At 37.3% G+C, this 72,089-nt stretch overlaps 1 protein-coding gene and 1 pseudogene across 4 annotated transcripts; both read left to right on the plus strand.

The window, feature by feature from the left end:
• The first annotated feature begins 18,410 nt into the window (after positions 1–18,410).
• On the plus strand, positions 18,411–41,938 carry Myl1 (myosin light chain 1). Of its 4 annotated transcripts, none has more exons than XM_070028101.1 (7): positions 18,411–18,668; positions 31,845–31,872; positions 36,629–36,772; positions 39,052–39,225; positions 39,622–39,699; positions 41,300–41,342; positions 41,741–41,938. In XM_070028101.1, the coding sequence occupies exons 1-6, from the start codon at positions 18,552–18,554 to the stop codon at positions 41,326–41,328; spliced, it is 570 nt and encodes a 189-aa protein (XP_069884202.1). In that variant the 5' UTR covers positions 18,411–18,551; the 3' UTR covers positions 41,329–41,342; positions 41,741–41,938. The 4 variants fall into 4 exon arrangements, with proteins under 4 accessions (XP_069884202.1, XP_069884375.1, XP_069884458.1 ...); XM_070028274.1 differs by lacking the exons at positions 18,411–18,668; positions 31,845–31,872 and adding exons at positions 30,761–30,842; positions 31,569–31,593; XM_070028187.1 differs by lacking the exon at positions 18,411–18,668 and adding an exon at positions 30,794–30,842.
• Positions 41,939–47,171: 5,233 nt separating this feature from the next.
• Positions 47,172–47,538, plus strand: LOC138824192 (histone H2A.Z pseudogene; annotated as a pseudogene).
• The last annotated feature ends 24,551 nt before the right edge of the window (positions 47,539–72,089 follow it).

Below are 72,089 nucleotides of genomic sequence, written 5' to 3' on the forward strand. Positions count from 1 at the left end.
AGGCGTCCACCACTTCGAGAGCACTGCTAAGTACTTGTCATGATACAATTTCACAGATGCTTAGCATCTAGGCACACGCGGTGGCGGGTTTCCGTTCCGACTCACCAGGGGGAAGCAATGGCCCTACTCCTCTCCACGTGCTTTCTGCTTGCCTGCGCTCATTTCTGGCTGTCTCGGCCTTGCTCTGGCCTCTACATTTTTACCTGTAGTCTGGATCACCTGTGAATTCCACTTTGAGGCTCTCTCATAGAGAATGTTTTTTAATGATAAGCTTTACTTGAATTATAAACTTTACAATATATTAGAAATACTTAAAAATCCTAATGTCCAGCCTGCATTTGTGCATCAGAATACCCAGGAAAGCAACCAAGGATGAGTGTTTTGTTTTGTTTTGCCAGTTCTGGGGCTTAAACTGGGCCTGGGCTTCTTTTGCTCAAGGCTAACACTTGAGCCACAATACCACTAACTGCTTTTTCTCTTTATGTGGCACTGAGGAATCAAACCCAGGGCTTTAAGCATGCTAGGCATGCACTCTACCAATAAGCCACATTCCCAGCCCTGAGTTGTTTTTGTTGTTGTTGTTGTTGTTGTTGTTGTTGTTGTTTTAGAACTTCCCAACTGGGTCCAACTGTATAGCTAAAGTTGAGAACCAATGCTTTAATGAACTTCAATGCAACTAGGTCCCTGATCTGAGAATTATTTGTCCTATCTCCTCAGGTACATTATTTAAAATCTTGTTTCCTTTAATTTTTGACACCTGGATGCTGGAAATTTTATTCGGTGTCCATTTCATGTTGTTTCCTAGAGATCATAGACAATCAGCTGTAATTGTTAGCACTTAGTATAGTAGAGCTGATGCCATATCAAGACCTTCTTTCTCCAATTTAGGGTAGAATACTCAGAGACAGTGTCAGGAACTCTTCTAGGTATTTATAGAAATTTAATCCATAAATCACTAAGTACTTTCTTGGTGGCAAGAATTCAATGACTCTGTCATTTGCAGGTGAGAAGTCTGTGTCCATCAGGAGAACCTGGGGATGTCCCTTTCTTTAGCCCTTCAGTTCCTCCAGCCTTCCTTTAGCAATATCAAAAGGACAGAGAGCTTCCAATAATCATTATATTTTTATGATTGTTTGTAATATATGGGGGAAATAGTTGAGAAATGTGGGGGGGGCACACACTCACCTCAGTACTGGAACTTGAACTCAGGACCTCATGCTCTCATTTGGCTTTTTCACTCATAGTTGACCCTTCCAGGTTTTTTTGCTGGTTATTTGAAGGTAAGAGTGTACATTTCAAATTTATCTGCCTGAGCTGGCTCCAAATCTCATTTTTGAGATCTCAGACTCCCTGAGTAACTAAGGTAAGATATGTAAGGCACAGACGCCCAGCTCACTGTAGAAATTCGGAAGCAGGTGAAACATGAGGATCTAACGTCAGTTTTCTGCACATGTATAGCTAATTCTGTCAGCACCATTTGTTGAAGAGGCTGTCTTTCTTTCATCTTGTGATTTGGGCTCCCTTATCAAAGATTCAATGGTTATAGGTCTGTGGGTTCATTTCTGGGTCTTTGCTTCTATTCCATTGGTCCTCAGGCCTGTTCATGTGGCAGTACCAAGCTGTGTTTATTACTACAGCTTTGTAATCGTTTGGGGTTTGGTATTGCTATTCCTCTAGCATTGTTCTTTCTGCTAAGAATTGTTTTTGCTATTCAGGGTCATCGATGATTCCATACGAATTGTTGAATTGATTCTTCTATATCAGTGAAGAAGGTTGTTGGGATTTTGATGGGTATTGCATTGAATTTGTAGATAACTTTGGGCAGTATTGCCATTTTCTGGATGTTAATCGTCCCAATCCAGGATCATGGAAAACTTTTCCACTTTCTTAAATCTGCTTTAATTTCCTTTTTCAGGTTTTTAAAGTTTTCATCATAGAGGTCTTTCACATCTTTGGTTAGGTCCTAGGTTTTTTAATTCTTTTTGTGGCTATTACTATTATTGAGGAGTTGATTTACTGATTTCAGTCTTGCTCTTCTCATTGTTGGCATATAGAAAAACTATTGATTTTTGTGAGCTAATTTTATACCCTGCTACTTTGCCAAAGTTTCATATCAGCTCAAGTTACTTGTGAGAGGAATCTGTAAGGTTCTTAAATAGAGGATCATGTCATCTGCAAAGAGGGAGAGTTTTACTTCTTCTTTCCCTATTTGGATCCTCTTTATGTTTGTCTCTTGCTTTATTGCTCTAGTTAAGAATTCCAATATTATATTGAAGAGGAGTGGAGAGAAAGGACATTCTTGTCTCATTCCTGATGTTTTTAACTTTTCCCCATTAAGTGTAATGCTGCCTATAGGTTTGTCATATACACCCTTTATTATACTGAGGAATGTTCCATGATTTCTTAGCTTTTCTAGATCCTTTATTTAATGTGGTTAACACTTGTAATCCTAGCTACTCATGAGGCTGGATCTGAGGATCACAGATTTGAAGACAGCAGGGGCAGAAAAGTCTATAAGACTCTTACCCCGAAAAAATTACCAAAAAGCAAGAAGGAGCTATGGCTCAAGTAGTAGAGCACTAGCCTTGAGCAAAAAAGCTCAGAGACAGTGCTTAGGCCCTGAGTTCAAGCTCCAGGACCAATACCCATAAATAAAACAAAGAAAATGAAAGGAAGGAAAGAAGGAAGGGAGGGAGGGAGAGAGGGAGGGAAAAATAAAAAATAAAGAAAAAGCAAGTAAGCAAGCAAGCAAGCAAGCAAGCAAGCAAGCAAGCAAGAAAGAAAGAAAGAAAGAAAGAAAGAAAGAAAGAAAGAAAGAAAGAAAGAAAGAAAGAAAGAAAGAAAGAAAGAAAGAAAGAAAGAAAAAAGAAAGAAAGAAAGAAAACTTTAATAGACTTGCAGTCTTACAAACTACATACCAGGAGTGGAATGTGAGGTATCAGGTGGAGAATAAGGTCAAGGAGAAGTGCTCCAACAAATGAAGAGAGGAAGGGTGGGAGAATGTAGCCATAGAATTCTATGTGTATATGTGAAAATGGAAGTATAAAAATTCAGGGATAAATGGGATTAGGAGAAGTGGGGGAGAGTGATGTAAGGAGTGTCATTGATAAAGGTGTATTGGACTCACAAACTGACATGTTGAATTGAAACACTGTACAACTACTGAAAGATAATTTTATTTTTTTTGCCAGTTATGGGGCCTGAACTCTGGGCCTGGGCACTGTCCCTCAGCTCTTCAGCTCAAGGCTAGTATTATACCACTGGAGCCACAGTGCCACTTCAAGCCTTTTCTGCTTATGTGGTGCTGAGGAATCAAACCCAGGGCCTTGTGCATGCAAGGCAAGCACTCTACCACTGAGCCACCTTCCCAGCCCCTGAAAGATAATTTTAAAAAGAAACATAACTAAAGATATTGATTGTGGATTTTAAATATTCCCAAAATCAAATATATACTATGTGGATTTAATAATACTAATTGTGTTCACAGGAAAATTCCTCAGTGAATACTTTTTAAAATTGATTATATCTAATCATATGATTAAAAATACGCATTCTGCAAGTGGTAGAGCACTAGCCTTGAGCAAAAATGCTCAGAGATAGTGCCTAAGCCCTAAGTTCAAGCCCCAAGACAGACCAAAAAATCTCTCTCTATATATATGTATATATATATATATATATTTTTTTTTTTTGGTTGGTTATGGGGCCTGAACTCTGGGCCTGGGCACTGTCCCTCAGCTCTTCAACTCAAGGTGAGCACTCTACCACTTGAGCCATAACGCCACTTCCGGCTTTTTCTGCTTATGTGGTGCTGAGGAATCGAACACAGGGCCTCATGCAAGCAAGGCAAGCACTCTGCCACTGAGCCACCATCCCAGCCCAGAAAATCTATATATTATACTAATAAATAAAAATACTCATTCTATATTAGACCAACATGGTTGGAATAATTTTCACCACATGCATTTTTTTCTAAGTCTGAAAAAAAAAGGGGGTAAAACCATCCATGAGGGCAGAGAAGGAATTGTCTGTTGTGTGTTAAATGCCTACCAGACCTATAGACCTCTTTTTTCCCTGACCAGGAATAGTAAAAGTTAATATATGTTTAATTCTTCTCTCTTAAAACGAATGTAAACTTCTAAAATCTGGCAATTGTTTGTGGAAGTCATGACATAAAGCCAGCCAGCAATTTCACAAGAAGAAAAGATCAGTCTTTCTTATTTTTAATTCCTTCAATCTTTCATTCAACAACGAAAAAAAATCTCTCTTGAGAAGAAAGATTTTCAAGCACATATACTATAAAATAATTCTACTCATATACCAGGTGCTTTAGATAGTCCTTCTTCTTTACACCTCAAGAAACAGTTATATGGGGCTGGGAAGGTGGCTCAGTGGTAGAGCGCTTGCCTTGCATGTGTGAGGCCCTGGGTTCAATTCCTCAGCACCACATAAGAAAAAAGCCGGAAGTGGCGCTGTGGCTCAAGTGGTGGAGCGCTAGCCTTGAGCTGAAGAGCTGAGGGACAGCGCCCAGGCCCAGAGTTCAGGCCCCAGGACTGGACCCAAAAAAAGAAAAAAAAAAAAAAGAAAAGAAACAGTTATAAGCCAGGCACTAGTGGCTCATGCCTATAATCTTAGCTCCTCAGGAGGCTGAGATCTGAGAATCGCAGTTCAAACCCAGCTTGGGCTGGAAAGTCTATAAGACGCTATCTCCAATGAACCACCAGAATCTGGAAGTGGCACTGTGATTCAAGTGGCAAAGCACTAGCCTTGAGCTGAAGAACTCAGGGACAGTACCCAAGTCCAGAGTTCAAGGCCCACAACTGACAAAAATAAATAAATAAATACATAAATAAATTGAAATTATCTTAGGTAAGAAAGTCCGTGAGACTTTTATCTCCAATTAACTGCCAGAAAATTGAAAGTAGCACTGTGGCTCAAGCCCTAGCCTTGAGCCCAGGGACAGTGCTCAAGCCTGAGTTCAAGGCCCACCCTGTCAGCCCCTCCTCCACCCTTCCCTATCCCAAGCAGATCTCTCTCTCCTTGCCAACATATCTTGGGTTTCCCACTTCACAACCCCAGTGCATAGCTTTGGAGTTGGTCTCTGTTCATGTATGATGACAGAGCACAGTCTTAAAGCTGGAGAGATGGACAACAACACACATTTATTTCAAAAGATTAAAGCTGAGCAAAAGTGAAGGCATGCTGGATTTAACCATTATTGGATTCACACACACACACACACACACACACACACACACACAGTTAGTTGGAAAGTTTCTGGCACTTCTCAGGGGATGAGAATACAAAACCACATTTCCTTCAGTGTTCAGACTTAAAATTCTGTGTCTGTTGTTAGACCTTTCAGACTCTGTTTGTATGAAATGTAAGGCCTCGGAGTCACATTGTAACGCTGCAAGCCGTCCAGGTGTTGAGGGACCTCTTGCTATTTATTTAGCTATGTTGTATTGCCCTTTCCAATCCCAAATCCATTCTTGCTTCTAGAAGATTATTGAAATGGGACTTGTGAGGTACACAGTCCATTTCAACAAACAGCAATCTAATTCTTCTTTTACACATTCCAAGGGAGAAAAAAAATAGTGCCTTGCGACCTGACACACAGGCAAGAGGGGCACCAAAACAACAAGAATGCTTCCTGCCGAAGGGGCACCAGGGAAGAGCTTAATATAGACAGCTCCACGTGTCAGAAAATGCACCTTCTGAGTACTTTAATCTGTTCATTTAAAAGTCTATGGCATGAATGATCCCTCAGGATTCCCCTCCAGGGCAGCCCACACTTTTACCCTGTAAAGAATCCCACTTGATGAGAATCAATATATGTGCTTGGTCTTGACTACAAATGTTTCATTAGAAGCTGAGAAAAGAGCGATTGCTACTCCATTTTGCTTTCTTCCTGGCTTTTGATTGTCCTGGCTTCCTCCATCAGAAAGCCCAGGGTTATTTGATAACAGAGAAGGAAGGAAAGGAGAAGAGAAAGAGAGAGGGAGAAGGAGGGAGGGAAAAAGAAGGGAAGGAAGAAAAGGAAGGAGGGAAGGAAGGAAGGAAGGAAGGAAGGAAGGAAGGGAGAGAGGGAGGGAGAGAGGGAGGGAGGGAGGGAGGGAAGGAGGGAGGAAAGGAGGGAGGGAAGGAGGGAGAGAGGTATATCAGTCAAACTTAAGAACTAGAGATGTCATGTAAAGGAACAGGTGCTTGAAATCTTAGTGCCAGGTCTACCGCGGGATGAGCCTGTCCTGCCCTCTGTACTGTTCCTGCTCCAGGCACAAGGACAGAAGCTGCTGCTCCCTAGAGAATACCTAGCGTGCCAACATGTGGCCTCCCAGTTAGAGACATGTATACTCCTCTGGGCCAGAATTAGAAAACCTTGATCAGGACGAGAAAACGCAAATGCACTGTCAGCCACGGGCTATTCTGGTCTCTCCAGTTGTTCATGTTCAGCATGGAGACAGCCATACTCATGCCAACCAAGGCCCCTACCACAGGCTTGGAAATAAGTTCCTCTCCCTTTCCTGCCGAAGAGGGTCATTTGTTTCACCTTAGGCAGAAGCATGACTTATTTTCCTTAAGGATTTTTTTTTTTTTTTTTGGTCCATCATGAGGCTTGAACTCAGCCTGGGCTCTGTCCCTCAGCTCTTCAGCTCAAGGCTAGGACTCTCCCACTTGAGCTACAGCGCCACTTCCAGTTTTCTGGTAGTTAATTGGAGATAAGAAAATCTAGAGGTGTGGTGCTTAGAGGTGTTGGCTTTGAACTGCAATCCTCAGATCTTAGCCTCCTCAGTAGCTAGGATTACAGGCATGGCCAGCGCCCGGCGCCTTAAAGAATTTTTTTGTATTAAACTATAATATACATAAGAGAAATAGGCAAAAGTATAAATTTGGATGGATTATCACATAGCAAGCATGTTCCCTGTATACACCTAAAGTCCCCAGTGACTTTCACATGGCCTTGAACTTCAGATAAATGGAATCATTTAGGCTAGGTTGGTTTGTATCTGCTGTGCAAGGTGGACTTACCTTATTTCATGGAACTGTGCCTTGTTCATTTTTATTGCTTTGTACTGTTCCATTGTAGGAATGTGCCATATAATATCTATCCATCCTATTGTTGCTGGACATTTGGGTTGTCTCCATTTTTGCCCTTTTATGAATAATGTTGCCAAAGACTTAGGCTGCATGCACGCTCACATTTTGTAGAAGCGATACCAATGAGTAGAATTATTGGCTTATAAAGGATGTACATGTTTGGTGGTTTCTGAATTTTTTTGTCCTGGTATCAAGATATGTTACATTTTATTTCCCAGGGAGAAAAAATAACTTCTAAAAGCTGCTTTCTGTCACTTTGCTCTTGGAACTCAACTAGATACTGTGGTATGGTAGGGGCTGATGAGCCCTCACCCTTTATACATCCATGCTTTTGCTCTTGTTCCCAGGAAATAGCCACTAAAGCCAGTGTACCGGTCTAACCAATCTGGAACTGTTCTCTATCAGCCACAGCCCTGTTTCTTGAGGTAGCCTCTGCGTAGTGTGCCCTTCCCTGCCACTAGCTGGGATTTTCTGTCCCTTCCATTCTCTCTTCTTGCCAGAATCACATACTACAGCATCAGAACTGCACAATGAAGCAAGCTCTGAGCAATTTTAATCACTCTGAGTGTCCTTTCTTGAGAAACTCTACACCCCACCTCCAAGAAGCAGTATGCTACTCATGTAAAGAATCACCCTGATTCTGTTTCCACAAGGCTTACTCTCTCCTTTGCGAGACAAGATTCCAGAGCACCGGTCCCAACTTGGCCACAGTGATGGTGTGACCCTTCACAAGGTAACTCTCAGAGCAAAAGGAGAAAAGTAACACTGGTCTTCTGCTTACATGAGGATTTGGATTTATAGAGTATTAAACAAACCATGCTGCTTTAAAATTTAGTGATGAAAGCCATGCCAATATATTTTAAAAATCACCTTCATTATCCAGGGTCAGCTCCTCACAAAACTTACACATAAGTTCCTATGCATTCTTGAGAGGAAACAATTGACAACATTTCAGGACACTTGGAAATGTTGGGAAGATCTTACACCTCCAATGACTGAAATATTTATTTTCAACTGGAAATCCTTTCTATTTTCCGTATTGCTCTCTATCACATAAGAAAGAGTTAGTGAGTATTTTTTTTTGGCGGGGGGTGGGGGGGGGGAGGTTCGGTCGTGGGGCCTGAACTCTGGGCCTGGGCACTGTCCTTCAGCTCTTCAGCTCAAGGCTAGTACTCTACCACTTGGGCCATAGCGTCACTTCCGGCTTTTTTCTTTTTGCTTATGTGGTGCTGAGGAATCGAACCCAGGGCCTCGGGCATGCAAGGCAAGCGCTCTACCACTGAGCCACCTTCCCAGCCCATAGTGAGTATTTTAATACTGATACTTTACACTACATGAAAATTTTCTTTTGAGCCCTTTCTTTTTGCTTTCTTAGACTAAATAATATTCAAGCACTTCTTTTATTCAAGTTCTTCTGAACGTTGGTATTTGGAAGTTCTCGACTAGCTCCAATGATTTGCTTGTAATTATTCAATAGCAAAGCTACTCATTGATTCATCTGTTCATTCACCACATTAAGAACCCCTTGTCTTACAGTTAGCATAAGCTAGGAACTGGGGAGTCTGTGGAGAACCCCCACATAAGACTCTGACCTTTGGAGTTCCTTTTCTAAAGGTATCAGAAATTAAATGAATGAAGTATGAGTATGAAAACTATAAAAGCCACTTAATAATGACTAGCATGGTTAGGCAAGGTTTTTTGTGAGGAGTAAATTCTAAATGACCCTTAGAGTAAAATCTAAATGATCTCAGGGATTAGTTATGGAAAGGCAAAGGGTGAGCAACAGTGGTAAGCCCTGGGGGGAAGGTCGTGGTGACTAGAATATGACCAGCAATGTGCGAGCATTGCAAGAAAATTCAGGGAGAGGTGAGGGAGGAGCAAATCCAGCCTTGCCGGCATTACTAGAAGCTCAAAATGTGATGATTCTGTTACGGACTGTTATGCTTGTCGACTTTTCCCCGGATACAAAATGTCTGCCTTGTGACTATTTGGCTATTGTGCACTCTTCTGGCTTCTAATTCCCAGAACACCCAGTACCAAATGACATTGACACCATCACCGCAGTCATTTTCCTTCTCTGAGCCTTCTTCTTTATAACCATAATCTTCAGTTGGATGAAAAAAAAATAAAGCAGCATGATACTCTATCTTAAAGCACCACACCTCTAGATTTTCATGTGTAATTATCCTTCCTTTAGCCAATGGGAAGGAGTAATTATGAGCTTAGGTTTTAGATTACACTTTACACTTAAATTGGGTCTCTTTCTTTCTTTCTTTCTTTCTTTCTTTCTTTCTTTCTTTCTTTCTTTCTTTCTTTCTTTCTTTCTTTCTTTCTTTCTTTCTTTCTTTCTTTCCTTTTGTTGGACATGGGGCCTGAACTCTCCGCCTGAGCACTGTTCCTCAGCTCTTCAGTTCAAGGCTAGTGTTCTACCTCTTGAGCCATAGCACCACTTCCAGCTTTTTTCTTTTTCATTATGTGATGCTGAGGAATCAAACCCAGGGCCTCATGCATGCAAGGCAAGCAGTCTACCACTGAGCCACTTTCCCAGCCCCTATTTCTGGTTTTGACTTTTGTGTATATCCAAATACACTGCTTTTCCTCTCTGCATCTTTTCATCTGTAAAGTAGAAATAACAATACTTACTTCAGAGTCATTGTGTAATTACAGGAGATAACACTTATTAACCCTGAACAGGTGACCGTTAGCAATATTGCTCTGCCCAAAGCACAGAACTTTGCAATAAAAAGAGACATAAACTTACAAGTAAATACATTGGGTGGTATGCAAGTATCTATAAATGTATGAACTGAAATATGGTTAGACTCAAGGAGAAACTCAAATAGTGTAAATTCGTAGAAAGGTAAAGTCAAAGTTCAGCAAAATAAATACCAGGAAGGAGGTATTTGAAAGGGATGGAGTGAGTAGCTGAATAACAATGAGAAGATGGGAGCATGCAATGTAGAATTCTATGTACATCCTACAACATTAAGAAGAGGGAGGGAGGAGGTGGGTTTCAGAGGGATGGGTGAGAATGCCAAGATGCACTGTGTTCATAACTGCTTTGCTCCATGGCAACTCCTTTGTACAACTACTTAAGGATAATAAGTTTTAAAAAACTGAAAAAAAGAAAATAAGAGACATTGATCTTATCCATTTCCCTAATTTTGTATTTCAACCTCTCTAAAGGTAAAATAATTGGTAGTAGTCACATATTTGGCTACAATAAACCTGATCTCCCTAGTCAATAGTTTAATAGAGGAATAATTCGAATATTAACAACTTCCTTTTGCTTTGAGGATGGGTCTTATGAACTGCATAATTATTCTCTGAGTCAAGAAAATGCATGGTCTGAATTCTGAAATAAGATTGGAACAGGCTTGAACTTGTCACAACTAGGAGCTCTACTTTTCTACACAGCTTATTAACGTGTAAAAGGCAATATGAAAATGTCATTTCATGCACCAAGTAGGGAGTATTATTTATAAACATGCTCCAACAACAAACTGTAGTTGGAAGTTTTGGAAGTAAACTATTGAACACAGTAGATAGGTCAAATAAGGACTATAATCTGAAGTAGAAGATGTTATGACATAGAATGAGGTAAAGGAAAACCTTGTGCCAGAATGGAAGGTTTTTCCATTGTTCTCTCACACACACACACACACACACACACACACACACACACACACACACACACACACCACACACACACACACACCACCACACACACACACACACCACACACACACACACACACACACACACACAAGCTGAATTATGTGCATGGATAAAGAAAAAAATTCAGAGGCTTGAGAGTTAAATGGGTTGACCTTTTACTTTATTGGACAATTTAGTTATTGTACAAGCAAATGATAATCAAAGAAGGAGAAATAAATGCTACAGCCAGGCAAAAGAAATTTAATACATATTTCAATAAGTTTAATCAACATGTTAGTACTTACATGTGCACAAAGATTAAAACACACCCATGCTAATTCTTACTTTGCTTCGAGTTATGTCAATTAATTATAGGTGCTAAACATGGATGGCACCAATAACTAATATAATATTTCATTGTGTCAAAAAGCAGTCATACAAATATAAAAGATATTGTACAACAAGAACCTCAAAATTTTGCTATTTTGTACTTAACCAACAACCCCTTTTATCAGGAATGTATAAAGGATTGGTTACAACAAATTCAAGTCTAATTTAATAAGATTTTATTAAGTATGTTAGTTGTTTTATTATTAGAGTAAATACAAAATAAATGTCTGTGTTTTTGAGGATTCATTCCTGCAAGTAAACACACAGACACACAAATTGGAAATTAATGAGCCAAATTGTTATTAAAGAATAAGAAATATGGGGTTTATGAACCAGACCAAGTCAATATCCTTTTTTGATGTTTTCACTAAAGGTGAAAATAACATTCCCTGACTCTTCCTCCCTCATAAGAATACCACATAGGATCCAACATTTTAAGTAAGATCCAATATTTCATACTCTCAAAAAAATTAGACATTAATATCACCCTACTTGCTGTTACAATCTGCTGGATGGATGAAATTCCTACTTTAATGCAACCAAGGTGATGAATTTTAAAATCTCTATCTCTCTCTTTGCCTCCCTCTTTTCCTCTCTTTCTCTCTTCTCTTAGTCAAGCAGGACAACTGATGTAGCCACTTCAATCTTACTTTAGAATTTCACCCTCTAATTTGCCTTGCTATTCTCTAACACAAATATCACTTTTAGTTCATATACCAAATTCCTACAGGTATGTGCACACTATTTTATTCTTTGCCTCAAATTGTCTCCTCTATCCTTTACCTATAAACTTTCTTTCCTTGGTTCATAACCTTTTCTTTTCTGGAAAGATAGAATTCCTATTTGGCTTTAAAGATACACATTCAACAGTTGCCTTTGCTCATGCCAAAAAGTCAGTGGTTTCAACTCCACATTCCCATAACCCCATTTGCAGTATCTTTCAAACATGTCACCTCTGTCCTCTGGGAGAAAAGGAGAGTAACCAACTCATTCATCTTGTAATATCTTTAATACAATAGGAAATTCCTAGTCAAGTAGGGTGATGAAGGTTCACTGGTCCATATAGCAGTGGAATGGTGGCTTCATTTTTCAAATGCAACATTTCCAAGTAAAAGACAAACATTTTTATCTTAATCAAATAAGAAACAGATTAGCATGGGAAAGCAGAACATGGGTAAAAACAACACAGTAGGGTTAGAAGATAGAATATGCCTGGCCATCTTTGGTAGTAAAATTGCTCCTTCTCTGCCATTCCTCTGTGCTTTAGTAAGCATCTAAAATAAAACTCATGCAGCAAATGGTACAGTTAAGCATAAGAAACACTTGGAAGATCTAGATGGGGCATGCCAGCTGTCAGGGAGAACCTGAGTTCTCAGCTGTTACTCTTTTTTAATTCTTACAAGTAAGACTTGTGCATAGCCTCATATATGGGTCAACAGAGATAATTCATTCTCATTCTGACTACCAAGTTAAAGCATGTTAGGTATATGGTTTTAGGATTATAGTTTCTGCTCACAATAATGTCTCAGTCCAATAGGGCTAACAATTCGAAAAGGTCTTGGTTCTATGAATGTTTGTAGAGGGTCTCTAATCGACTAGAGCAAAACACCAAAATCTTGACTGAAGAGATTATGAATCTCTTTTCCTTAAAGTTTCCTGTCAGATTACCCTCCATGTTTTATTTCTTTATTTTTTTGTACCAATAACCTTTTAAATTTAGAACACTTTGTGGTTAACAAACCAAAAAAGATCAAAAAGAAGAAAGCTTTGTGTGTTCTTGTGTGTTAAAAAACCAATTTCTTTGGCATGGGGAATCCTTGTTCTGTGAAGAGTCATTTGAATAGTTATAACATCAGCACAAAATTACCAATACAAGCAGGAAGCTATGGACTAGAAATGAGAAACACACACAAAGTATATGTGTCTGTCTAATTATGTACCAGATGATTTCAAAATAGCTGATAGACCACTAAGACCAGTTGTCTAAGTAAGATCATATATTTTACATTAGTATGGTACATTTGTTATCCATGAACCCATATTAGTGCATTATTTCATTGTTTTTAACATCTCCTCTATTCCAGAACCATCCTATCCAGAGAACATTTTTTTTTTTTGCAGTACTAAGGATTGATCTCAGGGCCTGGCACTTGTTAGACACTTCCATATCAGCCACACACACACACACACACACACACACACACACACACACACACACACACACACACACACACACACACACACATTTCAAAGGATAGGTCTCAACCTAATCTTTGAAAAGTCTAAGGAGACAAACTGGACTCTACTATAAACATACCAATGTTTTAGCTCTCTATTTAATAATTTAAATATAAATCAATATCTCTAAGTTTTAGCAGACAAGAAAGTTCACAAGATGCCTTTTCAACCCATAGTTGAGCACAGTGGTGTGTCTCTGTCATTCTAAACCATTTTGGGGATCCAGGCCAGCCTGGGCAGAAGAGTCCATGGGACTCCATCTCAATGGAAAGACGCTGGGTGTGGTCACACATCCTTGTCATCCCAGCAACCACAGAAAACCTAAAATAGACAAATTGCAGCCCAGGTGTGTTCTAGACAGGAAGAAAGACTATTTCAAAAATAACCACTGTGTATACACACACACACACACACACACACACACACACACACACACACACATGAATTCTATGCTTCCATCCGAAAGAATGACACCATCCCATTTTTTAGGAAATGGAAAGACTTGGAAAAAAATTATATTAAGTGAAGTAACTGAGACCCAAAGTAACATAGGCCCCATGGCTTCCCTTATTTGGAATAACTAGTATATGTCTAGAATAATCTTACCAGACAAGTAGAAAAGGTCAAAAGCTATGAACATATAACCATATAAGATGATGCTAAGCAAAATGAAACCCAAGACAGGGATACAAGAAGTTTTTTTTTGGTCGCTGTTGTGTTTAATGTACTATGTGATTTTTGTTTCTTTTGTATGTTCTTCTCCTGTGGTGTAACCCGTGTTGTCACTGTATTTGATCTTGGTGCCCTGCATCTTGTATTTACATTTTTCTAATTTGGGGAGGGGAAGGGAAATAACAAAATGCTGAAACAAGGATACACGTTGACCCATTGGAACAATGAGACATACAAAACACTATGTTGAAAACAAACTTTACAGCTTCGGGGTTGGGGAAGGAGGAGTTGGGGAGGTGGGGAGGGAAGGGATGGATAGTAGGGGAAAAACAAAGGAGGGGGTAACAATGCTCGATAGGAAATGGACTCATTACCTTACTCATGTAACTGTAACCCCTCTGTACAGTATCTTTACAAGAAAAAAAATTTAAAAAATAACCACTGCAAAAAAAGGACTGAAGGGTGCCTTAGCTTAAAACCTGCCTGACACATCAATAGAAAACCCACAGATTGGGAGATCTTTACTAGCCATACAACGGACAAGGGTCTCATATCTAAAATATACTTGGAACTCAAAAAATTAAACCACCCAACAACAAATCCTCAAAGAAACAACTGCCCAATAAATAAGTGGGCGAAAGACTTAAAGAGAAACTTCTCTGAAGAAGAAAGAAGGATGGCCAATAGACACATGAAGAAATGTTCAACATCCCTAGCCATAAAAGAAATGCAAATTAAAACAACATTGAGATATCACCTCACTCCAGTTAGAACGGCAAAAATCAAGAACTCTAACAACAACAGATGCTGGAGGGGATGTGGACAGAAAGGAACTTTACTTCATTGTTGGTGGGAATGTAAACTTGTTCAACCACTTTGGAAAGCAGTATGGAGGTTCCTCAAAAGACTTCACATAGAACTCCCCTGTGACCCAGCAATCCCACTTTTGGGCATTTACCCAAATGTTCACAAACAAGACCACACTAAAGCTACCAGCACAACTATGTTTATTGCAGCATTATTTACCATAGCTAAGATATGGAACCAACCCAGATGCCCCTCAGTAGATGAATGGATCAAGAAAATGTGGTATATATACACAATGGAATTCTATGCCTCCATCAGAAAGAATGACATTTCCCCATTTGTTAGGAAATGGAAAAACTTGGAAAAAATTATATTAAGTGAAGTAAACCAGGCCCAAAGAAACATAGGTCCCATGGTTTCCCTTATTTGTAATATCTAGTATATGTATGAGTCAAGCGGAAAAGGTCAGATAATGTGATGTCAGGAAAATGAACCCTTAGATGTGTATTTTAATGTTTTTTTCTTTCATGCATGTGTTTCTAACGCATTTATAAGATTATCTCTTTGTTGCTTTGTATGTCCCTCCCCCACAGTATAACCCCTGCTTTCACTATATTTGATGTCAGTATAACTTGTGGAGGAGATGGGGAAAAACCAGTTGTTTAAGGATACAGGTGGACCTGTTGCAACAATGAGAAGTACAAGTTGTCATGTCCAAAACGAGCTTTACAACGTCGGTGCGGGGGGTGGGGGGGGTGGGGGGGGAGGAGAAGGATTGGGATGGGGGAGGGGGGAGGCTGGGAAGGGATGTGAAGGGTAAACAAAGGAGGAGGCTGCAATGCTTGGTAAGAAATGTATGCATTATCCTGCCCATGTAATTGTAACTCCTCTGTACAGTATGTTCACAAATAAAATTAAATTAAATTAAAAAAAAAAACCTGCCTGACACATTTGAGGCTCAGAGTTAAAACCCCAATGCTAGGGAAGGGGAAAGGGAAGGGGAAGAGGAAGGGAAGGGAGAATGGATAGAAGAAGGGGAAAGGAAGTCAAAGAGGGAGCTAACCAAAAGGCTTTTTCTTAAGCCAGAAAGACAAATATTAACCACATAAGAGGAGACTGACTATGCTGGCTCCACCTGTAACTTCTGTAAATTTTTCCCTATATGAGGATTTTAATCCTTTTAGTTGTAACGTGATGAGGAACAGTGCCTTCACCCAGTTGCTTTTATAACAGAGCAAAAGAAAGTGGCTAATGAATCACCATCTTCAACACATCTACATTCAGTATTTAGAATATATTTGTATGTCTATATAGGTATGTATATTTGCATATGATTAATATGATCCTTTAAAAATCCAAAACTAAATGGATCAAGAAAATGTGATATATATATATATATATATATATATATATATATATATACATACATACATACATACATTAGTTCTATGCCTCCATCAGAAAGAATGACATCATCCCACTTGTTAGGAAATGCAAAGACTTGGAAAAAATCACATTAAGTGAAGGAAGCCAGGCTCAAAGAAACATAGGTCCCATAGTTTCCCTTACTTACAATAACTAATATATGTCTAGGACAAGCAGGAAAAGGTCAAAAGCTATGTACATATGACCATATTAGATGATGCCAAGTGAAATGAACCCCAAGATAGGAACACAAGAAGTTTTATCTTTGTTGCTGTTGTTCTTAAAGTACTTATAATGTACTGTGTGATTTTTTTGGTTTCTTTTGTATGTTCTTCCCCCATGGTATAACCCCTGTTGTCACTGTATTTGATTCTGGTGCCCTTGTATATACATTCTGGTGCATTTTGTATATACATTTTTCTCATTAGGGGAGGGGAAGGGAAATAACAAAATGATGAAATAAGGATACAAGTTGGCCCATTGTAACAATAAGATATATACAAGACACTGTTGAAAACGAACTTTATAGATTGGGTCGGGGAGGAGGGGAATTGAGGAGGTAGTAAAGGAAAGGATGGTATGGGAAAAACAAAGGGGGGTAACAATGCTTGATAAGAAATGTACTCATTACCTTCCTCATGTAACTGTAACCTCTCTGTACAGTATCTTTACAATAAAAATATATATTAAAAATCCCAAACTAGCAACTTATTTGTTTTACTAATTAATAGCTATTGTACTTATTAACTAAATATCACACAACTTGAAGCAACAGAAGTGAGGTTGACTGTAAATTCCTGCTGATTACTAATTGTAACCCTCCTCTGGTAATATTTGCAGGTTACAAAGTTATGAAATACTCATTGGTGAGCTTATTTTTCAGTTTGAGGTTCGAGTTCAGAACCTGAAGCTTGCTTTGCTTGCTCTCTGTTAGAGATCTACCACTTAAGCCAGTATTCTAGACCAGTTTTCTTGATGGTTATTTTGGAAATGGACTCTCTTCAACTTTTCTCCCCAGGCTGTCTTCAAACGATGAAGACTCTAATTCTCAACTTCCTAAGTAGCTAGGATTGCAGCCATGAGCTACCAGTGCCTAGTTAGATTTTGCCAATTCTGAAGTCATGACCTATCTATTGGTTTTATTATATACTTTTCAATGAGTTCAGCCTTGCCATCTCTGAAAGCCAAGAACAAAAGAGAAATCCATGAAGATGCTCATCCAAACCTATAAAACATTAATACATCTTCTTTTTTTTCTAAAAATGTATTTGTCTTTAGCATGGATGAAAGATTTAGGCAATAAATGGATTTTATGACTTTTTGAAAGGATAACAGATGTGTGTACTTTGGAAATGACTTTACTATTACAAAAGTTATCTTGCAAGAAGTTAGTTCTTGTCATCATATCCATCCCCACTTCTTGTTCTTCATTAAATGCAAGAAATTAAATTATAGGAAATAGTTTTGAATTGTTCTTCTTTAGCATAGAATTCATTGCAATGGGGGGGTTGAGAGAGAGAGAGAGAGAGAGAGAGAGAGAGAGAGAGAGAGAGAGAGAGAGAGAGAGAGAGAGAGAGAGAGAGAGATCCAGAGTTCATGTTCCCTAGAAGGGAAGCCACTTTAAGACTGGATGGGCTTTCCTTACACGTCTGTTTTTATTTTTAAACATCACCACCTCTTTGCTGACCAACATTTTCTTGCAAATGATGGCCAAGATGGGAGGAGCATGAACGAAGAAGCTGGGTGAAAGTCGGTGACACTGCCTGCCAAAATTACAAGTGGAAATTGAATCCTTCAGCAAAGCATCTTAGGCATGGAAAAAAAATGATTTAAAGCTTCAACAGAACTGTAATCCTACAAAGAAAAAAAGTATGTCAATCTACTTTGCTGTCACCAAAAGATCTGAAGCTGGCTTTGTCACAGTTCTTTCTCCTTTATATATAGAGGTCGGGGGGAGGGGGCAGGAGGAGTTTAAAAAAAAATTGAAGAAGCCCTGACCCTTTAGATTCCATTTATAGTCTGAGCCTGAATGCCATCCCCCTTGACTAGTGAACTGTCCAATCGAGCTGCATGTGTCAAGATTCTACTAGGCACAAAGTGAAATATATATGCACGCCCTTATACCATTTAACACTCTGAGTCCACCTTCAAGACACTGGGCTGTGGATCAAGCAAGCTACCACTGCTCTTCCAAGTATCATTGTGACAGGTTCTTTTGGAGGAGATCCTTCTTTTTTTTTTTTTTAAAGCCATCCTTTTCAACAAAAATGGCACCAAAGAAAGACGTGAAGAAACCTGCTGCTGCTGCCCCAGCCCCTGCCCCAGCACCCGCTCCTGCCCCAGCCAAACCCAAGGAAGAAAAAATTGACCTCTCTGCCATTAAGGTAACTAAACAGATGCATTATTTGGTCACTGAAACATTTTAACAGTAAGGGAAACTCCAGGGATTTTTCAAAGAAGTATTTTTTTTCCATTGAGAAATGTACTAAATGATGAACCGCTTTATGAGTTTTTTGTTGTTTTCCTTTTGGAAGAAAATAATTTTTTTAAAAAAGACCTCTATTGAACATTTTAGTGAAATATTGAGAATATGAAATTATGTTTGGGATTTTTCAGTTACTCTAATTTTTGTTCTCCTAGTTTCTATTTCTCTCTAAGTTATACAAATACGATTCAAGAGAGAGTGTATATGTAGAAAGGTGTTGCATTTACAAGTATTTCAAATAGTTCTTTTTTTTCTTTTTCTTTTTTTGTAAAATCTTTCTGGAAACTTGAAAACTTGATCATTTACCTTAAAACTACATCATAGGAATTTGTAGCCTCTGTTTCCAGAAGCTTGAAGACAGCTGATTACCCAGTTGTCTTGGCTATATGTACTCGACAGCTGTTTTATTTCATCTGTTTAAGAAAGAGAAGATTTTTCCACTCAAGCTAGTTCTCCCTTCGTCCTTGCTTAATAAAATTGATATAATATTAAATGAGAGCTCTGGGCAGAAAAATAGGCATCCAAGTGTTTCAGTGACCATCACTGCCATCTTATTTAATTATTTAATTGCTTTTCTGAGTTGCTTCTAAATGAAAAACTAACCAAAACATGATGAAACTTGTCAGTGACTTGGCTTTTCACGTTTGTCTTTGAGCGTTTGCATACTGATCTTGAACTAAGGAGAATGTGATTGATTTTTGTGTCAACGCTTCGCTGTGATCAAAGTTCTCTGCTGCTAAAAGATGATCTGTTTTTGGAAACTTGACAGAATGGATGCCCTGTTACGGCGAGGTGACTTGACCTATTAAATGAGTTCCTTCTTCTCATTCATTGGGCTCCTATTGGTCCAAATGACAGTTTCAGAATTTTCATCTAATTAACCTGGCCTTGTATGGAAAACAGTACTTGTATGGAAAGGGCTTATGAGGTGATCTGCTGCCCACTTATGCCAGGAGTTCTGTACCTGACCAATCTGAAGTTTGTTACACATAGTCTGCTTACAACTAACTGTAATGCTGCCTGGCAGAGAAGTATTTCATTGACTAGCATACACATATATTTTTCAAACCATCCTTAAAATAAAGATTGAATTAGACTACCCTTGGATTTATGAAATAAAAGATATACTCATAATTTCAATTGCATTCCAATTCTGTATAAAATGTTATGCTTCAAGTAGATTTTTACATTTATTTAATTCAAAGGCATATTTGGGAAAAAAGTAGATATAGGAGCTAATAGTATTTGGGGACTATTTTTACTAAGTATCCATTTAGGAGGGGAAATACATATCAGATCCTCTGATTACTGTTTTCCCACCTTCACGATGCATGCATACAGGTCATTAGGAAGAAACCAAATGCTTCATCTCCAACAATTGTCATTAATGTATCATTGCAGATGCATATTGACACAAGTGCAATTACAACCATGACAATAATTTTGATTGTCCTTATTCATTAACTCTTTCTTTTGAAGTAACATTAAAATCTGTGCCAAGGCTATTTATGTTTATTGTGATTTTAAATGATATCAACTCTTTGTATCTAGGATACAAAGCTTCTGGAAGAAAAGAAAATGTTTCTACCTTAAAAAAAAAAAAAAAGCAAAGATCCCCACTAACAACAACCAAAAAAACCATAAGCATTAACTTTAAAGGAAATGGGTTGTAAATGAAAAAAAAATAGTTTAGCAGATAACAAGTCTCTGAGAAAAGACAGTCTTACTTTTGCAATCCAGAAAGTAATCCAGTTTTTGTTATTGTCCACAGAAAAGTAATACTTTTCTGAACCTTGAAAATTATATGGTGAGTTGATGCTAATATGAGCTAGTACAACTAAGGAAAATAAGAAAATACTCCAACATGTGCTGTAAGAATGTTCTAGCTCTATTGCCACTGCATTACATAGCAAGGGATGTAATAAATTTGGATAAGGTACACAAATCAAAATAGGGAGGTTAAGTGACTCTTCACAAAACAGTAAGAAATTCATCTTTATTCCATTCAATGTGAGTCATTCCTTATTAGGAAGGTGAAAGACAAGAATTAAACCTATCTTATTTTTGTAAAGGAATTTAAATGCTTTCAATGATGTACATTTACCAGTATGAAATTAGTGCATATTCAGAAGGATGATAGCATAACCGAAAATATGGTGCAACTCAAGAATTTTATCAAATTTAATTTCATCCCAGTACGTAATAGAACTAAATAAAAAGTACAAAATTGGGGCTGGGAAGGTGGCTCAGTGGTAGAGTGCTTGCCTTGCATGCATGAGGCCCTGGGGTCAATTCTTTAGCACTACATAAGCAGAAAAGCCAGGAAGTGGCATGGTGGCTTAAGTGGTAAAGCACTAGCCTTGAGCTGAAGAGCTGAGGGAAGCGCCCAGGCCCAGAGTTCAGGCCCCACGACTGACCAAAAAAAAAAAAAAAAAGGTACAAAATTTCATATTATGGTGTTTAATCATTCAATGATGTTTCTAAATATATATTACCTCATACATGCTCTAAATATTTTCAAGCAGAGAAAATGAACTTTAAAAAAAGTTAATAGAGCTCTTGTATATGTTCATTAGCTTTCTCAAAAACTATATAAAAATAAAACTTAATTGGATTTTAAACTTTATTAATCATGTAAGACTAGAAATTTTGGCCAGGCTTGCAGCTCATGCCTGTAATCCCATCTACTCAGGAGGCAAAGATCCAGAGAATAGATGGTGGTTTAAGACAAGCCAAGACAAAACTTTTTTTAATAATAAGATTTTTGTGAGGGGTTACAATTACATGAGCAAAGTAATGAGTACATTTCTTATCAAGCATTGTTGCCTCCTCCTTTGTTTGCCCTTCCCACCCCGGCCCTCCCATCCTCCCCACCCGCGCCAAAGTTGTAAAGTTCATTTTTTGACATAAGGTCTTGTACATCTCATTGTTGCAATGGGTCCACCTGTATCCCTGTTTAAACGATTTGTTTTTCCCCTTCCCCTCCACAAATTATACCAACATCAAATACAGTGAAAACCACAGTAAAACCAGACAAAACTTTGTAAGACCCTTTCTCAACAAATAAGCTGTCTGTGGTGGGATGTAGTTCCAATTCCAGCTCCAGGAGAGACATAGATAGGAGAATCACAGACTATTCCAGGTTTTAAAAAAAAGGGGGGAACTGTCTAAAAGTTGTGTTGTGGCTCAGGTGATAGAGAGTTGTGTAGAATATGTGAGTTTCTGAGTTCAAACTTGTACCTCCAACAGGAAAATAAAAAGGATGGGAAGGGAAAGGTAGGGCAGGGAGGGGCAGGGGAGGGCTTGGGAGGGGAGGAGAGGGGAGGGAAGAAGAGAAAGAAAGAAAGAAAAAGGAAGGAAGGAAGGAACTAAGGAAGGAAGGAAGGAAGGAAGGAAGGAAGGGAGGGAGGGAGGGAGGGAGAGAAAGAAAGACATACAGACAGGAATAAAGAGAGATGACAGAGAAAGAAAGAAAGAAAGAAAGAAAGAAAGAAAGAAAGAAAGAAAGAAAGAAAGAAAGAAAGAAAGAAAGAAAGAAAGAAAGAAAGAAAGAAAGAAAGAAGAAAGAAAGAAAAAGAAAGAAGGAAGGAAGGAAGGAAGGAAAGAAAGAAAGAAAGAAAGAAAGAAAGAAAGAAAGAAAGAAAGGAAAGAAAGAAGAAAGAGAGAAAGAAAAAGAGAGAAAGAAAAAGAAAGAAGGAAAGAAAGATGGAAGAAGAAAAAGAAAGCAGGAAAGAAGGAATGGAGGAAAGAAAGAAAGAAAGAGAGAAAGAAAGAAAGAAAGAAAGAAAGAAAGAAAGAAAGAAAGAAAGAAAGAAAGAGAGAGAAAGAAAGATGGAAAGAGAGATGGAAAGAGAGATGGAAAGAGAGAAGGAAGGAAGGAAGGAAGGAAGGAACCTAATCATCTTTTGGATACTGAATAGTGCAGAAGTTTAAGCGTAGCTGTCATAATTCACTATACAGCTATAGTGAAATTTAATTCCATAATAATATTCTCAGTTAAGAACCGTGTTCCATCCTAAGATATTGCCATGGGTTGGCGCCTAGCTGTTGTACTCAGATATTTTGGGGTGTTTTCAATTCATTTTCTCGGTTACTTAAATGCACTGCCCAATCTGACTTTCTGGTTTCTCGGTTATTTAGAACATTTCTTTAGTTGTTCTTGTCATAAAACCACCAATATTCTCCCAGAGATGTTTACTGATCTGCTATCCGCACGACTTTTTTAAAATAAGTTCCCTTTTTGAAACCAAATTTCTGCTGTTATTTGGACAACAAAGTTACTGTCCCTGCTTGTTCTAAGCATTCTTCACCCTTCAGAGAGTCGATGCTCTCAGCTGGAGTCCACACTAAATAACACTATCTGACAGAATTGCAGCTGTTGGAACTAACGCTCACTGTAAGTATGGCTCCTGTGGAAACACAGGAGTGATACCAGCTGCAACCATGGGAAATGATGAAATAAAGGAAATGACATGCACCCCAATCTTAAATGATCTTCAGAATGTAAGTACAGCTTTTGCATGATGCTTGTGCTAGCTGGAATGCCAGGATGTTTTAAGATGGAGAGTTTGAGTCCTATCTCTCATTGTGCTGTTCACATTTTAATTCTCACTGTGTTCATTATTCAATCTGGTTATCGCTGACGAGGCATGCAGGGGCCATCACTATGGCTATGTACTGGTACAGAATGCATTGACAGAAACTCCACCAAATAAATTAGTCTCAAGACAACAGCTGACCACACTCTTGGGAAGAGTTAAAATTTCAATTTAATCGATAACTTGAACGCCTCATGTTCCCAAATATATCTATTTATTGATGACTATTCAATAGCTGTAGATGGTTATGCATTCATTATGACTTGTTTTCGCTCAGGAATGAAAAGTTACTTGTGTTGGTCTCTGATGTTTTCTCTTATTTAAGAAGGCTAATACATCTGATCCCATAGGAAGTATTCTGGGAATGTCACATGAAGCTATGGCCCATGAAAATCTCCAGAAATTAGCAACTTCTTTGTAGTAATAACAATCAATCTTCATGTGAATTTATCCTGTACCACATTTCACCTCTTCAACCTTATACATTTTTTTCCAAGAAACTCAGCCTAAATGATCAAATAATTAGGCAAGTGATGAAGCTGGAATTGAACTTAGAACAATCAGAGTTAACTATGTTAACCATATCCTGAGCTATCTCTGGTTTCTAAAGAGTACTTCAAGGATGTGTGAAGGAGACATTTCTGTTCTTAACAGCATGGAGTAGGGTGGATCTTGTGTTGTCCTGCACAGTTCTGTGTAGCCAGAAGAGGGAGTTAAAGGCACATATCAGAGCAGGTTCACAGTCTTTGACCTTGGCTACTCTCTACTGTTCTGCTCTTTATGCTTTCTTCATCCTAGCACACTTGCTGACAAGTTGGTTGTTCTCTTTTATAGGTGAAGGCTAAAACTTTAAGAACCTAGGACTTTCATTCATTTTGTTCCAGGTTCCCATAAAAAGCTGTAAACAGAAATCGAGTTAAACATTACTCCTGAATGCTATGAAATATTGAATTTTAAAATAATTTTGGTTTTATTTTATTAAGTACTTACCCATTTCCAACTTAATCTTGAAAACTTACTATCGAACTGTTTTTCTGAGAAGAATATGATATCTCTGCCATGCTTATAAATACATAGCTTGATTTAAACTGAAAACTCCAGTAAGCATTCTCTGGAGTAACAGGTAGAAATGTATCACATGGTTAAATCATAACCTACACTGGTTTGAGACAAAGAATAGAAAAAGATCCTATGAAGTCAGTTTCTAATTAGAAAAAAGTAGTAGAAATAGTTAGCTGCTTTCTAAGATTCCTTTATATCATATTGAAAATTTGTTTTCTTTTGCAATGATGTTTCAAGATTAAAAAAACACTAATGCAACTTGAATGTCAACCAATTGTAATATTCAGCCATTTGCAGAGTACATATAACCTCAGGAGAAAACAAAAATTATTTGAGTTTATTATTAGGTATCAGTATCACATTTTCTTTCATATATTCACACTGTAAAAAAATAAAACAAGTGGACTAGAGAGGGAAAATAATAAAGAGAATTTTGTAATTCTCTCTAGAATTTCATTTTGAATTATCTCTATCTGAATTCTGTCTTGGCAAAGAAAAGTACAACTTGTGAAGGAAGAGATATGTGCATCGACTAATAGTGAATAACTTTTCATTTTGAAGATAATTAAAATCTTGGTAAGGCAAGAAGACTACAAAGTGACAGGACAAATTTAGCCCTTGACATTTTCATGCTGCAAATGAACCCCCCTGGCAAGTTGTCTTTAGAAGTCATTCCATAATTACTTACACAGTATTAAGCACCATCTGACTCATGGAAATTATGAAAAGGATTATATTTAGTCTGCTGATATGACACTTTCTTCCACTTCTCTTCGGACTGAAACACTTTTCATGTGAAAATAATACCTTAAATAGTTTGTTTCTACGTTCATTTTCAGGGTTCTTTTTTTTAACCCTAAACCAGAATCTAGAGGAGATATGGGCTACATACCCTGTCTCAAAAACTAAAAAGAAAAAGAAATTATAATTACCTGATTTTTCTCTGTAGGGACTCACGAATATTAGCACTATTCTAAAGACTTCAAATTTTGATGAGGCAGAAAAAGAACTAGATTGGGAATCTTGTTTGGGTTCTCCTAGCAAATCATGTGTTCTTTGGATACACAACTTCTCTTCTTTAGGTTATTTTTTTTTAAGATTATACTATCAGTTCACACAATTTATAGGGCCTACAATGTGACTTTTTTGATCCATTTGTCAGCACAATTTACCTCAATTCTTTTCATTTTTTTCATAGAAAAAAAGTGTTAGGATTATCAACTTTGTACCACTATGCCTGCTACTATAATTTAAAACAACCCATAAAGAATTTTTCTAATACCTTATAAAAGTTTGAAAGTGGAGGGGTGAACAGAAACAGAATTTTAGACTTTAAAGAAATCATATGAAAATAAATGCACAAAATTAAAAAAGCAAAATTTTCTCAATGCCATGCATTTCTTGATCAATTACTAACTCTGGAAAAGTCAGAGACCATTGGGGAAAAAAGAGTAGGTTTGGCTCACATTTTTATTGTTTTAATTAAAATTCACTTCAATCTCTGTTAATTCATATGGGTCTAAATTATGTTAGCATCACGGTCTTTGCTGTGATGTGACTGGCTTCAGTTGACTCGTCTAGGCCTGCCGAGTACAGAATTATACATTTTGCCTCAGTTCAGAACAATTTATCCAATCCATCCATCTGGTGTCTCTTATATTAGAGAAGCCAAGTACAATGCTAAAGTATATAAGTCAGTGAGATTAACACACACACACACACACACACACACACACACACACACACACACACACATTTATATCCTTAAGTAAAGCAAAAACAAAAACAATTAACAGCTCCTTTCATGGTATGGTTTAGAAACCCTTAAGATGGTACAAAATTAGACAAAGTTATTCCTGAGAATCTATATATATGTCCAGTCTTGCTTTTTCTCGCAGGCCTTAAATTAGGGACATACAGCAATGTTGTAAAACTGGCTCCGGTTGGAACAGCTTCTTTCCTTTGTCTTTCTTTCTCCTCATGTCCATTTATCTCACTAAGCAATGAAGATCTTTGAAGATTTTAGTCCTTGTGCCTTCCTACACTTATTTTTCCAGGTTGTTTTAAATTATAGCTCTTCTTTTTACTGTACTAAAACCTTATTATTTATCAATTCCAGGACCTGTTTGATTCACTGAACTTTAATATTTTTCTTTAACCAACGATTCTTCCTATCAGAAAATTTATCTTGTCTTTAATCAGTTAAATAAACTTCACAATAACTAACTGAAAGATAATTTCCAAAGTGAAAAAAGAATCTGCAAGTACTACCATAGAGTTATTTTTAGGAGGAGTGTCTTGTACCCTATTACTTAGCTATAAACTCGATGGCAAGGGATTGCCCAAGTCATAAAAATATATTTGTCTAAGACAAATATTTAAGCTAGAATAAAAATAAAAAGAGACTTTATAAACAAAAGGTTGGAAAAGAGAACTCTTGGCAACAAATAGTCTTGTAAAATCTGAGAAGAAGGTACTAGGAAAAAAAGAGTGTAGATACAAATAATTCAAAATGAGCAAGAACTATGTGCTGGGAAGCAGCAGGTGGTGGAGATACAGTGTTGAAGGACGAGAACACATAATTCCTCTAGAATGCAAGCTCTTTAAGACACAGATAAGGTGTGTATCCTCAGGAAATATTCTGCAGGAGGAGTTTGTGTTTAAAGGAAAAGCTTAGTATATTTGTGTCCTGGCAGCTTTAATTGAATGAAAATAGACTGACAGGAGCAACAGTCCTAGGGGATAGAGATGTTGGGACACCACACCACCCAGTCCATGTCAGGAACAAATAGGTTTCAGGGATAAATTATACTTCCCCAAATATAAGACAAGAAGGTCAAATAACTTACAGTTGGGAGGAAAGAGCTAGGTAGAATATTTGAGAGAAAGAAGATTATTGAAAGGTAGGAGGTACTATCAGGGCTTAAAGAATATTTAATTTCTAAAAAAAGGAAAGCAGAGAGGAGTTCATGCCAGACTGAAAGACTTCTAAATCTAACTTTTAAAATAAACCAAATGGTGAAATGGCAAACTGAAGCCACTACTAGCCAACTGTGTATTCACATCATGCCTTTGTTAAAAAGGCTGAGTACATCACTATTATAATAATATCAGGGCAGAAAGGAAAGGGAGGTGGCATTTGTTATTTTAAAAAGAATACTAGAAAATCAATTATACATTTACTCCTGAGAACAAAACCTAGGTCTTCTAGCTGTTTTTTAATTTTTTAATTTTTTTCTTTTATTTATTTGTTGTTTATGTGATACTAAGGAGTCAAACCCAGGGCTTCATGGATTCTAGACAAACACTTTACCTCTAAGCCACTTTTCTAGACCAGGTATTCTTTGTGTGTGTGTGTGTGTGTGTGTGTGTGTGTGTGTGTGTGTGTGTGTGTGTGTGTGTGTGTGTGTGTGTGTGTGTGTGTGTGTGTGTGTGTGTGTGTGTGTGTGTGTGTGTGTGTGTATGCCAATCCTAGGACTTGATCTCAGGGCCTGGGCACTGTCCCTGAGCTTCCTTTGCTCAAGGCTAGCACTCTACCACTTGAGCCACAGTGCCACTTCTGGCTTTTTCTGTGTATGTGGTACTAGGAATCAAACACAGGGCTTCTTGCATGCAAGGCAAGCACTCTACCACTAAGCCATGTTCCCAACAACCTAACTTTTTTTTTTAATTTAATTTTATTTTATTTGTGAACATATTGTACAGAGGGGTTACAATTGCATGGGCAGGATAATGCGCCAACAACCTAACTTTTAAACTACAGTTGGCTCTTTAAAGTTTAGTCTTTCCTATTGTCAAATAATATGCTCAAATTTATATCTTAATTCTCAGTAGGTTAAAAAAAAGTCTTAATTGTGTGAGAGAAAGACATGGAACTTACTTTTTTTTTTGTCGGTCCTGGGGCTTGAACACTGCCTGAGTGCTATCCTTGATCTGGCTCAAGGTGAGCACTCTACCATTTGAGCCACAGCGCCACTTGCAGTTTTCTGGTGGTTAATTGAAGATAAGAGAGTCACAGACTTTCCTGACCAGGCTGGCTTTGAAACATGATCCTCAGATCTCAGCCTCCTGAGAAGCTAAGATTACAGATGTGAGCCACCAGCCCCCAGCTGACATGGCACTTTCTCCATGTCATTTAAAAATTGCCTATCACTTTAAAGCTTCTATTTTAAAATAATATGATATTCATATGGCTGTGATAGGCTTATTCCACACAAATAAATCTTTCAAACTGACTTTCTGGATTATTCAACAGATCTGACCATGTTTTATATATACTTAATGGCCTACTTTTTATTTGAAAAAATAATGAAATATGAAAATACTGTTATATTTAGAAAGGCAACTCCAATTTTATAATTTTGTAACATTAGTTACAATTAGTAAAATTAGTTTAATGAATTTGCATCTTAAATTATAGGGAAATTTTAATTTAATGACACAATTTTAATTTAATGACATACATATGTTACAGAACTAAAAATGAACACAAAGAAAGCATGTTCTCCTCTAATAGCTCTATGTATAAAAATTGTGAGATTCCAAGTTAAACAATTTTTAAAGATTATAAATTTCCACCTTTGAATCCATCTTTCATTTCCTGTAAATGATTCAAAGCATTTGCTAAAATTTCTCTATTAAATTTCATTTCCCAATAACCTTTCAAAATGTCAAAGTTTATGAAATTATAATTACCTAAAAACCAGTAATTTCTAAATTACATTCTCAGTCCTTATTTGGGGACTTGAGGTTCTAAGTATTTTTTCCTCATAGACTTGAACCCAAAGTGATGTATATTAAATTGTGAACTTTTTTCTAGATTAGTTTGAGGGGTAGCCTCAAAGTATGTGTTCTTGTAGTAGGAGTGAGTTCATTGTTTTTATGACTCTCCTCCTTAAAAACTTTTATGGAAGCAGTAACTGAACCACAATTCATTTCCAATATACTTTATGCTACTTGAAATATGTACAAAATGATGAACATTTTGTCTGAACTTCAGTAGGCATACTAGGATCGATCTCCTCTAAAAACTTCTCAACCCTATTTCAATTAGGAAGCTTTTCCCTGTTTTCATATAAGCTGCCATGTAAACCCACTGCTGGCCATTTCCACAGATGTCTTTAAAACATTAAAGTATAATGTTGTGTTCCCAGAAGTCTTGCCTCCTATTTTTTTCTGGTCAATCTGCAGACTGAGCCATAATGTATTTGATAAGGGCCCAGATGCTGATAGTTCACATCTATAATCCTAGCTACTCAGGAGGCTGAGATCTGAAGAATAGGGTTCAAAGCCAGCATGGGTAGGAGAGTTCATGAGACTCTTGTCTCCAATTTATCACAGAAAAAGCCGGAAGTGGTGCTGTGGCTCAAGGGGTAGAATGCTAGCCTTGAGCAAACAGCAAACAGCTGTTCCTTGAGGAACAGCATCTAGCCCCTTAATTCAAGCCCCAGTACTGGCCAAAAATAAAAAAAGTATTCCACAAGGCAGTAACAGAATCACCATGTTCTAGTAAGAACTTAGGGTAAAATTTTAAAATAACATATATAGAGCATACGAGAAAGAGGGCAAAATGGCGTAGCAGTTTCCTAGCCTTGAACTTCAGAAATTTAAAAAAAAAAAAAAAAAAAAGACTAGTCAGCCATCATGAAAATGACAAAGAAAGAGGAAACTGCACAGACCTAATGACAGAAGACTAAGGGAGAATGATGGAAAATGGAGATCAGAATCATCCCTTATTTAGAGTATACCCCTGATACTATAATTTGCAAAAGAGCAATTTCATTGGGTATTTCAAGACCTGACCAGATGGCCACGTGTGTACATCCTAAAAAAAACCCCACAGAGCATGCATGGCCTTTTCACGTCCTCTGAACTTTGCTATAAGTGACAGGGCTTGAGAAGATCTTCCTTCTATAGCCATTGCCATTTGAAACCTCAAACCAGTCCCACCCAAGAAGTTCCATTAATACCAAGTCCTTGTTGACTGGTACTTCCTGAAGTCTGTAATTCACCCAGAGATGAAGTCAGCCTGAGCCACTAGAGAAAACCTCCTCTGCACTTGAACAAAGAAAATTCTTCTTAAAGAGATACTACATTCAAAAATCTGAGAGATAAAGACCATAAAAGTACTGACAGGCTTCAGTCCCACGATAGCTGTCCACTCCTAGGTCCTGCTTTCCTAAAAATAGCCCCCAGAGTACAGATCTCTTTCTCTTTGCCCTAAGAAAGCTAAAGAACTCTCAAAGGGGAGTGGCAACTGCTTCTGAAACTTGATGCTATCTGTGAGGTCAGTTTGCCCAGAAATAAAAAGGAGCCTGCAGAGCAAGGAGGACTCTACTCAGGGACTGGAGCTGCCCTCAACCTACTCTTCAGCGTCTTCGCTCTGACTTGCAGCCCAGACTCATTCCATCATGGTGGGTCCTTCAAGAAAGCTACTTGTCATTTATAGGAAGATAGAGTTCAATGTCTAGGAACTTTTTGAGAAAGAAAGGCAGACAAGGAATAGAATTGAGGGAAGAACATATCCAGGTCAAATACTTAAAATGAAGTATATTGATGATAGAATTAATTACTTAAAGCTGTGATGCCAATTGAAAAAAAAATACATCTTACTCCTAAGAATGCTTTATATTTCACCAGTGTTTGCTCTATCATAAAGGCTTATCTAAATTTAGATAAGCAAAATAGTATACCTTAACCTACAATCAATCCAGTGGTAACTGCTGGCTGCAATTAAACTGCTTCTGATGCTTTGGGTATTATATTTTAGTATAAAAATGTACTAGCAGTGGAGAGATTTAAGAGTCTTTATGTACAGTTCATCTGTACTTTTCCATAGAGTGAGTGATAGGTGTTAGTTATGTCTGAAATGCACTAAGAAAAAATTGCTCTAGGAAGAATTTGATTTAGCATTTGTTGCATCATGGATTCATCTCTTAAAATACCGAGAACTATTTCCTAATTGTCTTTCTCAAAAGATTTATCTGTTCCTAGATTCAAAAGTACTCTAAGGCAATCTTCTTATTCTGTGATACCTACCTGGACTTCCTAAAAGTCTCAGGGCAGAGAGCACTCACTTTCTGTCAATGCATTTGAAAGGGTACTAGTTGTTTCTTCCTTTCTCTCTCCCGCCACTGCAGTCCTTCAGTGCTGACCAGATTGCAGGTAAGTGATCTGAACTTCTCTACTGCAGATGTAGGCAGAGGACTGCCTGGTTTCTGAAATGTTACTTAACACCAAGGCTTGCTTATTTTGTGGTTCAATCTGTCCGTGTCCAAGCTATGCCTGAACTTGGAAAAGTAGCCTGACTTCTAGAGCTTACTTTGAAGAGTATTCAGGAAATGAGCTGGATACAGTTAAAAATAGGGACATTTTTGTTCGGTTAAATTTTTTTGTGATTAATTTTTTTCTAACAGATCGAGTTCTCTAAGGAACAACAGGATGGTAAGTTTAAAAGCTATAGTTGTTAATATGTGCACACTCATTAGATGACATGTGAGAAAACCAACTCCCTTGGGCTGAGCTCAATGCTTCCTAATTATCCACAGTTGTTACTGCCATGCTAAATATAAATTGCTCTCAATGATGCCAGATATGTTTGTTCAACCTGTAGTCTTTGCTTAAAATCAGTAATCAAAGATTTAAGCAAATAAAAACTAAACACCACAAAAGAAATCCTTAAGGTCACTGATTTCTAAGTAAAACTGATCACACACTTGGATGTGTATATACTCACAAAAGGTATTGATTTTTACCAATAAAATCCCTACAAAGAGATTTGAAGACTGAATCGCTCAATTAAGAAAACAAAATAAGTTATAAAGACTGTCCACTTACCAAATCTAAACAATTTCAATAGCAATCATAGTGAATTATAGAACAAAAGTGACTTCAAAAACAAAGAAGAAGGTACAATTTGTCTCAGAGCTGTGGGAGGGAACACTACCCATCCTCTGGCCCAACCTCTGTCCAATAGATCCTGGATGGATACCCAGAGAGGTGATAGTATCACCTCAAAACTTGGTGATACTATCAAAATCTGGTATGATTTTTAAACCAATTAGAAATTTATTTCATAAAAAGTTTCTTGCAAGGAGTTTCCAAAGTCTTAAGATTCAAAGATTCTGAATTTTTAAAAGACTTTAATATTTCTTTTGAGACGTGTGTGTGTGTGTGTGTGTGTGTGTGTGTGTGTGTGTGTGTGTGTGTGTGTGTGTGTGTGTGTGTGTGTGTTAGTAATGGGGTTTGAGTTCAGGACCTAGGCATTGGCTCTGAGTGTTTTTTTTTTTTGCAAGATTAGCACTTGATCACTAATATTTTGGCCAATTTGAAGATGAGTATTAACTTTCTTGTCCAGGCTGGCTTTGAACTAGGATCCTCAGTCTCAGTCTCCTTGAGTAACTAGGATTACAGACAGGCATGAGCCCCAGCACTTGGCTACCTTTTGAGTCTTTGGATCCAACAGGTCTCATGTCTAATAGGCCCTTATTTTTTTCATTAGGAAGTAAAGGAAGGCATGGTTGTACAGTGCCACACCATTTGAATGAACCGATACAGAAATACATCTATAGAAAGGAGGGAATGAAACAGTTTGGTCATATACTACTGCATAAGTTTGAATATTGACCACAGTCATATAATATGTATTTCTTATGTTAACAGAGGTATAAATAATATAAATATGGATAATTAGTAAAGACCTATTTGGGTTTCTGTACCTGAAGAAATCCTCATTCTTCACTCTTAGTGTAGTGCCTGTCATGTTCTTCACTTGGGTATCAATTAAGAAAAACTGGATGTTTACTATACTCTAAAAGATGTTACTGTTACCTAAATGATGGGTGATGAGCCCGTGTAGAAAGAAGACTGAATGAATGGGTTACTTACAGATCAAGATCATTCAAAAAGTTTAAATACTGTGGCATTTTTGGAAATTGCATTATAATTTGTTTGATATTAATGTACTTTTTGCTAGTGATGCATCAAGTCTTGCATGCCAACCCTCTCTAGGTCTAATTTACTATATCATTATGACTGCCAAGTTATGGTAGGATCAAGCAATGAAAGATTTTCAAACCCTTGCAGAGACCCACAGACTCACTGTTGAATATGAAACCTATTGCTCCACATGTGAAATAGGTTTTAGACAAGAAGTTGAATAAAATTAACATAGTGAACTGATTTCCTTTCATTTTAGGAAAACAAATGTGAGCTTTTAAAATTAAATGGAAATCCTGTACTTTCAGAAATGAATAAAGACTAGCTCATTTCCTTGTTTAATGTTTAAAGAAGTTTGCTCATGCTGCTCTATTTGTACTAAGAGAACAAAAAGGACAGTAGGAAAGAAAAACATTACAGCATTCCAAATGTCTAAGTCCTATGATGTCTAGTTAATTTGTCACCAGCCACATGATGCTACAGACTACTATTTATCAAAAATTAATAATTTTAAAATCTATTATCTTCTTCAAGGGCAGTAGTCATATCCAAGAGTCAAAGAAAGTAGCTACCTTTGGGGGAAGGGGAATATACAGAACAATTCTATCATTACCCCAAAGTTCTAAATCTATGTTCTTCTGTACTACTGGGGAAAATAGGAAACATATTAGTCTCTGTTAAAAAAAATCTATTCTGTTATTGAAATATGGAAATGGCTACAGATTAATACATGAGTGAATGGGAATAAATTTTCTTTATAAAAATAAGGAGGCAGCCCTGGGAAGTAGTTTGTCAATCTAAATTCTAGAGTCCTCAAGAGAGTAACCAATACTTTGGTTACAAGTATGGAACACAAAGAATATATGTTTTTTCTGGTTTCTACATGAAATCAACACAAACGTTAAATGAAAAAGTGATTCTGTTACAGCCCATAAAAGTCTGACTCCTACACCAGTACCTGACCAAGGTAATTGTGAGCTCTTTGAGTATTGAGCCAGTAACAAGAATAGTTCAATTTCACATGTCCGTTAGAAAGATGGAAAATAATATTTGGCTAATGGCGCTACAGGATCTGCAGTATCTATTTTAGGTATTTTAGCTATCTGATAAGTAATCTGTGGAGAAAGTATCGTGTGTGTGTGTGTGTGTGTGTGTGTGTGTGTGTGTGTGTGTGTGTGTGTGTGTGTGTGTGCACTTGTACACTAATCCTAGGGTTTGAACTCAGTGCCTGGGTGCTGATTCTGAGCTGTTTTGCTCAAGGAAAGTGCTCTAACACTTGAGCCACAATGCCACTTTGGCTCAAGGAAAGTGCTCTAACACTTGAGCCACAATGCCACTTTTGGCTTTTTGGTGGTTAATTAGAAATAAGAGTCTCACAGATTTCCTACCCGGGCTGGCTTTGCACTGATCCTCAAATCTCAGCCTTTTGAGCAGCTGGAATTACAGGCATGAGCCACCATGCCTGGCCTTGACAGTATCCTTTGATTGGAAACTACTGGTTGACCTTAAAAGAGTATTTTTTCAGCTCTACTAGTTCATTCAAGAACTTTTTAGTGCCCTTAATATTCCAATAAATCACCATCAATACTTCTGGACTTCCCACATATTTAAGTTTACAAATTTTAGTTTAAATGGCCTCAGTGGACCTCTAAATCTGTAGTAACCCCTCTTCCTTTTTTGTACGTAATTTCTAAACTCCTTGTCATTTTAATTTGAAAAATAAAACCAGTTCAATCAAAAGAGAACAATAAATGATAAGGAAAATAACATACGTGTACTGAATGCACCCGTCCATTTAGTAAACAAGAAATATGAAAAAAAACAAGTAAACAAGAAATATGAAAAAACACACAGGCTAAAGATACAGCTTTGTAAGTGGAGAACGTACCTAGCATGCAAGAGGCCTAGGTTCAATCCCCAGTACCACAAGAATAAATAGATAGATAAATAAGTAAACAAACTAACAACCTGTCAGTTGAGTCCATTAATGTGAATATTCTGGTCTCAACAACATCTTATGATTTTGTTCAATGTTGCTATCAGGAGAAAGCTGCGTCAAGTATACAATAGATCTCTACACTATTTCATATAATTGCGTGTGAAGCTACAAGTATCTATATTAAAAGTTAACTTAAAATATACACTTAAATTATACTCTAGAAGTGTATTATTGTATACATTACCTGGAAAAAAGACTAAAGTATTGATATAATTATAGCAACAATCTAAAAAGACTACATGTTCTTCTGAATGTCTTATCCCAGAAGCCTATTAGGGTTGCACACAGAAGTGGTTAGATGATATAGGAATTATAGGTTTCTCTCACTCTTGTAAATTTTTCCCTGAAAAATAAAATTGTTTCAGAAGAAAACCTGATTGAGATGAGAGCTAAGAAAACCTGTATATCAAGAAGAGGTTTCTCTATATAATTTAAGAAAGAAACTGGATTAACTTCACCTAACAAAACCCTGATGAGATATGGTTTTTTTTGACATTTGAACATGAGTAGCTATATAATGAATTTTCTGAGGATTATTAGATTGTCTCAAGGTCTAGGAATTTCTTACCTGAGCCCTCCTTTCCAGGTAAGTGAAAGAAATATGAATAATTATGACTAGGAAGTTTCATTTTTCATAAGAGATTATGAAGCATGTATCAGCATGTATTGAAATTGGAAGTGGTGCTTCAACATAATCCTAAAAAGAAATGCTGACAGTATTCACTAATGATTTCGATAAAAGAAGGGAGGTTCTGTTAGACATCAGTGGCTCACCCTTGAAATCCTAGCTACTCAGAAGTAAACTGAGGATTGCTAGTTCAAAACTAGCTGAGGCAGTAAAGTCCTTGAGACTCTTATGGCCGATTAACCAACCATAAGGCAGAAAGTGGCGCTGTGGCTCAAGTGCTAGCCTTACACAAAAAAGCTCAGGGACCGCAGCCAGGCCGGTGTTCTGGCACCAGGACCAGCACAAAAAAAGGTGGGGGGGGGCGCTGAGAAGATAGCAATTTGTGTGGTTGGCAAAATCTGTAAAACAAAAAAGAATTTGAACTGAATCCTTGAAAGAGCACAAAATTAAGAGTGAGCGAAGGGGTGAATAGCAAAAAGATGGGTGAGAATGTTGAAAGGGGTGACATTGATCTTTATAAACTGTTTTGTTAAATGGCAACTCCTTTGCACAACTACTTAAAGATAATTTTAAAAAGATTAACTAATAGTTTGGAAAAAGGAAACAAACACCATAATGTTCCTTGCCTCTTGCAGAATTCAAGGAGGCATTTCTCCTGTTCGACAGAACAGGTGAATGCAAGATCACCTTGAGCCAGGTCGGTGATGTTCTTCGGGCACTGGGCACAAATCCCACCAATGCAGAAGTCAAGAAAGTCCTGGGGAACCCCAGCAATGAAGGTAACTCACCAGTTCTCTCCAGATCTGTGTATATCAAAGCCTAGATGGGGTTAGGGGGAGGCAAAGAGAAGGAGAGAGAGGGAGCAGGAAAAGAACAGAAATAAGTAAGGCTCAGGTTACTCCTGATGACGGAGGCTGTGTGCCTCCTGGCAATCTAGAGTCTTAGCCTTTGTCCTCATAAAATGAATGACCCCTACTTTAGAGAGGATCTGAGAGCCATAATAAAATGCATCATGCTTCCATGATAAAAGTGATACCTCCTGCTAAGATCATCATCCTCAGAATCATGTCTAATGTCTATAGCTGAGGAGTTAAGGAACTAGCTAATATCCAAATTAGTGTACATTTTCACACTCCAAACCTTTAAAAGCAAAATCGATTTTAACAAAGAAAGTAAAGATGAGTAAAACCGAGTGAACTTTTTACAGGGTATCAGTTAATCTACAATGCCATACTTCTAGAGGAAAAAAAACATATTTTTAATAAAAACTCTGCAAATAAAGTTTCAGTGTTGGGAAGTGATTGAAAGATGCATGCTTCCTTTGGCGTGTACACTGTCTTTGACACTGCTTCTCAGGCTGCCTTTAAAAGAAACTCAGCTATCTTAATTAAGAACAGACACATTGACATCTCGATGTGTGCTTTCTATTTCCAACAAATTACAAAGGATTTGAAAATCCTACACCAGAACCTGCATTCAGTGCCCCAGGGTAAATCTTGGATCAGAAACCAGTAGTATATGTAAGTGGTAAAATGGCACAAGTTATTCACTTGAGGTAGAAACCCAATCATTAGTTTGGAACACGGAAATTGTTTTTAATCCCAATGGTTCATGACAAAGTTTAACAGTCAACTGGAAAATGTGAGTCTAAACAAAAAAGACCTAACACAAAACTGAAGTCTTTTAAGTAGCTATTTGGACTATTTATTTTTACTATTATGGGGAAAAAGGGAAAGGGAGGAAAATAACCCTGTAATTCTTTTTAGTAACTAAGAATATTTTGGTGATTTTCCTTCATTAGAAAAGAAAAAAGAACTTTGATTTCAAGAAAACTTCTAAATAAGTCTGCTGAAGATTTCCTCATTTTCTTTGAAAGAAATTTGCAGTTAAATCATGCAGAAAGTAACTGGAGTAGGAGATAAAGTGAGAAAATAATAGGCTAATCCTATTTTTAAATGTCCTTGCCTAACCTGCCAACATCCATTTTAAAAAGAATTATTAGGTAAATGCTCATTTATGGAGCATTCAAATGTAACCTACCTAATATTGCCCTAGATTTCTATTTTTTTTTAAAAAGAATAGAGGAACTTTTATTGTTATTTTATGAGTACACAACTTTATCCACTTGTCTATGTCTGGATAGTCTATTTCATAATTTTATCATGAAGGAATTTGTCAGAGATATCAAAGATTCTCCATTACACAGCTGCAAGGAGATCACAGAATATTTGACTCAAGGACTTTCTTCATAAGGTTTATTATTTGGTTGGGGATTTTTTGGTTGATTTTTTTTTTTTTTTTGGTCAGTCATGGGGCTTGAACTCTGGGACTGGGCTTTTTCCCTCAGCTCTTCAGCTCAAGGTAAATGCTCTACCACTTGAGCCACAGAGCCACTTCCGTTTTTCTGGTAGTTTATTGGAGATAAGAGTCTCACAGACCTTTTCTGCCAGGGCTGGCTTTGAATTGCCATCCTCAGATCTCAGCCTCTTATAAGCTTTTTTAATTATTTAAAACTTAAAGAAATGTAAGGCTATAGGAAAGCTCAGGACATAGGTACAATATGTGGAAAAGTTAAGTTTTACTTTGTCTATATGGTGATGGGTTTATAGAAGCAAACCACCATATTGCTTTCCTAGCAATAGAATATATTAAATTGGCATTACTAAGAAAATAGTAGGTAACATTTATTAAGCACCAAATTTTACCCACAAACTTTAATAAGCTTTATGTGTATTATCTTAGTTAATTCTCATAATGACACCCTGAGGTAATTGTGGTTTACAGATGAAGACTTAATACACAAAGAACTTTAAAAAGTTACCTACTGTTGCATAGTTATAAGTGGTGGATTAGAAGTAGAATCGCAGCCCAAGGGCTCTGTAATTCATGCTATTATTATCTATTATCATATTTTTGTTATTTTTGCAATTTTACAACTGAAGTTTAAGCTCCGTGAAGATTTTTTTAAGAGCATCTGGAATGAATTTCAAGTGTAACTTGTAATTCAGAAATGGTATTTTATGTAGCTATTAACTCTCCAAATTAAAATATCTTCCAGAAATGAATGCCAAGAAAATTGAGTTTGAACAATTTCTGCCCATGATGCAAGCTATTTCCAACAACAAGGACCAGGGTGGCTATGAAGATTTTGTTGAGGGTCTGCGTGTCTTTGACAAGGAAGGCAATGGCACGGTCATGGGTGCTGAACTCCGCCATGTGCTAGCCACTCTGGGTAAGGAGAACGTATTGCAAGGACTTAATAGGACAGAATATACAGGGAAGTCCATGACATGATAGGAGAATAATGTTATCACCAAAACAAAGGAGGGTGAAGGACTGTAGTTCAGTCAATAACTGTTTCAATTAGTCTCAAAGACAGTGAATTTGTTTCAGGAAAATTAGCAATGAATAAAAAAAGCATTGTAGTACCTATAGGATATAGTTTGGAGAAGAAGGTATAATGTGCATTTTATGCATTCATTAAAAACAGTTTGCGGATCACTTACTGAGCATCAGGAAAAGAGGAAGGAACCGTTTTGTTTTGTTTTGAATAGTTAGAATGTATGACAGACTTTTGAAAATGAATGCAGCCTTGTTTCTAACAAGGGGGTGGGATGTGTTTCCCCAGGTGAAAAGATGAAAGAGGAAGAAGTGGAAGCCCTCATGGCAGGCCAAGAAGACTCCAACGGCTGCATTAACTATGAAGGTACAACCAATGCCATGGCGTCAGCAACTCTGATTTAGTTGATAATAGACTCCACTGGAACTAAAATTCTTCCTTTCTCTTGACAGACACACATTTTATGCTATCAGATAGTTGTGTAACTCTAAGAAGATATCCCGTGAGGATCTGAATAGAGACATGAGATTTATTCCAGTGTTTTTTGTTTTTGTTTTTTGTTTTACCAAACACATGCATTGTTTTACAGTTTAACATGTGCTTTCTCACCTATGTTTTTCTTGTTAGATCTTAGGCTGGAAGACAGGCAGGGCTTGTGTCAGAATCAATAGCTTAGACTAGAATATTAAAGTTGTGGAGATTTTAAGGTACAAAATGTCAAACAATGATAAAAGTGGCAAAACTGAAGGCTTTAAGGCTTCAGTTACTTAGTGACAATCAAATGATTAATAACAGACCTAGCACTTAAATTTAGTTCTTGTCATCTACTGCTCTTGCATACATGAAAATCATTCTTTAGCTGGGCATAATGGAACTTATCTGCAAGGCCAACATTCGGGAAACTGAGGCAGGAATATCTCAAGTTCAAGGCCTGGACTACAGAGTGAGACGGAAGGAAGGAAGGAAGGAAGGAAGGAAGGAAGGAAGGAAGGAAGGAAGGAAGGAAGGAAGGAAGGAAGGAAGGAAAGAAGGAAGGAAGGAAGGAAGGAAGGAAGGAAGGAAGGAAGGAAGGAAGGAAGGAAGGAAGGAAGGGAGGGAAGAAGGGAGGGAGGGAGGGAGGAAGGGAGGGAGGGGAAGGAAAGAGGGAGAGAGGAATGAGGGAGGGGGGGAGGGAAGCAGAGAGGGAGGGAAGGTCATTGTGCTACACAAAACAAAGATGAGAATAATATTGCACAATATAATTTTCAAGTGCAATATACTACACATAATAACATGCATAATATAATTTGTAATTTGTAATATTTCCAGTAAAATTAAAAGGATTATCTCCATCTAAGATTATCTATTTACATTTCAATAAACTTATGTTGATGGCTTTGATAAAAATACAAACTTACAATGTCCCACAACTTAGAAAAAATAAAACAGGAAAGAAAAGCCCATAAGAATGAGGGGAGAAAGTAAAGAGGGGAGGGGAGAAGAGAGGAAGAGGAGAGGTGGGAAGAGAAGACAAAAGAAAAATACTCAACCAAGCAGATCTTCACTGGTAATTTTGATTGAACTTCAATTTCTTAGTTGTAAACAACTTTTCACATTTGGTTATTACTATAAATACATTTTTATAGAAGAATTGGGGGGCGGGGCTGGGAAGGTGGCTCAGTGGTAGTGTGCTTGCCTTGCATGCATGAGGCCCTGGGTTCAATTCCTCAGTACCACATAAGCAGAAAAAGCCAGAAGTGGTGCTGTGGCTCAAGTGGTAGAGCGCTAGCCTTGAGCTGAAGAGCTGAGGGACAGCGCCCAGGCCCAGAGTTCAGGCCGCGTGACCAACAGAAAAAAAAAAAAATCATTGGTAACATAGTATGGATGTATGGGAAAAATAGTATCTTAAAAGAATGTCACACATCAATTTCTCTTTCATTAAATTTGACTGTTTTCTAACCCTGAACTGCCTTTGTCACCCCACCAGCTTTTGTCAAACACATCATGTCCGTGTAAATGGAGCTCTTCAGGTACCTACCTGCCCTCTCTTTCATAAATACAGCTTTGGCTAAAGTTTACATTTTCTAATTCTTTTGTTTGCAAGATATAGGTATGTTTCAGTGGCATGAACTTGGAGATGTAATTTCTAGGCTTACCTAGGAGAAATAAATAAAACATTGCCAAAATGCAATAAATAAATAAATAAGGAATTCTCAATATTGTATTTTTAAAATTAACAGCTTTAAATGCTATTAATATAATCAGTATTGGTTTATGCCATCAATATAATCAATATTGGCTCCTAATGAAGAGTCATTAAGCACTGGCTCCTTTTGTGCTTATACTTCGTTTGCACATTATTTTCTCCTGAATTTTCTGCCTGGAAAGATTGGATCAACATCTCACTCATTTTCCTTCTCCTTTACAGAACAAGCACTTGTTGGAACCTTATTTCAATAATACTCATGACTGACTGCCCAGATCTGTTTACTACCATTCAGAAAACAAAACAAAACAAAACAACCTGGACCATTGAAAATGGAAGGATTCCCTGGATTTTTATATGCCTTAAGTTTTTTTTTTTCTCTGCTGCTGTATACAAGAAGAATAAAAGGTTGACAATCAATCCAAGTACCATCTTTATTATCTACCATGGGTCCACAAGCATCCCTAAAATACTACATCAATAAACAGAATTGGTCAGTCTAAAATATCCCAGTGTTTTTATTTCCTTGTTTTATAAAAATAATTTCTGAAACCTCAATTTTTGTTAAGTATACAAAATCTTAATAAATTACAAATTTGTAGAATTATTGAAGACTACATAGCAAATACAAAATATTGAAAAGTGTGAAATTTAAAAATCGGATAGGGGAGGTGGCGCTGTGGCTCAAGTGGTAGAGAGCTCACCTTGAGCTGAAAAGCTTAGGGACAGCACGCAGACCCAGAGTTCGAGCCCCATGACAGACAAAACACAGAAAGAAAAAGAAAAAAAAATCAGATAGGGGGCTGGGAATGTGGCTTAGTGGTAGAGGGCTTGCCTAGCATATGTGCCCTGGTTCTTCTATTCCTCAGTACCACATGAATAGAAAAAGCCAGAAGTGGTGCTATGGCTCAAGTGGTAGAGTGCTAGCCTTGAGCAAAAGAAGCCCAGGGACAGTGCCCAGGCCCTGAGTTTAAGCCCCAGAACTGGAAAAACAAAAACAAAAACAAAACCAGATAGGATCAAGAAACATTTCAATATAAACTAGCCATGCAATTTAAGGTAAAAGCAGGGCTCCTCGGGTTTGTATAAATTGCTATGACACTCTAGTTCATGGAACAATCTGCCCTCTTAGTAAACTCTACCAAGCCCTTGATCCTGCTTGCTGTATGACTTAAAGGACAAAATTCAAAATGGTCTCTCTGGGAATAGGATTATTGTTCAACAACTCAAAATCCCATTTATTAATAGTCTCTCTCCCACTATGTTCTTTGCTATTTTGCTTAGTCATCTCCTGAAATCTCAGCTTAGTCTCTTGGTACATATAAAAAAAAATCACTAAGACTAGAAGGAATGTTTTTTAGAAGGTATTTATTTTACCATCTTAGAATTCTACCATCTTTTCCTCAGAACAGAATCAGAGAGTTAATAGTTATACAGTTAGAAAGGATGAGTGAGAAATTAGTTATCCTTATTTCTCAAAAAGATACCTTTAATGTTTACTATTATAAAATTTCTGAAAAGTGTCTGCCTGCTTATAAATTTTAAAAAGTGGAAATAATTTTTGTTTTCTGATGTTGGCAGCTGAGGTCCCCAAGCTCCTTCTATTAAGTCTTTTAGATACAAGTGTTAGCTAGCTCTTAGAATTTAACCTATACACACACCAAGAATGCTGCTGGGAAAATTTCAATCACATTTTTTAAAGGCAAATAAACTATGGCCTCGTGAATTTGAAGGCTAAGTTTATCTAAAGATAAAAAACTGGAATTAACGCATAGTAATATCTGATTAAAAACCTTCTGTGAAAATACTACCTACCCTGCCCTTTTGTAACTACTAGACACATATGGCTACTGAGAGCTTACACTGTTGCTAACAATTGAATTGTTAATTGTCTTTTTTAAGTATTTAAAACTTAAATTTACACATTTATCACCACCATATTGAACCTTATACTTTTTTAGTTGCTATGTCAGACCGTTTTTTAAAAAATAAAGTTCACAATGTAGAGAAAGTGATATAATAATTTAATAACAGAATCATTTTTTGTTTTAAAATATGTGGCTGATGTCCTTCTTCTACCCCCCTTTTAAATTAGAGAAACCTGATGTCTACAGAGTACTAAATCATTAGTCTTACAATTTATATAATGCCTTTCTCTCAAGACTTAATAAAACTGCATTAACCTCCAATAGGATAACATCTACTATACTTTCATGGAACCTAACCTTATTGAATTACCATGTGTGAAATGCCCGTAACTCAAGTAACAGCAGGTGCAAAATAGAGAAGCAGGCAGAAAAGTGACAGTAATTTTTAACATCCACACCAGCTGGCAAGAAGGACAGGTGTCTAATTCCTCAGTCTTTAAAAATAACTTTTGAAAAGCCTACACTGCAGAAGCAAATACTTTCAAGTGTTTTTTAACTGTCTTCAAGTTATGCTTCTGATAATATAATAGTAGAAAATTAATTTTTACCTCAAAACTGTATTTGACTACTAAATAACATAAGGAAACTTATTCTCCTTTATTAAACAAAATAATTATAGATTGAAAGTGGCGCTGTAGCTCAAGTGGTAGAGTGCTCGCCTTGAGCTGAAGAGCTGAGGGACAACGCCCAGGCCCAGAGTTCAAGCCCCATGACAGACAAAAATAATAATAATAATAATAATAATTATAGATTGTAAAAATCAAATTTTATTTTTTAGACTTCCTAGTAATATTTCTCAAGAAGCATTGTATGGAAGAGAATTTATTTTTTATCTTTCCCAAACTCTACATCCACTTTTTTTTCATAATGGCAAAGGAACTTAGAGCTCAATGGCATGAAGAAAAATATGTTCTTTAAGTCCTAAGTCCAGAGAAAAATATGAACCTGTAGTTCTGTTCAGTAAACCAAGTCTATGCCCCAAAGAAAAGAAGATATTCAATGTATGCATGTGATAGAGGTGGTAGGACATGTGAAGTACATCCTGGGAGAAAGGGTGGATGGGATACAGGAGAAAGATGGGAGTAGTGACTCTAGTATTGGACACTTAGGTCCACTTAGGTGGACGTGTTAAATTGTAACAACTTTGCACAACTTTCTGAAATTCAGAAATAAAATATTTTCAAGAAGAAGAGATTAAATGTCAAGAACCCCGAGTCCAAACTAAAGAACAAAAGTGCCTGCAACTGTAAAGAAAACTGAAAAGGGGGAATAAATGAAGAACTAACTCAGGCAATGATCTCAATTTTACAGTTTGATGAGTGAGCACCAGACTAAGAAAGCGTCAGTGTATAGAGAAGGTTGAAGATGGTGGGGAGTCTTTCTGGAACCTTCAGACCAAGATGGATTTTCTTTAATGACCATTAGTATTTGAGAGAAGTACAAACTATATCTCTCCCAGGATTTCATCTTCCAGCAAAGTAGCTGGTCAGTGCTATTTCGCCTGTCAGTTACGGCAAAAACAAGAAGCAGTTGCCTTCTTTCTCTTCTCTAAGAAGGGAAAATGTAGTCATTCTCAGAACTCACATTCTAGAAGGCTCTTTTCCAACCCTCTTTCAACCACACATACCCAGAGCCAAGGAGTTTCCCAAGAAATAGAGCATGTCACTCAGAGCTCAAGTCCCCATTCTTAAGCCACTCTAGATACCCATGAACCTACACTTACTGCCTGATCAGTTTAAGTTTCTCTTCTAGCACATTAAGGGGATTTTTCTTATATCTGCTGCCCTTCTAAGAGAAAATCTTTACTGATGTGTGCAACCTTAAGACCAAAAAGTAGCCAATGCCTTCTGTTTGTTTTAAATGAAGAATGGTTTTCAACTATGAGACCCTGCAGTTTAGGATGGAGCTGGCAATAGGAAGTGGAGAAAAGGCTCCTACCATCTGCAACCAGATCACCAAAAAACCCAGGAATTCCAATCTGGTCTTCTAAATTATTATTTTTGTCAAGAGAAGACACCAAGGCACAGACTATTAAACAGTTTGCTAGTTTGATTGATAACTAAACATGTAAATTTATGGAACGTAGTCCTCTATTTGTATATTTGTCCCAAGTTGCTTATGTGATTTTTTTTTTTCGTGGCATGGTTCCAGGGGTAGACCAACAGACTTGAGCTAAAATCCCAAGTGAGAGTCACAAAGTCCTGAGATCAAGCCCTGGTACAGACACAGAAGAAAAAGGAAAAGAATTAACTAAAAAAAAAAACAGACATATACATTTTATTTTTGTTTATATACATGTATATGTGTGTATTTGTAGATGTATAAATGTCTGTGTGTCCATACATAGATACAGACAGATGGAAGGGGATTTTTCGGGGTGCGGTCGTGGGGCCTGAACTCAGGGCCTGGGTGCTGTCCCTCAGCTCTTCAGCTCAAGGCTAGCGCTCTACCACTGGAGCCACAGCACCACTTCCAGCTTTTTTCTTTTTGCTTATTTGGTGCTGAGGAATCGAACCCAGGGCCTCAGGCATGCAAGGCAAGCGCTCTACCACTGAGCCACCTTCCCAGCCCTGGAAGGGGATTTTTTAACTTCTTTAAAATATATCAAAAACTGAGTTCATAATATGTATGCATTTCTACTTCATGGTAATCAAGGTAATCATTGGGTGACAACTGATAATGTTGTATTTGAACTTTACATCAGCAAAAATTTCCAAATGTCAAATATATCCTTATATCTATTTACTTTTACATCTTAGTGTATTAGACTTTCATCGGAAGAATCAAAGCATTCCCTAATGAACAGGTGTTCTGAGGCCAGGCTTAGGTTCAAATCCTAATGCTTCCCCTTTTCAGCTGTATAAGTATGATGAATTTACTTGAATCTTTCAAGTTCATCTTCTTTGAGATGCTGTTTAATGGGATTGTTTTGTGGATTAAAATAAAGAATGTTAATTATTAGGCATGTAGCAAGCACTCAAATATTATTCCTCGTGGTTTCTTTAGTACTATCCTCTGAGTTTCTATGAATGTGTTGTATATTGTATTAACTTTCTTTTTATAGGAAGATAAATGCAGAAAACTACTCACTCAACTGGGCAAAAAATAAGAAATAGGAATAGACCAGGTCCTGGTCAAAGGTAATTCAGGATAAGCAAGTGCTGTTTAATTCATCAGTCTACAATGTGTAATATTATATACCCACTCTCCTTAAGGCACTTTGCCTTTTGGTCTCCGGGTATCTGTGGTGCAACACTTTTGCTTTTCCTCTGAACTCTTCCACTGCTTCTTATCTCATTGGTGAGTACTTGTTCTCTGCTCATGTGCTAAATCTTATTGATGCTTAGAATTCTGTCTTCAATGATCTTTTCTTATTCTGGATACTCTCCCTGGATGACCTCAGCCATTCTTCTATTTTTAAATTATTATTTATATATCTTTATCTTCAATAACGTTTCTTCCATGCTTCAAGATGGTGTATATATATCTATATATATGTATATATGTGTGTATACACATATATATTCCATATAGAGTATATATGTATATCATACATATATCAGTTTCCTTGTTATGTTCCACTGAAATCGCAAAAACAAACATCAGAAACAGAGCGTAGGCAGTTTGAATCGCGGTGTGACGATGGAGTAGGTAGCTGAGGTCTCGCCGCAGGTCCCACTAGCCTTTACTCTGCCTTGATTGCATGAGCTTCAGCAGAATTCGAGATGGCTGGTGGTAAGGCTGGGAAGGACTCCGGAAAGGCCAAGACAAAGGCAGTTTCCTGCTCATCGGCTTGCAGTTCTCAGTCGGCCGTATTCATCAACATCTGAAGTCTAGGACAACCAGCCATGGGCGTGTGGGAGCGACTGCGGCTGTGTACCTGGAGTACCTCACCACTGAGGTGCTTGAACTGGCAGGAAATGCATCACAAGAATTAAAAGTAAAGCTTATACCCCCTGTCACCTGCAACTTGCTATTCGTGAAGATGAAGAATTGGACTCTTTCATCAAGGCTACCATTGCTGGTGGTGGTGTCATCCCCCACATCCACAAGTCTCTTATTGGGAAGAAAGGACAACAGAAGACTGTCTAAAGGATGCCTGGATTCCTTGTTATCTCAGGACTCTTAACAGCTGTCCAGTGTTGCTGATTCCAGTGGACTATATCTCTGTGGAAAAAAAGCACAATTTTGCCTTTTTGTAATTCTATTTGAGCAGGTTGAAAGTTTAATTAGCTTTCCAATCAACCAAATTTCTGCATTCGAGTCTTAACCATATTTAAGTGTTACTGTGGCTTCAAAGAAGCTATTGATTCTGTAATAGTGGGTTTGGTTTGAGTTAACTGTTTTTAAATAAACTGTTTGGATTTTAATTGTGATGCAGAAGTTATAGTAACAACATTTGGTTTTGTACAGACATTATTTCCAGTCCAGTGGATAAACTCAATAAAGGTCATATCCCCCCACCCCACAAAAACAAAACAAAACAAAACAAAAAAACAACAGAGCATATAATTTCTCTCAAATAATGCACAGTGATAATAACTTATTTAATAGTAAAAAATAATAATAATGCACAGTGACTTGCACAACTTTACCGGAACCTTACCCATAGGCTCATATTCTATCAATAACCAATCTGCCTCCTTAACATTTTTTAAACTAGTCCAATTCTTCTCTTTTATCTCTTTGCCACACTGGGATTTGAATTCAGGGTCTTCCGTTTGCTGGGCAAATGCTCTACCACTTGAGATACACCTCTCCCTCTCCCTCTCCCTTCCCCTTCACCCCATTTTCATGGCTTTTGCTCAGTCACCAGATCTTTCCTAGATGATCGTTGCTCCTTTCCAATTCATATCAGTTCAACAAGTTATCTTCCTAAAGGGTAAATCTGACCATGTCTCTCTCTTGCTTTAAACATTTCAAACATTCTAACACGCCCCAGGTCTTATCTTTGTTTGTTAAACTCTTCCCCTTGACTCGCACACATCGATGTTCACCAGATTGAATTTGTGACAGCTGAACTCAATCATTTCTAGAAATCGATATCTGCTGCTCCTTCAGCACTTCTCTGTTTCATGACTTCTTTATCTAACTCCAGCACAGCAGTTAGACCTCGGCTAAGTTCTTAAGACCTCTAGTCTGGACTGAAGAACAAATTTCTCCTGTTTTCCCAAGGTATGTTCTAACCCAAATAACATGTATTGTCCCTTCATTTTTAATCCCTTGGCCTTTTTATTATCTATAGCCTCTGTTAGATACTGAATATGAAAATATAATATTGAATATAGTTATGATTGAATTGCTTTAGATCCTTCAATCCCTTCACTGCTTCTACAGTTTCCACTACCTTCTCCACTATTACCTCTCAAGAGAATACTCCATGCACATTCTCATGTTCCAGCTACTCAACAAGGGAATTTCCTTATTAATTTTTAAAATCTTGTGAACAGTCTGTGAAACTGCTCTCTTAGAAAAATAATTTAATGACCAAGTCTAAAGAAAATCTTCCAGTTTTCAACCTCTCTGAAATATTTACCAATCTGACTTCTTGAAATTTTCTTTCACTTTGGCCTCTAGGGAAACAGATTTATTATATAATTATATATATATATATATATATATATAGTAAAGATACTAGACAGAGGGGTTACAGTTACCTGAGTAAGGTAATGAGTACATTTCCTATCAAGTACTGTTAACCCCTCAGATTTATTCTTATAATTGAATAATACTACATTGTATATACATACCACATTTTCTTTATCAATCCATCAGTTAAAGGACTGGTTCCCTACCTTGGCAATTGTTAATAAACATAAATGGGCAGGTATCTATACTGAATTACCTTCCTTTGGATATATGCCCAAGCATATTATCAAGTCATATGATAGTTCAAGTTACTTTTTGGAAGAATCTCCACACTGCTTTCCATAGCAACTACATTCATTTCTCCCATGAACAGAGCATAAGGATTCTTTTTGTCCCCACAGCCTCAACAGCATTTCATGTTGCTTGTGTCCTTTGTGATAACCATTCTGACAAGAGTGAGACACATTTCCAGTATTGTTCTCATTTGCATTTTCTCTAAGATCAGGGATGGTGAACACTTTTTCATGTATTGTACTGTCCATTTGCACTTTTTCATTTTGAGATTTGTCTATTCCATTCATTGTCCGGTTTGTGATTAGACAGCATGCTGATCTTTTTGGAATTACTTTTTTATGATCTCCTTACATATTCTATTTCTTAATCCTTTGTCAGATAAATCGCTGGCAGAGATTTTCTCCTTATGCTGATGGCTGTTTTTTTAAATCTATTGTTTCTTTTGTTGTGCAAAAGCTTTTTAATTTGTTGCAGCCTTATTTGCCAATATATAACCTTACTTTTCAAGCCATTCGTTTTATTCAGAAAGTTATTGTCTGTGCCTTTATCTTCCAGTGTTTCTCTATGTTCTCCTAGAGTAGTTTCAAATTTTTCAAGTACTACGTTGTGCTCTTTGATCTGCTTTGAATTAATTTTAGTACAAGACCAGAGTGAAGGATCTAGTTTCAGTCTCTATGTGTTGATACTCAAATTTCATAGCATCATTTCTGCGGGAGGCTCCCTTTCCTCTCACATATTTTTGGGCACCTTTTTCAAAACTCTGCTAGCTGCAGCTATTTGGGCTTATTTCTGAGTCTTTTAGTCTATTACATTGGTTTATATGTCTGTTTTGTGTCAATATCATGCTCAGATACCATCATACCTCCAGCATCGCTGTTTTTACTTTTTATTTTTACTATTTGAGGTGCTTCACTGAGATAAAACTCAGTGAAGGATATCATTGAAATTCTTTTTTTCTTTTCCTTTTTTTTTTCTGCTCTTGGGGCTTGAACTTAGGGCCTGGGCACTGTTCTTCTTCTTCCTCCTCTCTCTCTCTCTCTCTCTCTCTCTCTCTCTCTCTCTCTCTCTCTCTCTCTCTCTCTCTCTCTCTCTCTCTCTCTCTCTCTCTCTCTCTCTCTTTCCAATTGTGGGACCTGAACTCTGGGCCTGGGCGCTGTCCCTCAGCTCTTCAGCTCAAGGCTAGTGCTCTACCACTTGAGCCACAGCACCACTTCCAGCTTTTTTTCCTGCTTATATGGTGCAGAGGAATTGAACCCAGGGCCTCATGTATGCAAGGCAAGCGCTCTACCACTGAGCCACCTTCCCAGCCCATGGGCACTGTTCTTGAGTTCCTTTTGTTTCAGACTAACACTCTACCACTTGAGCCATAGCACCACTTCTGGCTTTTCTGTGTGATTTAATTGGAGAAAATAGTCACACCAACTTTCCTGCCCAGGCTAGCTTCCAACTGCAATCCTCAGATCTCAGCTTCCTGAACAGCTAGGATTACAGATGAGTCACTGCCTCCTGACTCTTTTTCTTTTTTGTCCCTAGTAATATTGTAATTTGAAATAAAGCCTCATGCTTGTCAAGAAAGCGCTCTGCTTCTTGAGCCACTCCACCAAATATTTTCATGTTCATAATTTTAAAAATAAGGTCTCACATAATTCTGGTTTAAACAGTCATCCAAATAAATACTACCAAGTGAAAATCTAGAGTACAGGAGAAAAACTAAGGAATGCAAAAGGAAGATAGAAAGGTTTGGGCAAGAAATACTACTGATGGCAAGAGAAAAAATAAGAGTGGGTTAAATTCAATTATTCCATGTATTTTTAATTCTACTAAATATTTTGTCTATAGATAAGTTATCTAAATCCTTTATTGATTTCTCTTTTCCAATATAATAGAGATTATATACGAAATCTTTTAGGTAGTAACTCCTGAATATCATATAGCAAACAAAAGTCTATCAATATTTAATCTAAAGTTAGTGAATCTCTGCGGATGATTTTTGTTTCAATGACACAAATCCAAGTTTCATTAATTTCAGCAAATCAAATGCAATTAATCTTTATGATACAAAATACAACACACATATTGAAAAAATACTGACCTATTATTAATGGCTTTTTCTAGGCAAATGAAATGATAAAATTTCCTTTTATTTTGTATATTTAGTTTTAGTAGGCATTCTTCAACTTTTTTTACTAGAGAGTTATATCTATTTTGTATATGCAGCAACGAATACAAAATATTAGTTGCTTTTAATTTTTAAAAAAATCTCCTTGTTCATAGTGGAGGAAAAATAGTAACTGATTTCAAAAGGTAGGGATGAAGTCCTTCCTGTTGCAAGAAAGACATATCTTCATTCATTTGGTAGAACTGTTGCTAGGCAATGTTCCTGATTTCTTGGTGTCTTCACTTAGTTTTGGCTTTTTTTTTTTTATAATACATATGTGCTTTACTATGGTTCTGGCAAAGTACCAGACTCCGCTTCCAAGCCAAATCATTTTATTTACCTTTTGCTTTGGCAGTCAAGAAGCTCAAAACAAACCTATTTTTAATTATACACATATAAACACTTTACTTTAAAAAATTGTATCTGTCTGTACTTCTATTTTTAACTGCTCTGTTGAAAGTGTTTTTATGATAAGCCCTATCAAACCTATTTGGAAATATTGGTAGTATAAATTCTAATAAGCATACCAATAGACTTCATGGTTTTATCTTTCTAGATATAGTCTTTATTTACAACCCATGAAAATCAATTTCCTGGATGAAACCAAAAAAAAGGATGATAAAATGGATCATAAGTTTTTTGGACATGAATGTATAAATAAATAAATCAGAAACGGATTTAATTCTCCTTGAAGTTCACATGGTCTTACAATGAGCATTTAATGCATTACTTGTGAGATTTGCTAAACCCAAATATAAAGAGAATTAGGTGAAGTTTTCTCAACCATCCAAATTCAAGATTCTTCATGCAATAATTAAAAATGTGATTTAAAAAATAGGACAAAGGGAGCAAACAATGTAACAGTGATACTCAGAAGACAATGATTGGAAATGATCTGTACAACTTGGGGGGGGGGATTGAGGGGAAGAGGGAGAAAAGCCAGGGAGGGGTAACAAATTAGACAAGAAATGTATTCACTACCTTACTTATGTAACTGTAACACTTCTGTACATCACCTTGACAATAAAATTAAAATTTTTAAAAATGGCATGATAGAAAATGCTAGATGAAGATGCCCAAAAGATAAGAATGATTAAGACGAACTTTTATCAGGAGATTTCCTTATTCTGGAGATGAAACTAACAATTTACTGCCACTGCAGAACTGAAATTAAAGTCCCATTTCATTCTTTCCTTGGTTATGACACCAATCTATCCTCACATATGCTATTTTTCTCCTGAACTCCAATGAGCTTGAGTACAAGCAAAACTCTATACTTAGTATCAGCTTGTTCCTAGAATTCAATCTTGTCATTTGATGAATTTCTACACCAATTTTTAAGGCAGATTATGGAGAACAGGATATCATTATATACACTGAAGACATTTTTTTTCAAATAGCAACTCTGATTTTTAAAGGGAAGAAAATTATATATTTTATCACATAGATTTCCCCTTTGAGAAAAATCTGTCTCACAACGAAAAATTTGTCCTCTTTTTGCTTTTATTTTTGTTTTCTCAAACTCATGACCTTGTGAACCTTGCAAATAATTATTTGCTCCTCTTGTCCACAGTGTATTTTAAACACACCTCTAGCATCTATATGAGACTTTTCAATACAAAAAATGAATGATCCATTGAAGCTCAATAACTCACCATTCACTCATCTGAACACTAGTAACATTCTCAACTTACTAAACTCACACATTCTTCAATTTAAAAATTATTTCCAATTATCTTGGTGATGTTTGCTACCAAGTAGAAGTTTATTTTTTGACCAATACAACAAGTTGGAATCATGTACCAGATTGCTTAGACTGGCATCTTTCAGAAATTACTTTTTAAAAATGTATTGTATTTTGTGTCTAGTCTATAAAAAAAAGTTGAAAACTGAAAAATTAAAGTACTTATGGTACATTTAATACAAACAAAAAAAATTTAGATGGAAATTGTCAGATATGCCTTACTAATGTGTTGGGTGGTTGGGTGATTAGGTATTTAATTAATTTAGATCGTAGGCTCTCTGCTGCTGCCCAGTTTTCTGAGAGAGATCCCACAGTGATTGTCAGCCTAGAAGAAAACCAAAATTCAAAATGTGGCTACTATTCATTATATATTATAATGCTTGCATTATCTAAGTAAGAGACAACCAGCCAACACCTCTGATTTCTTGGTTATTTTCCTTTTTTTTTTTTTTTTTTTTGGCCAGTCCTGGGGCTTGAACTCAGGGCCTGGGCACTGTCCCTAAGTTTCTTTTGCTCAAGGCTAGAGCTCTACCACTGGAGCCACAGTGCCACTTTCAGCTTTTTCTGTTTATGTGTCACTGAGAAATAAAACCCAGGGTTGCATGTATTCTAGGCAAGCATTCTACCACTAAGCCACATTATCAGCCCCCATTTTCCTTTTTAAGTAAAATAAATATTTGTGGTGAATTCTCAACAGATCCCTCAGGAATTTAATAGAAATGTAAGGAGGGAATGAACTATTTAGCTTTCACTCTTGTAAGTTACTCACCACAACTAGAGAGTTACTTGGTTGGTTTTCATCCTAAAACATGCGTAATACTACACTGACAGGGAGAATTTTAGGAAGGAACATAAAAATTGTCCTCTGACAAACAGCCCACCTATGGACAGGAGGGCTCTAAGTTAGTCTCTAGCGACTCTCTGTGGCTAAGCAGCATAGAGCTAAGCTAAACTTTCCAGCCACTCTCCTACTGTACTGCTCTCTCTCTCTCTCTCTCTCTCTCTCTCTCTCTCTCTCTCTCTCTCTCTCTCTCTCTCTCTCTCTCTCTCTCTCTCTCTCTCTTTCTCTCTCTCTCTCTCTCTGAATGTCATTACAAGGACTCAGATCTTTGAAGTGAGGGAAAGGGAAAGGAGGATTAATATATATCAGAAAGTAGGATAAAAGCTCTCCTTCTCCAAGGAAAAAGTCTCAATTTACTTTAATTACCGACACTTATTATCTCACCTTGCAAGTTATAATTATGTAAATCAAAGGCACTGGTGGTTCTCTTCTAATAGTGCTATTTTGGAACAGGACAACTATTAAATAATTTATAACTGGAGGTCTCTAACAGGGAAAGTCCTCTAATCCAATGCATATTCCAACAGACAGGAGAAAACCAACAAATGAAAGGTCATTTCTTTCAGAAATTTCAACCTCCATACCCACCTAACTATGCCAGGCATTTGTTATGTGATGAGATAAAGAGACATATTGAAGAGAACTTTTCTTGGGAACAGTATTGTATATGCTTCTAAGAAACACTTTAATATGCTGCATGTGTTATAGAATCCATCTCCGCTGTGGAATTGCCTTCTAAGACAGGTGGGTTTAATTGATATTAGAGTTTTATTTTTGTTTTTGTTCCTCGTCTGTTTGATTTACTGAGTATGAAAGAGAGAAATGATAGGCAAAGGAGGCTCACTAGTCACTCTGCAGGTGATTTTTGAAGTAATTTGTTACAGCATATATAATATACAGCCTCCTCTTGCTTTCTGTATGAAGACTCCAACAATTTCTGAATGATTTGTCCATGTTTAGTGCAAGTAGGTTCTTCAGGGATAGAGAGTCAGGTAAAGTGGGAACTGACCCCTTTCCTAAAGGTAACACACACACAAGTGGTAAAGCTATTTCAACACATCATTAGTATCTAACGAATGGATCCTATGTCTGCCTGGGTTCAAGTCTAAAATCCCACCCCTTACTCATTCTATGTATTTGGGAAAGCTACATAAATTCAGCTCTAGTTTCCTGTGCAAAAAATAATAATTAATTAATTAATACATAAAATTTTAGAAAGCAACCAAAAAATGAGATGATGGTAATAGTAACTGTGATAGTACAATCCTGTAATCCTAACTACTGGGAAAACTGAGATTGGTAGGATTTTAACTCAACACCGGCTCCAGCAGAGAAGTTCAAGAGATCTCTTGTCAACAAATAGCTAGACTAGGTGGCATGTACCTATCATCCCATGTGGGAGGCAACAGGCAACGTGATTCCAGGATAGCATTGTGATTCCAGGATAGCTCAGCTACCATGGGAAGCCTGAAATAGGAGGATTGTGGTCCAGGCATAGAAGTGAAACCCTATCTCACAAACAACCAGCACAAAAAGCGATTGGAGGCTGGCACAACAGTAGTGTGCCTGCCTACAAGCATTAAAACCCAGTTTCAAACCACAGTCCTACCAAAAACAAACAAACATTAGATCCCCAAGAACTATGGCATGTAAGATGCACCACATGAGACAATTTAGTGTACTGCCTGGCTATCAATAGCAATTTTCCCATTGTTATTACTGTTATAAAACTTCTACCAGATGTCCAAACTTTTAATTATACAACTTTGCAAATAATGTTTTATTTCTCAGGTGTGCCCTTTTCCAAATTTTCTATATGAAGAAATCTATTCACCCTTGATTATTTTTTTTTTTTGTGAAAATGCCCTACAGAGGGGTTACAATTACATGGGCAAGGCAATGAGTACATTTCTTATCAAGCATTGTTGCCTCCTCCTTTGTTTCTCCTTCCCATTCCTTCCCATCTCCCCCCCATCCCCCTCCCCTCCCTTGATTATTAATATGGTCCCTCAGTTGAAGACGCCTGTGGCCCATCCCTCATGCTTCTCATGGCACTTTTCAGAAGAGCCAAATTATGGAATCAACCATAGGTTGACTCCATAGAAGCCATTTCTTTGCTTCTACTTACTCCCAAATTACTCCCAAAAGGACCGGGAAGGTGGCTCAGTGGTAGAGCGCTTGCATGCATGAGGCCCTGGGTTCGATTCCTCAGCACCACATAAGCAAAAAGAAAAAAGCCAGAAGTGGCTCAAGTGGTAGAGCGCTAGCCTTGAGCTGAAGAGCTGAGGGACAGCGCCCAGGCCCAGAGTTCAGGCCCCACGAACAGACCCCAAAAAAAAATTACTCCCCCAAAAAATCACAGGTACTTTTTAAAATAAAATCTTGTGTTATGCTTCCTCTTTCATAAAAGGCAATGCTGGCTACTCAAGTTTCCCCACTACCATTGTACTGCATCACATAATATCTCCATAAAATTAATTACTAAATCAAATATCCAAATAACTCTACCTAGTGACTTGCTTACCTACTGAAAGGCCATTTTCTTATTCGTTGCATTTGACTGGTCACCTCCTAAAATCTATTACCTATATATCACCTATGCAGTGACCTCTACTCCAATAATTGCCAATTTGCACCTGTTCAGCCACCTTGCTTTTATTAGTACTGTTTATAAGGTTTAGATCATTCTCCCTTCCCACATTAAGAATTTATTGTAGGATGATTTGAATGTGACTTATATAAAAAGGAGCCTATCAAACATTCTTCCATTCAAGGTAATTATAACATTCCAGTACAAATGACATCAGACCACAATTTTCTTCTAAAATCCTTTTTTTTTTTTTTTTTTTTGGCAGTCATGGGGCTTGAACTCTGGGCCTGGGCACTGTCCCTCAGTTCTTCAGCTCTACCACTTGAGGCACAGCACCACTTCTGTTTTTCTGGTGGTTTATTGGAGATAAGAGTCTCAAGGACTTTCCTGCCTCAGCTGGCTTTAAACTGTGATCCTCAAAAGGCTTGGAAAAAATTACATTAAGTGAAGTAAGCCAGGCCCAAAGAAGCATAGGTCCCATGGTTTCCCTTATTTGCAATATCTAGTATATGTATGAGTCAAGCAGAAAAGGTCAGATAATGTGATGTTAGGAAAATGAACCCTTAAATATGTATTTTAATGTTTTCGTTTCTTTCATGCATATGTTTCTAACGCATTTATAAGATTATTTCTTTGTTGCTTTGTATGTCCCTTCCCCACAGTGTAACCCCCGCTTTCACTATATTTGATGTCAGTATAACATGTGGAGGAGATGGGGGCAAACAAGTTGTTTAAGGATTCAGGTGGACCTGTTGCAACAATGAGAAGTACAAAATGTCATGTCAAAACCAGCTTTACAATGTCGGTGGGGGGGGGGGGGAGGGGGGTATAATTGGGTGGGGGGAGGGGGGAGGCTGGGAAGGGAGGTGAAGGGTAAACAAAGGAGGAGGCTGCAATGCTTAGTAAGAAATGGATGCATTATCCTGCCCATGTAATTGTAGCCCCTCTGTACAGTATGTTCTCAAATAAAATAAAATAATATTAAAAAAAAAAAGAAGCCCAGAAAAAAAAAAAAAAAAAACTGTGATCCTCAGATCTCAGCCTCCTGAGTAGTAGGATTACAGGTGTGAGCCACGGGTGCCTGGCCTAAAATCCTTTTAACATTTGATTTCAAACAAAACATTACAGAGGAGTTGCACTAGGCAGTGTAAATCTCATGTTTTATCTGTGTTACCTGGGTTACTCCAGGCTTTGCCCAATTATGGAAGCCGATGAGTTGATAACAGGAAAAGCCATAGTTCACTAATATTTTCTCCGTCACCTCTTGTCTTATTGAGGCAAGTCTTGCAGGCTCTTATGTAGGGTATTTCCCTCACTTTGCCACCAGTAAGTGTTGAGCACCCCGGAGCTATTTCACAGATGCTCATGTACAGTCCTCCAACATTGTTGCATCACCCAGTGCCCAGATAGGAGCCTTCATGTGCCTTGGCTGGGTTTTCCTGGATCCGCTGGGCATCTGCTGGGCACCAGAATGTCTGTTGAAGACACATAGACTTCGATGTCTACTGCATGCTCAGTATGTCTACTGCTGACCAAATAAGACGACTAAAGTGAGAAGTGCATTAGATATGGTGATGAAATAGGATTACTGAAAAACAGAAACAGAGAAAGCCAGAGAACCATGGCCAGCTTAAGTGACATAATATTCCTCTTTCCCTTATACATTCCAAAAGTATTTGTCTACCTATTCCTGAATGAAAGTAATTCATTTTGGCTTTAGAGGTAAATGTCTTTTATATATAAATATTAACTGTGATACTAGAAAAGATTCAGATACAGTGATAGATGTAATAGAAGACAATCACAAAGTCCTAGAATTAGAACAACAATAACAACAAATCTTCATAGCATTTCCAAGTAGAGGAGATAATAAGGAATGCACTTGCGGTTGAACAGAGATGGAAGAAGAAAAGACCTACTAAGGGTGACCTGGGTTTCAATTAATAAGCAAATAAGAGGAGGGATGTCTAGCAGGATCCACTGACGAGAAAGCAGAATGTGTGGGCAGGCAGCCTCAAGGAGAGTAGAGTGGTTAGACTAGAAGTACAGATTGAAGAATAGCGCGCGAGACGGGTGGTAATGGAGGCAGAGCATGATTCTGAAGGACTCTACATTGTAACCCACCAAAAGCTTTTGAGCAGAGAAGCAAACAGGAAACTACTGAAATTATTTGAATGAAAAAGTAAGGTGCTCCGGGTGAAACTTTAAGAATAATTTTCAAAACAATAAAAAATTGAAAAAAATGGGAGACTATAATGACCCATATGTTCCAGAGCCATTGAAAGATAAAATAAAGCCGGGTGCTGGTGGCTCACGCCTGTAATCCTAGCTACTCAGGAGGCTGAGATCTGAGGATCGCGGTTCAAAGCCAGTCCGGGCAGGAGAGACTGTGAGACTCCTATCTCCAATAAACCACCAGAAAACCAGAAGTGGCACTGTAGTTCAGGTGGTAGAGCGCTCGCCTTGAGCTGAAGAGCTGAGGGACAGTGCCCAGGTCCAGAGTTCAAGCCCCAAGACCGACAAAAAAAAAAAAAAAAAGAAAGATAAAATAATTAGGATTTCGATGAATGAAAGGACAGTTATCGCTTCAGTGTTTTAGATGTAGATATTTAAATAGTGGTATAAATAAGACAGGGCTCATTTTTGTTCACCAATGTATCCCCAGTGGCTAGTATGGTAAAACTAGAAACACAAATGGAGATAGGCACAAATATTGTGATGGCATTTGTGTCAAAAGATGAATGGCTTATTTCAGAAGAATAAATGAGTGAGATTGGGTTGGGACAAATTAAATCTTGGGGAAGATGCAGATATAAATAGCAATTTGGAATTCAGGAAGAGATTTTAAAAGCGAACTGACCTAACGCCAACTTGATATTTGAAAACATTCTTAGCATTGACAATATTTTTTAATGATGATAAGAAACTCTCCCTCCCTTTAAGATGCTAATGCTTCATCAGGCTTGAAATTTTCAGATAGTTTTCTAAATGGAAGTTATGACTTAATGAAGACTTCAAACCTGTAAACTAGAAAATATTAGCAGTTTAAATGGATGCTGGACTGGAAGAAGGTTAAGAAATGCGTAAGGAACTGAAGTCATGACATATGTTATGCTTCCATGAAACAAGGAGAGAGAATACAACCTGGAAGGTAAAAGGTCATTTCATTAATAAGGAGTATAAATGTTGGAAGCAGAGGAAATTCCATTATGTGAAGGGAATTTGGTCCACTTTGAGCCAAGTGTGCTGAGATGTGGAGAAAGGAATGCTGGGAGGAATTTTGTGAGAAAACAGGACAGGAAGTTAATTACATAAAACCACATTCAAAGTGCTAATCTCCTAATACTTATTTCAACAGCACCGACTCTAGGTGCATACTAGAATCACTTAGGAAACATTAAAAATAATGATTTACATTGTTGCACACAGAAATTCTGATGTAAGAGATCTGGAATGAGACCTGGCTTTGCTATTTTAAAAACCCTCGGGTATTGCTAATGTGCAGGCGAGATGAAAATCACTAGCTTGGTAGAATTGTAATATTTAAAGGGAAAGTACTTAGTTCCAATTATTGATACTGTCTAGATTCCAAAGAAAGAGCATATGACAGTAGACCAGGCACTATCATGTCTATGACTGTGAGTGTGATAACTCCGTGTACTACGGCTCACCAGCTCTCAGCTCTGCTTTAACTGGTATGAAAGGAACTGTCAATTATAATGCTGGTTTTCCTCTCCAGGCTCGAGGAAGGTAATTTATCCTTAGTGGTATTTCTCTCTCTACTGATTTAAATGCAGTTCTTAATTTTATGCATACTGAAATGAAAAATTCATATGTGTAAATAACCAGGTTTTTGTTGAATACCTATGTCTCAGGTCAAGTAATGGAAAAATCTCCATTTATTTATTTACTTACTTACTTTTGCTACCACCACACTCACAAATAAGATCACATCCTATAATGCTGCTCTTTAGGGCTCTAATCACATCATCAATGAGTAGAAGTGGGTGAGTATTTATAGGGAAAGTTGATTGAAGGAGATTGAAAACAGGTTGTTATGCATAACACATCATTGTAAAGAAATGGGAACTAGATAAAATAACCCATTCCCTTAGCTCCGATATAAAAGCCATATTTAGGTAAAGTCCACTATCAATACAAACTTGCAACCTTTCCATAGAAATTTTTCTCATTTATTTTCTTGCAATTAGATACTTAGCAAGCAATGACACAAATAAATGATTAATACTCTTACAAAATTAATACAAACAAGTATCTTTCATCCAACTTCAATGGCAAGGATTATAGCTAATATTTATTAGCTTCTTGTTACATATCAGTTAAAGTTAAATGTATCATTTCATCTAATCCTATGATATCATCACATGATTGCACCTATTATTATTATGACTCCTAAATTACAAAAGAGAAAATTAAGTGTCAGAAATAATATAAATCATAATTCAACTCAAACCTTTCAGCAAACCCAAGTACTCAACCATTGTATTTTACTTCATATCTAAAATTAAAACTGAAAACAATCATATGCAACTGTCTTGGTTATTTTGAGATTATTTATTCATTCTCTCTGGATGGTCTTAACATTTTGTGTTCTCACAAACTCCTTTACATAAAACCTTGCCTGGACTGGCAAAGACTTGGGGATACAAATTTGCACATCTACTAGAGAACATTTGTATGATGTGAGATAGTGTGTTTCCACCCTGTTGCATACTAAGGAAGTGGAAGACAAAAGTTAGAGTGCAAGATCATATTGAAGGACAAAGGCTAAATAAGAGCTCACAAAGGCTTCCAGTGTTTAGTTCTATGTCATTCTATTGCCACCTTCTGGTGTTAGTATAAAATACATTTCATACTTATTCTGGTTATACAGATAGGCCAGATGTATTTTATATGATTATTACAGAATATGCAGAATATCCAGAAGTTGCAATAAAAATCACAGGTTTATTCTATGCTCTTCAATTTACATATTAGCTTACTTATTTGTTAACTTGTTTTTTAAGGTGGGATCTTACCATATTGCCCAAGCTGGCCTCAGATTCTGGACACGGCTTGTGTCTACACCCTACCATTCTTCCCTTTGAACTTAATGCCCCACATTATTGAAGCTTTGTAATCTGTTACATACCAGTTGAGTAACATTTTCATCATACTTGAAAGACTATTTGCTTAGGCAATTGGATAAGCTTGAGCAGGAACTAGGGAAAGATCTTGGCTACAAAACTCCATTCTAAACATAGGTAGCCCACACTTCTTACCAAAGATTAAGAAATTGGTCCTATGCCTTCTTTGTATTATTATTAATTTACTTAATTGTTATTATAGAGGAAATATACAAAGGGATTACAATTACATGAGTCAGGTAATAGGTACATTTCTTTGCATACAGTGTCTTCTGTTTTATCATACTCTCCCTTTCTCCCTTGAGTTCTTTGCCCTACCCCCAACCCTTCCAAAGATGTACACTTGAATACACCATGCATAAAGTAAAGAAGAATCATCAAAAACCCAAATTAACAAAGGAAGGAAAAGAAAAGAAAAGGAAAACATACTAGAGAACATGATATTAAAGAACCAAGTTGGAGGATTAATACAACCCAATGTCCAGACTTCCTATAAAGTAATCTAGATTGTGTGATATGGGTGACATAATACAGAACTATCAATGGAAACAAAGAAGTAGACCCACACAGTCACCTGGGAAGATGGAAGATTACTGGCAGTCACCAGTCACTAGTATGATCAGAAACTGGGAGCAGCATGAGAGCAGCTATCCTTGTAGGTAGATGATGGTAAGAAGGCACTGAAGTTTCAGCCACAGAAAGGACAATCTTTTAAAAACAGAAAATTGTGGAAAGTACATAGGGAAAAAAATAGATTTCTCCAGTAGATTAACCATCATGGAAAACATACTGAAGGCAGAAAATGGGGAATGAAGCAAAGGAAATCCTCCCCTCTTGCTGTTCACTGACACAGAACTGATTCCCCACCCTCCCCCGCCCCCAACTTCTTGGAAAGTTTAGGAGTGTATTGGAGCTCAGGATGCAAATGACAAAGTAGAGTACTCAGAATTTAGGGACCTTAATTCTGAGTGCTCTACTCATTAACACAAGGACAGATATGCCAACAAAGATAAATATACCGCTGAAGCTGTGTATTTTAAACATTTGTTTAAAAGATGTCCTTGTATTAATGAGTAGAGCACTTAGAATTTGGGGGCCTTAATCCTAACTACTCAGGAGGCTGAGATCTGAGGATCACAGTTCACAGACATTCTGAGCAAGAAAGTCCATGAGACTCTTTTTTGGGTTTTTTTTTTTTTTTTTTTTTGGTTGGTCATGGGACTTGAACTCTGGGCCTAGGCGCTGTCCCTCAACTCTTCAACTCAAGGCAAGCGCTCTTACCGCTTGAGCCACAGATCCAATTCCGGTTTTCTAGTGGTTTATTGAAGATAAGAGTCTCACAGACTTTTCTGCCTGGGCTGGCTTTGAACCATGATCCTCATATCTAAGCCTCCTGAACAGCTAGGATTACAGGCGTGAGCCACCAGCGCCCGGCTGTCCATGAGACTCTTATCTCCAATTAACCACCAGAAAACTGAAAGTGGCACTGTGGCTCAAAGTGATAAAGCATTTGAGCTGAAGGGCTCAGGGATAGTTCCCAGGCCCAGAGTTCAAGCCCTATGACTGACAAGAAAGAAAGAAAAATGAAAAAGAGAGAGAAAGAGAGGGAGAGAGAGAGAGAGAGAGAGAGAGAGAGAGAGAGAGAGAGAGAGAGAGAGAGAGAGAGAGAGAGAGAGAGAGAGGGAGGGAAAGGAAAGGAAGGAAAAGGAAAGGAAAGAAAAGAAAAGAAAAGGAAAGGAAAGGAAAGGAAAGGAAAGGAAAGGAAAGGAAAGGAAAGGAAAGGAAAGGAAAGGAAAGGAAAGGAAAGGGGAGGGAGGAAGAAAGGAAAGAAGGAAAGAAAGAAAGAAAGAAAGAAAGAAAGAAAGAAAGAAAGAAAGAAAAAAAGAAAGAAGGAAGGAAGGAAGGAAGGAAAGAAAGAAAGAAAGAAAGAAAGAAAGAAAGAAAGAAAGAAAGAAAGAAAGAAAGAAAGAAAGAAAGAAAGAAAGAACAGAACAGAAATTGTAGTCCTAAATGAGCTGCAAAGAATAAAGGAAGTTGAGGTGCAGATTAGGTTGTAGATCTACAAAGTTCCTGACATTCTCAGTAGTAATTCCCTGAATTCACAATGGAAGCATAGCTGGGAGTTTCCAAAACACCCACTTCTGTAAGGTGAGCAATATTGTACTCAATATATGAGCTAAAAAGAAAACCTAGAAAAAAAGCAAAACTATAGTAATAAAGCTCAATATAAAGCTACAGTTCTGGATAAAAATCTGAAAACCAAATGTCATCATGTCCATTGCTCTGGAGGACTATGAGGGAAGGATCTGCTCCAAGCTTCTCCCTTTGACATAAAGATGGCATTTTCTCCAAGTTACATCACATCATTTCCCTCCTAATTGTGACTGCTTCTAAAGTTCCTCTTCTTATATAGACATCAATCACAGGATTATGAATCATCCTACTCTTAACTATGTCTACAACAACACTCTTTCCATAAAACAACATCAATTATAGTAATTTAGGAGCCCACTCTACTCTTACCTTATCTTACTCTTACCTGCAACAATCTTCTTTCTAAAGTCAAATTCTGAAGTACTAAATGTTAAGACTCCAACACATGATTTATTTTTGGATGGTAGAGATACAGAAATGAACCCAAAATAGTGAAGAAAGTCAAATTTGTTCACTCCCTGCCCACCAAGCCCAGATAAGATAATGAAGCACAAACATTATCATATTTTATTGCAGTGGTTTGTTCCACCTTTAAACAAGATAGGTAGTGATCCCAAACGTATCTTCACCAGTTTGTCTCCTACAAAAGTGAAGCACATGGTAGAGAATAATGATAAACTTCCATAAACTAGGCGCATAAGTAGCACTGATTACCATGGCCCTGTGTGCACGGCAGACAGTCATTGATCTGGTAAATAGATGGTTTGCCATCCCTATCAAGAAAGATGATTACTGGCAGTTTTCATTTTCTTCCAACATAAAAGAGTTTATATTTACTATCTTATCTCAAGATCTCATAAAAGAGTATGCATTTATCATCCTATCTTAATTTTCATTCCCTCCCTGTCATAAATAAGTCTTAAGGGACATAGATTTTATAGGTCTTCTACCCATCACCTAATTCCACTATAAAAATGATATCCTGTTAGTCAGATAAGTTAGAAATGGAAAGTAATATGTTATAAAGGATAGGAGATTAACTGTCCAAAGATTTAGAGTCTTGCTATATTAGTAAAGATTTTGGAGGTACAGTGGACAGAAATATGTCAAGACATAGCCTCCAGGCAAAGGACCAATGATTTATCTGGGGTTCTCCATCACACAGAAGGAAGACAATACCTATGAAACCTCTCCAGGTCCTGAGAACTTCCCATACCTGTGAATACTACTTTGATCAATATACCAAATAACAAAAAAAATTGTTAGTTTGAAAGATGCTGAAGCTTAAAGTTCTGCAGCAGGTGCAGTATGGGATGCAAGTTACTCTGAAACATTAAGCCTGAGCTTGGCTCAAGGATATTTTGGCTTGGTATGTGAATAAATGGTAAAAATGAAGGACAGTTGTACTGCATCAAAGTGAAGTATACCATTATGATCATTTTTAATGGCTCCTGAACTCTAGCAAATACTAACTGTTGTACTGAGAGAAGAAAGATTAGGTGAGGAAAGGGAGTATTATAAGTGAGATAAGTGGATAGATGGATGAGAGTGGGCAAGATCCACCAGGTGACTTCTCTAAGAGGCACTAGCCACCAAGAAGACAGAATTACTCAGTGTTAGTAAGCCTAGCTCTGTCATCAGCCCTTCCAGTGTTAACAAAATGGGCAAATGAATGGAGTGGACACAGAGCCACTCCATAGAATCTACAAATGGCCCCATGAATTCACATTTGAGCTCTCTGTAGCTCTCTGTAGCATGGGCTCAGACTCACCAAGTCTCATCTGTCTACTTACTGATGCTGCTAAATGTTCAGTAAATTAGCCACAGAGAATAATGTAGCTCAGGAAGGCCAAATAGTTAAGTGATGATTCCTCTTAACTGGAATTAACATTTATTCTGGACCTAAATGAAAAAAGACTCAACTTGCCCAGTATAAAGGAAATGCAGCCAGGCGTGGGTGGCTCACACCTATAATCCTAGCTACTCAGGAGGCTGAGATTTGACGATTGTGGTTCAAAGCCAGCCTGGGCAGGCAAAGTCTGTGAGACTCTTATCTCCAATAATCCACTAGAAAAACAAGAAGTGGCACTGTGGCTCAAGCAGTAGAGCATTCACCTTGAGCTGAAGAGTGCAGGAACAATGCCCAAGCCCAGAGTTCAAGGCCCACGACCCACCAAATAAATAAATAAATAAAATGCAAATAAAGATAATATCAAGATTTCATCTCACCCCAGTTAGAATGGCTATTACAAAGAACACAAACAGCTACAAATTCTGGGAAGGATGGAGAGTAAAAAGAACCTGTACACATTGTTGGTGGGAATGTAAACTAGTGCCACTACTATGGAAGTTCTTCAAAAATTAAAAATTGAATTACCATTAGGAGCCATGAATATCACTATTAAACATATATCTGAAGTCAGGATTCAGTAGAGGTATTTGCACACCCATGTTTATTAAATAGTATTTTCTTATCCATTAGAAAGAATGATATTGTGCCATTTGTAAAGACATGGAAAGACCTGGGAATATTATGTTAAGTGAAGTAAATCAGGCCCAGAGAGACAAAGCAAGCATGTTTTCTCTTATATGTGGAAGCTAGATTTAGCTTATAAATATATAAGTAAATATGTTGCATGGTATGCAAGTATATACAAATATATTCATTGAAATATGGCAGATTCAAGGGAGAACTCAAATAGTGTAATTCCTTAGAAAGGCAAAGTCAAAGTTCAACAAAATAAAACACCAGGAAGTGGATGCTGGTAGGGTCATGGTAAAGGGATGGACAGATAAAGAGGAGAAAAATAAAATAAAATAAATAAAGAGGAGAAGAGGAAGAGAATGTAATTAAGAATCCAATGTATATCCTACAAAATTAAGCAGAGTGAGGGAAGCAGTGGGCAGGAAAGAATGAGTAAGAAAGGGCTGACATTGATCGAGGCATCATATTCATAAGCTGCTTTGTTAAATGGGAACTCCTTTGCAAAGTACAAGGAGAAGAAGAAGAAAGAAGGAGGAGGAGGGGGGGGAGAAGGAAGAAGAAGGAGGGGGGAAGAGGAAGAAGAAGGAGGGGGGAAGAGGAAGAAGAAGGGGGAGGGGGAGGAGGAGGAGGAGGAGGAGGAGGAGGAGGAGGAGGGGGAGGAGGAAGAAGAAGGGGGAGGAGGAGGAGGAGGAGGAGGAGGAGGAGGAGGAGGAGGAGGAGGAGGAGGAGGAGGAAGAGGAGGAGAAGAAGAAGAAGAAGAAGAAGAAGAAGAAGAAGAAGAAGAAGAAGAAGAAGAAGAAGAAGAAGAAGAAGAAGAAGAAGAAGAAGAAGAAGAAGAAGAAGAAGAAGAAGAAGAAAGGAGGAGGAGGAGGAGGAGGACAACAACGAAGACACTACTATAATCCTATAATCCTATAATCATAGCTTCTTAGGAGGCTAAGATCTGAGGATTGAGGTTCAAACCCATCCCTGGCAGGAAAGTCTGTGAGACTCTTATCTGTACTAAACTTCTCAGAAAAAGCCAGAAGAGGAGATGTGACTCAAAGTGGTAGAGCTCTAGCCTTGAGCACCGAGCGGCTTGGGGACAGAGCCCAGGCCCTGACTTCAATCCTCAAGACTGCCCGCTCCCCAAATAAGATGACAAGGAAAATCACCAAAGGCTGTTGAACAATAGAAAATGGGGACCGAGAAACAATGTATACACCTGTGTGCAATACCACAGTAAAAGCTCTTTGGATAATTTATCTACACTTTTAAAAATAGGAATGAGAGGTATATAAAAACAGGACTTGTCCCTCAGGTGTGGGTGTCCATGGGAGAGGGAGGGTGAATAGTGAGTGTGAATAGAGCCAAAGTACTTTACATTCCTGTATGAGAATAGAACATTGAAACTTCTAAAGGAAGAGAGAGAGTCAGGGGTAAAAATAGCTAGCCAGCAATGCAAGCACAAAAAGGGAATCTCAGAGTTAAGAGTCAAGTCAAAATACAAGGAAGTTAGGGGTTGGCTGATAAACTTTCAGGGTGATGGTTCCTCAGCAAGGCCTGCAAATCCAAGAGTATTGTAACTTGATACCAATCTAAGTTAGGTAACAGCTCCTTTATAGAACCCCATGCTCCTGGAGTGACCTTATGTTTAAATTTGGCTTTCCAAAATATCAGCCTTAAAACAAAGAATGTGCTGATTACACTAATATCTTAAGTACTTTTATTTCTCATTCTGAATTAAAAATTGCCAGTCTAACCTTACATAGCATTTCTATAAAGTTTGACAAATGTAAGCCTATTACTGGCAAGCAGATCTCAATTCAGTACTGATAAAATGAGACTTGAGAGTCTTAAAGGAAGAGGACCTGTTGCTGTATTGTAGAAATTTCATCAAGACAATGTCTTGTGTAGAACAGAGAAAGCTCAATTTCCTTCCCCAGAGGTTTCTGCATATGCTGTGTTTGGTACTATATATTAGTGCTCTTTACAAAACTATAAGATTTATCACAAGTATTGGGGAGAAAATAATTAAATTTACTTGACCACTTTTGTAAAATGACTTCATATTTTATTTGTTATCTAAACTGGAAAGACTTGAAAAAAATTATAATAAGTGAAGTAAGCCAGGCCCAAAGAAACATAGGTCCCATGGTTTCCCTTATTTGCAATAACTAGTATATGTCTGAGAAAAGCAGAAATGGTCAGATCAGATGATGTTGGGCGAAATGAACCCCAAGATAAGTACTCAAAAGGTTTTTTTACTTTCTTGCTATCATTTCTAACATATTTATAAGATGATTTTTTTTGTTGCTTTGTCTGTCCCTCCCCCACAGTATAACTTTTGTTTTCACTGTATTTGATGTTGGTATAATTTGGGGAGGGGAAGGGAAAAAACAAATTGTTTAAATAGGGATACAGGTTGCCCCATTGCAACAATGAGATGTATAAGATGTTATGTCAAAAAACGAACTTTACAACTTTGGCGGGGGGGGGGGGGTGGCGCTGGGAAGATGGGAAGGGATAGGAAGGGGAAACAAAGGAGGAGGCAACAATGCGTGATAAGAAATGTACTCATTACCTTGCTCAAGTAATTGTAACCCCTCTGTTTGGTATTTTCACAACAAAAAAACGTATTAATAATAAAAAAAGATTTTAATTATATTTAAATAGTTATTTATTGAAGAACTAGTACAACTCTAACTTCTGGTAGCTGTAGGGGGACTTTAAAAACTACAGGATAAAATATGTATACTGTACCAGTATTTCTGATTTCTTCTTCTTCAAGTTTAGTAGCTGAGACTATATACATGAAACAGGAAATAGTGGGATATGGAAAAAATTCAATATATACTCATAGTGAAGCATCAGTATTAGTTCATGCATTAGAACACAAACCACATGCAAGACACATGTGGCAGTGAACAAAAGGTGCTGCTTCACTGACCCAAAGTCTGTTTAAGAAGGTATTTTAAATGACATTTAATTATTTTTAAAAACATTTATTTTAAATAACATTTATTGGCCACTGATCATGTCAGGCTATATTAAATGTTTTGTTCACATCGATTCCTCATTTCCTCTTCACAAATCTAAGTTTAATCTCATATTTTTTAGCATTATCTATGAAGCAAATGTGGTACAGTGAAATATCTTTCTGAAGATGTCCATATGTCAATCTCTACAACATGTGACTGTGTTCATTTACATGGTTAAATGGGACTTTATAGCTGATGTGATGACACAAACACTACTGTATTTAAATGGTCAGATAAACTCAGTTACAATAAGTGACTTTAATACCCAGCTCTGACCAATAAATTCAGATCCCCTCAAAAAAGAAAATAAAAATGTTTCCAAGTTAAATTGCACTTAAGGTCAAATGTTCTTTTCAGTCATTTATAGATTATTCCAATCAAAACTATGGAATACATATTCTCAGCAGCCCATGGAATTTTCTCAAGAAGAAATTACATTTGAAGCCATAAAGCATGTCTTATCATCTTACCAAATATGAAAGAAAGACAAAGAGAGACAGGGAGAAAGAAAGAATGACAGAGAGAAAGAAAGAAAGAAAGAAAGAAAGAAAGAAAGAAAGAAAGAAAGAAAGAAAGAAAGAAAGAAAGAAAGAAAGAAAGAAAGAAAGAAAGAAAGAAAGAAAGAAAGAAAGAAAGAAAGAAAGAAAGAAAGAAAGAAAGAAAGAAAGAGAAAGAGAGAAAGAAAGAAAAAGAAAGAAAGAAAGAAAAAGAAAGAAAGAAAGAAAGAAGAAAGAGAGAAAGAGAGAGAGAGGGAGGGGGGATGGAAGGGGGAGGGAGGGAGGGAGAGAGAAAGAAAGAAAGAAAGAAAGAAAGAAAGAAAGAAAGAAAGAAAGAAAGAAAAAGAAAGGAAGAAAGGAAGGAAGGGAGGAAGGGAGAGGAAAGAAAGAAAGAGAGAGAGAAAGAAAGGAAGGAAGGAAGGAAGGGAGGGAGGGAGGGAGGGAGGAAGGAAGGAAGGGAGGAAGGAAGGAAGGAAGAAAGGAAGGAAGGAAGGAAGAAGGAAAGAGAGAAAGAAAGAGAGAAAGAGTGAGAGAAAGAAGACATATATAGGGTGGGACAGAGGAAAGAAGGAAAGAAAAGAAAAGAATTTGGGTATGTTGCCAGATTATAATGGAATAAAATTAGAAATCAATATCAAGAAAACTATAGAAACTAAACTCATTGACATGAAAAATACTTTGTAGTAAATCCTAAATCAATCCTAAATCAAATGAAAATATAATTCAACAGAAAATTCAGCATTTAATAAAGGAGTTCTTAAGAGGGAAGTTTATAGCTTTGAATGCCCATATTAAAAATAAAATTAAAGATGGGCTGGGAAGGTGGCTCAGTGGTAGAGTGTTTGCCTTGCATGCATAAGGCCCTGGATTTGATTCCTCAACACCACATAAGCAGAAAAAGCAGGAAGTGGTGCTGTGGCTCAAGTGGTAGAGTGCTAGCCTTGAGCTGAAGAGCTGAAAGACAGCGCCCAGGTCCAGAGTTCAGGCCCCACAACCAACAAAAACAAATCAAATTAAATTAAATTAAAGAGCTCTCAAATAACCTAATGATATACTTCAAGCTTTTGGAAAAACAAGAATAAACAAAACCCAAAGTTAGTATGTGGAATGAAACAAACAGAAACAGAAACTGAAAGAATAAAACCAGAAAGAATCAATGAAACAGAGACTTTGTTCTTTGAAAAGATACAAAAAAGGTAAAAAAAAAAAAATTTAGGCTAAGAGAATATGGTAATTAATAAAATTAGAAGTATAAAGAGAATATAACCTAATACCAGTGGAAGTCATAGAATCATTAGAGAATGTGAAATACCAGTGAAATTCATAGACTCACTAAGGAACATTTGAAGAACTTATATTCCCATATACTGGAAAAATCTAGAAAAATTAGTAATTTTCTAAATACACATGAATAACCAAAAGTAAATATAAATAATGTAAGCAGAATCATAATAAATAATGAGATTTAAGCACTAAATAAAAAGTCTCCCAACAAAGGAAAGTTCAGGAACAAATGGATTTATGGATGAATTCTACCCTAACTTTAAAAAAGAACTAATACAAATGCTTCCAAAATAATTCCATAAAGTGGGAAAGAAACTTTGCAAGCATTATCCTGATAATGAAACTTAATATAAGAAACAAAGAAAATGATATATCAAGACAATCAGTGGCTCACACCTATAACCCTTGCTACGAAGGAGGCTAAAGTCTGAGGACCATGCTTTGATGGTAGCTCAGGCAGAAAGTCGGGGAGACTCTTATCTCCACTTACCCACCCAAGCTGGAAATGCAGCTATACTTCAGGTGGTATGGTGCTGGCCTTAAACAGAAAAAATCAGAGGCAGTGTCCAGACCCCAAGTTCAAGCACACACACAATTTCCCTGAAAAACAGATAACAAAATCCCAAGTAAAACAAATTGCAAAGTGAGTTTAATTTAACAATAGAGTACAAACAAGGTCCTAAAACCACCAGCACTTTGCAGCACTACTTATCAGAGCAAAGATATGGAATCAGCCAGATGACCCTTAATGGACAAATGGATTAAGAAAAAAAAAAATATATATATATATAGACACACACACATATATATAGACACACACACATAATGAAATTCTACTCT

This window comes from Dipodomys merriami, unplaced genomic scaffold (genome assembly GCF_024711535.1).
Source record: "Dipodomys merriami isolate MVZ:Mamm:240054 unplaced genomic scaffold, mDipMer1.0.p SCAF_1, whole genome shotgun sequence".
Classification (NCBI taxonomy): Eukaryota; Metazoa; Chordata; class Mammalia; order Rodentia; family Heteromyidae; genus Dipodomys; species Dipodomys merriami.

Coding starts and splice junctions, on each gene's coding strand:
- Myl1 (XM_070028101.1), top strand. CDS start 18,552: ATGGCACCAAAGAAAGACGTGAAGAAACCTGCTGCTGCTGCCCCAGCC. Junction 18,669..31,844: donor TTGACCTCTCTGCCATTAAG/GTAACTAAACAG, acceptor TTTTTCTAACAG/ATCGAGTTCTCTAAGGAACA. Junction 39,226..39,621: donor CCATGTGCTAGCCACTCTGG/GTAAGGAGAACG, acceptor GTGTTTCCCCAG/GTGAAAAGATGAAAGAGGAA.